This window comes from Lagenorhynchus albirostris, chromosome 6 (assembly GCF_949774975.1).
Source record: "Lagenorhynchus albirostris chromosome 6, mLagAlb1.1, whole genome shotgun sequence".
NCBI classification, from domain to species: Eukaryota; Metazoa; Chordata; class Mammalia; order Artiodactyla; family Delphinidae; genus Lagenorhynchus; species Lagenorhynchus albirostris.
In genome coordinates this window covers 89,712,710-89,784,798 of record NC_083100.1, presented here as the reverse complement: position 1 = coordinate 89,784,798, position 72,089 = coordinate 89,712,710, and the positions used below count along the sequence as shown (strand labels likewise).

Below are 72,089 nucleotides of genomic sequence, written 5' to 3'. Positions count from 1 at the left end.
AAAACAACTAGATCATTACATATACAAATATATAAATGATCTGTGTTCTATTCTTGGAATCCACTTACACAGAGGATAATTACAGAGAAATTAATCTAATTAAAAGGAGTATTTTCTTGAAAAAATAAAGATCGAAGATTGAGATATATCCTCATTATTAAGAGTTGTCTGAACTCATTAACCTCTCCTAATTTCAATCTATTCATGTACAAAATAGTATATTTTTCACTTGTGCTACCTATTCATAAGATTTTAAGATCAATTTAAGTTCGAACAATTAGGAATACCTTTATGAATATGATATTCACTGTTGTTGTTGCTACATAAGTACTCTACCCTTACCGTAGCAAAGATATACACTATATACAAAAAAGTCATCTTTATTAAAATTCAAGTAATAGTTTAGTCTATTTCAAAGATTAAAAAAATACTTCTTCTGACAATTTCATCAAATAATCTAGATGTTTATATTAGCTATGATGATTTCCTCTGCAAATAATAGGACACACAGTTCAAAATGGCTTAAACAATATGAAAAATTCATTATCTCATTTACTGGATGTCTCGAAGTAATGCTGGAGCCTTGCTCCATGACATGTTACTATTGATGGTGTGAAAAACTTAGTGTCAGAGTTTCAGGCAACAATGCTAGGTAGGGCATTGCTAGTAGAAGAACAGACCATTTCATTTGCCAGCAACATTCTCTTCCCATCTTTTGGCCAACATTTTTTCATAATAATTGATGTCAATCCAATTATTGGCAATGGAAATGGGATTGCCATGATTAGTTGTGATAGGTTGTCCAATATGATAGCCAGTGCCTATTTAAATTTAAATTCAAATTAATCAAATTTGAATAAAATATAAAATTTAGTTTTGCTGTCTTACTGGCTGCATTTCAAGTACTCAACAGCCCCATGAGGCTAATGGTTGCTATAGGGACAGTGCAGAAAAGGAATATTCTGTCATCACAGAAATTCCTATTGGAGAGTGCTGGAACCTTAGGAAAATCAGAATTTACCTCTGAACTAGAGCAAGGCTCATCTTCTTTGAAAGCTGGATATCTGAACAAATAGTGTTTCTATACAGCAAGAAATATCTCGATATTGGATTTGCATATACAATATGCTATATATGCTACATCATTTTGGGGGGAGCAAAAATTGATACATCAAGCAAGTTTACTCCCAGCTTTGCATATTCTATATACCTTCCTTCTGCACTACATTTTAGCTGACAAATGGGGAAGCTGTGGGGACATTACACAATAATATCTAGGAATTAGAGTTGGACCTATAAATTGGACATAAGACAACTACTTAAATGTAAAAATAAAATAATGCCTGCAAAGGTAGCAGAGAAAATATATGAATGAATTATACTACTCTCCATAGCAAAATAAATATTGTTCATATTTTAATTTCAGCAACCAAATACACAATTTTGTTTTCATATGGCCAGATAGCAAATGAAAACATATTTTGTGTTTAAAAGGTAGAGCCCATTGTTTAAAACTGATGGTCTACATAATCTATAGGGAGAAATTTATAAGAGTTCAATGGTAAATTGAGTTCCTACATAGTTTACTCACTTGTCTTCAAAGCAAATGAACTATCTAACTGGAAGAAATGTGATTCCCATTGCATTCCAGTTCATAGGTAGCATCTCTAGCTTCCCTTGCTGCTTCCCTACTCCCTCTCCCTTGAAAGGAAGATGCCACCTGGGAATGCTTGAATAGTCCCCAAATTCTATTTATATTGTTCAAATTATGAAGAAGTCCAAGATGAAGAATAACTGCTGATAATTAGTAAGACTTTCTCATATAAATGGAACAACAAATTTTGATTATGTTCAAGTTATGAAAAAATGAGACTCCAGGAGAAAATGTTAGAATGCTTTTTGGTAGCTGAGCTAAAGGATGATCTCTCTTATACAGGAAAGAATAGTAGGGCAAATATACCTCTCAGGTCATGAGGCACTACGGCAATTTACTCCTGTCCATGTTTTTATCAACGGTCCTCCGTTTGTAATCTCTGACTTCTGAGAAATTCTGGGCTTGACACAAAATCTCTTCCCAGCCCGAAGGTCATGCTCTGTTCTGTTTGCTGTGGCTGAAATAGCTGAGTGCTTTCATCCTAAATCCACTCTTTGGTTCCTGGACCATCTAAGCATCTGATTAGCTCCATCTTTCATCTCCCATCTCAGTGGCTTTAGACCTTTGGCCTCAATGTTTCTGATGTTCCCTCCACACTTTGATTGACACAAAACAGCAAATTTGGCTTTAGAGCCCAGAGTGGGACAGGCCTGGCCTCCTTGCACTCCACTTAATACCTTGCCAAAAGAAGTCTGATCTCAGGAGAGCTATCAACCAGTTTTTAAACAGCGAATTTAAGTTTTTCATTTATTGTGTGCCCTTCTTCATTGTTTTATAACTAATTGAAAAAATTTTTAAAGCTGAATAAAAAGGCTTAAGCACATATTAAAGATGACAAGAATGAACTAATTTTTAATACTTTATATATGTTACAACGTAAATTAATCTCCCATTTTTATTTTGTTTTGTCTGTTAGCCATTTTAAACTCTGGATTTAGGCTGTGATCATTAAAATCCATTTATGATTTGCATTTTCTTTGGTAATTGTCTAAATCACAAAATGACAATTAAAATAGATATTTTACATTTGAGGGATCCAGATGTTGTGTTTTACATGTATACTTTTAACTCCTTAAACACTAAATTTCGTTTCTAAGTCAAAATATGTGTTCATAATTGTAAAGTATTTAGACTGCCTCAGGTGGTCATGGTTCTTTCAATATTATGGATTGTGCTTCTAATCCCAGTCAACCATCTTAAAAACCTCTGTTGGTTTTATGATATTGCATACAAAAGGATGTAGCTAGAGACAGCTTTACCATGTAGGGGACAGGACATCTGCATCTGAGTCCCAGGTTCAGTAACAACTCGGTGAGTCTGGTCATATCATGTAACTTCCCATGGTCTCAGTTTCCTCGTTTGCAACATTAGTATGTTCATCAAGACGGTTTCTAATTTACCTTCACGTTCAAAACTTTATGGCTCTACAACAAAAAAACAACCAATCTAACTAAAAATATGAGCAAAGGGCTTGAATAGGTACTTTCCAGAGAAGATATATAGATGGTTAAGAAGCACATGAAAAGATTTTCAACATCCTTCGTCATTAGTGAAATGCAAATCAAAACAGCAATGAGATACCTCTTCACACCTACTAAGATGAACACAATTTTCAAAAAGAGACAGAAAATAGTAAGTGTTGGTGAGAATGTGAAGAAATGGAAACCCTCCTACATTGCTGGTAAGAATGTAAAATGGTGCAGCTTCCATTTGGCAGTTCCGCAATAAGATAAAAACAGAATTATCACATGACACAGAAATTCCACTTCTAAGTGCATATGCAGAAATTGAAAACGGGTACTCAAATAACTGGCACACATATATTCAAGGCAATTCTATTTGCAATAGCCAAAGGTAGAAACAACTCAAATGTCCATCAAAGATGAATGGAAAAAGCAAAATATGTATATCTGTACAATGGAATATTATTATACCATAAAAAGGAATGAAGTACTAAAACTTGCTACAGCCATGATGAACCTCAAAATCATTATGCTAAGTATTAAGAAGCCAGGCACAAAAGACCACATATTGTATGATTCCATTTATATGAAATACCCCATATAGGACAAAACATAAGGACAGAAAGTAAATTAGTAGTTGCCACGGTCTGGAGGAAGGGAGAATGGGGAAAAAATTGCTTAATGGGTGTGGGGCTTTCCTTTGCAGTGATGAAAAAATTCTGGAACTAGATAGTGGTGATAGCTGTACAACATTCTAAATGTACTTCATGCCACTGAATTGCACACTTTAAGATGTTATTTTTATATTATGTATATTTTAATCCAAATTAAACAAGTCATGACTTGATTTATACTAAGTAGCATCCTTCTACTAATGTGGATGGCCTACCATGTGTGGGAAAAGAAATTCCATTCTTATCAGCTATTGGCAGCATCTGAAAAGGTAATTACTGTTTGTATAGTTTTGTGTAAAGAAAGAGCATCTGTCGTCTTAATAAAGAATAAAACTCTGGGGTAATAATTTTCAAAATAGGCATGAGGTGCTGGTCTTCAGCAAATCAAATCTTTCCCATTTAGCTATATGCTGCTTTGTTCTGTCAAACTGTCCCCTCCCTTTTCTTCCTTCTTTTTCTTTCGTAAATATAATTTTTGTTTCTCAGGTATATGCTGGGCTTTCTTATGGTTTAGTACAAATATAATTATCTCTCAGTTATAGTGGATTTTTTTTTCATTTATTTTGTGGTCATTGCTTCTCACATACTACTGTGCATTAGAATAAAAAAACTGAAAAAAAAGAACTTTCAATTACTTCAAGTTAAAATAGTTGGCAGGCAGTGATGCAATAATAGGCTTGGGCTCCCTCACTGCATTCTTATGCTTGTGAAAAATAACACACACACAATGGTGTGCATAATGATGTAAGCAGCTAAACTACAATTTAGGTTTTAGTTCATCTACCTTGATAAGAAATGCAAGTGTATAGATATTTAATAATTACAACTCCGGTGACAAACTTGGGTACTGAAAAAAAAGGGTATTATTCTTTATTTTTCAAACTCTGACTCAGACTTATCTGCTTGCTTATTGTGGTCAATTTAATTTAGTCATTTCTGGGTTTAATTTGTGTACACGCAGTGACTGATTTTTCATTCAAGTCTGTAGTTTAGTCTTATTCTGAGACTAAAGTTCTCTCCCAGGGTTTACATTTCTTCTCTCATTCTCCCGCTTTTCCCTTGTTTCTGAGTTGCTTTATATTTCTGATGGTCTCTGCACCCCTTCTTTAATTCTGGCACCACTGATGTGCTTATTTTGTCTCCTCTGCTCAGCAGAGGTGGTACCTATGAATGGTTTGGGTGAAGTCTCCCTGGGATGTGCTCCACCCTAAGGGAAGCAGCTGTATCTCTCTAAGCCCTACTAGTGATCCTGGGATCCAACCCAGTATATGTATAACTGATTCTCTTTGCTGTACAGCAGAAACTAACAACATTGTAAGTCAACTATACTCCAATGAAAATTAATGAAAAAAAAGAAATATAGATTAATTGCCATAGCAATCTGATTTTTATCACGTTCTGACTCATCTGAGCTAGGGAAGGAAAGAAAAAAAACCACTTCTAATTCAGTAAAATTAGTCTGATTTACATTTAAAGTCTTTTAAGGTAACTGTATAGACACCGTTGGATAAGATTTCAGAATTTTATTCCAGTCTTCTTCTCTCCTAGATGGTATCTGAGTGTATGGAGGCTTGAGCTTTAAAAACAAAGACACATGTCTCCAATCCCCGTAAGTTTCTCTTTACCTTCATCCCCACCCCTCCTTGGGGCCCTCCTCCATCCCTGGATTTCCCCGCAGCATAGCTGACCTGGACTTTCATATGAGGTATCGACTGCTGTTGTGTAAGTGGTCTTCGCCTCCCACCTCAAAGCCACCTGCTGATAACTTCTGCTAAAATCTGTGACGAGGAAACAGTCCTTTCTCAGCTTAGTCAGGGTGCGGGCAGCACTCCTTTAAACCAAGCACATCTTGGCCCTCAATGTTTATGAAGTGAGCCTACTGCGGTAGGAGCGTGAGTCCCATTTAGCCCTAGGACCAGGTACAGTTACAGGAATTTTTTGCCTGTACCTGACTGATGCCCTGCAGTGGTGTGTGAGAACTTCTGGATCCCACCACTGTCCGCAAAAACCGTAAAGCAGCACTGACTGAAAAGAATCCAGACCCTTTCTCTGACTGAGTATATTGTATGACCAAGCTTTTCCTATATGGCTGTCTGTAGGGATGTTAGGGATGTCTACCATGCTGACTCTGCCAGGACACCTGATGAGAAACTGGGCAGAAGCTCCTGAGGTCTCGGCATTCCCTTAAATGAAAATAATTCATCCCCCACTACATATACCTGATTGCCTGCCTCCTCCACGCTGTCCCCTGTCATCTCCTTAATCCACCAGGGCTGTAGGTGGTGGTGGATATTACTCCATTTCTCTGCTTGGGATGTTCCTTAGGTGAAATGCAACAACAGTGTTCTCCAGACCTCTCTTTGCTGTGTTAAATGAATACATAAAGGAATATCTCTCTCGAAACAACCTTGTTTGTTTCTTGCTCAATTCTCAAAAATACAACTTTGGGGGCTTCCCTGCTAGCACAGTGGTTAAGAATCTGCCTGCCAATGCAGGGGACACGGGTTCAAGCCCTGGTCCGGGAAGATCCCACATGCCGTGGAGCAACTAAGCCTGGGCGCCAGAACTACTGAGCCTGTGCTCTAGAGCTGTGAGCCACAATTACTGAGCCCACATGCCACAACTACTGAAGCCCGTGTACCTAGAGCCTGCGCTCCGCAACAAGAGAAGCCGCCGCAGGCTTCCCTGGTGGCGCAGTGGTTGAGAGTCTGCCTGCCGATGCAGGGGACACGGGTTCGTGCCCCGGTCCGGGAGGATCCCACATGCTGCGGAGCGGCTGGGCCCGTGAGCCATGGCCACTGAGCCTGCGCGTCCAGAGCCTGTGCTCCGCAATGGGAGAGGCCACAACAGTGAGAGGCCCGCGTACCGCTTAAAAAAAAAAAAGAAGCCGCCGCAATGAGGAGCCCGTGCGCCACAACAAAGAGCTAGCCCCCTGCTCACTGCAACTAGAGAAAGCCCGCGTGCAGCAACGAAGACCCAACACAGCCAAAAATAAATAAATAAAATAAAATAAATAAATTTATTAAAAAAATACTACTTTGGGTATCAAAACTTGAATATTAATTCTGCCTTTGGGGGTTTAATAATCCTAATACTGTCTTGCCGTCATCTGCCCCAACCTCTATGCCCACACAAACATAAACACTTTTAAAACATAGACTTTTATTCTCTACTTTTGGGATGGGTAAAAAATGTGTTATCTAAGACACTGACATAAGCAAAAGAGATCATTCCCTTCAATGTCATGTTGAGCACTGATTATGGCACCTAACCTGACTGAAGATTATCTAATTGTCTAGGGGTGGTTATCTTTATTAAACTACCTTTTAACTATTGATTAACATACTTTTCAACTCTGTAAGAATAGTGGTTAACTTGCAGAAAACAGGTATCAGTGCAATTGTTTCTTGACTGAGAGCCAAAATGTTACTTCCTTCAGAATATCTATGTGGTATATTTGGGGGGGGGGGGAAGTGTGTTATTCTGAAAATGAAAGGACCTTATCGCCAAATCGTATAAATTTTTCAGAATGGTTCTGACAAAAAAAAAGAATTGATAATTGAACAGTCATATGAGGTAGGTCTGTATAGGGAAACCAAATAAGATTAGCTATAATACAGATGCAGAAATAGATGTAGATATAGTACTGGCATTGTAATAAATACAATTATTAATTAGTTATTTTATTTATTTTACCAAGCAGGATAGATTTTTTTTAAACTTTCAATAATCTATATGGGTTCTTTTTGTCCAATGCAACAAATATTTTTTACCTTCAAGATAATCTGAACTGAGATAAAAATAAGACAGAGAGCCCAGCACTGACTTGTCCAGGATTGTGAAAAATACTCAGCCCTTTCCCTACAATAAAACCCTCCCTAATTCCTTGTTTTAAAACTTACTCAGATACAAGTTTAAAGTCAAAACAACTTAAAGGAGAGGGGGTAACATGAGAGAAGATAAAATGCTTGGGCACGCCACGACTGTAGAGAATGTCTAGGATGTCAAGTTCAACCATAGATAATCAGAGAGCAAGAGGGCCTGTTGGGGTTTACAGTTGACATTATTTATGAAATAATTTATGAGATTATTTTATCTTGAGGTAGTCTGATTTAAATGTTTATCCTTTCGTGTGAGTGAAGCTGTGATTTGGGGTATTACAAGCATGGTAGCCTGCCATACCCATTACATATACATAGACCCAGGTGCTCCACGGCACCACTCTTCCCCTCATTCCTGTGCTCTAAGCCTCTTATCTTGACACATGATTTCTGTTTATTACTACAAGGAATTTCTCTGTATGCTTATTTGCTCTTCAACTTGCTTTTAACATCATTTCCACTTTCACTTTATTTCTACCTATCTGATTACCGTGGTTGCCAAATGATGGATTGAACACATGTTGTAGCCTATCTCCCTTACGTTCCTGGTCTCTCCAAATGTTTCAAAAGAGTGGCAATAAATCCAAAATCACAGCAAAACAAACAAACAGGAAAAAAAAAAAACACAAGAAGGACGCTTATTGGCCCACAGACTGTGAGATTCCTTAGAAGTCCAAAATAGTTGAAGGAGAATTGAGGAAGGAAATGACTACTGAGAATGCCTGAAGGAGATTCTTGCTGCAAAAAGGCAGAATCGTCATCAAGAATGGGCACACATGGAGGTGTTGGTGGTTACCGGGAGCACAGAGGGCTCAAAGGCCAGCAATGGAATACTCAATTGTGTGGACCACTGTAGGAGCAACCATTATCTCTATCCTTGCCCATCCTCTCTCACCTTGTCATGTTCCAGGCAGCAGCTGTGAAGGATCTACAAGCAGAGAGCGCTAGATCTTAATTTAGATACTCAGGGCATGAAACTCACTTTTTTAAAATCAGTCTATCATACACTGTATGTGTAGTCTTTAGGCCTATATGACCTAGTGCGTTCTAATTCCTTAGCTATGGAGTTTGATTCTATTCATCCCTTTTGCTCCTAACATAGAGCAAAGACTGATAAAATATTTTTTTTAAAAAAAGAAAACAAAATATAACCTGGAAGTGCAAAACAGTGGGTAGTGATGAAGTACTCCCTTTTTTCCTGTTCCTGGTCTGAAATCTGGCTGTGGTAGAATAAAGATCTAAAGCTTAATTTTGCCTGTTTTGAAATTTTTGTTTTATTATGTTTACTATTACCATTTATAGTGATATAGAAGGTAGGTATCTCTTTCCATTTAATTGCTGGTTATTACCTTAACATTTTACACCAATGCCACATCATTCTCAATGAGCTAGACCTGAGAGTCAGTAATATTTGGAGTTAATCAAGTCTTCCCTCCTGATCCCCAGCTATCTCTGCTTTAGAAGACAAGCATATTTCTACACTAGTTTATCTTCACTGAGATGGACCTAAAAGCCAGAGTAGCTAATCAGAACAGTTCATTCAGAGTAGCTAATCTGAACAGTTCATTACATCAGCACCTCCCCTTCTCCCAAATAATCTTCATTATTTCAATAAGTTCGTCAATGTGCTTTTGGCAAATGAGGCTTCTTGTTTTTTCCAGAATGTTCTAACCCTCCCTGAATTTCTATGAAATGTTCATTGTAGACGCTTTAAACAGATGTACAGAAGTAACTAGGATAAACCAGCTATGTATGATAAATGACACTTCAGATTTGGCACAAATCACCAACAAATGCATGTTAGAAAACAAAGACTGTTCCCATCTAAGCAGCTCAGATGCTACACAACTTAGAATCATCCATCAGAGAAGATGGAGCCACTATTAGTTTTAAAGATCAGTTAGTCCAATTCTTCAATTAATGAATAAACTGGAATTTAGGATAATTAAGCGATATATGGATTTCCACAGTCACTTAGTGGCAGAATCAAGACTAAAACCAAGATTTCCTCACTTTCAATCCAGTGCTTTCTCACTACATTACTCTAAAGAACAACCAAAAGGTGACTGATGAGCTATGATCATATAATCCAACCTACGTTGGTCTTAAAACACAAATTCAAAATGTTATTGAAGCCAACTAAAACTGAAGGGATCAAATCAAAACTTAAAAATATTGAAGAAATTTAGTATTTAATCTATTATGCAGTTAATAAATATTTCTAGAGAGTATACTATGCATTACTAAGTAATTCATCCTCCCCAAAGACATGAATTCTGCATGTTATATTTTCTGTTTAATAGAACAAATTGTGGCAAGTAGTTATGTATGTTCATATTTTTCTGAAGTATTTATTAAAGTAGTACAGCAACTACCAAGTAAAAATACTGAAAGCAAGGAGTTCTTCTAACTAAAAAGGAAGTTTACTGGCTTCTATTCAGGTTCTTATAGGAAGATCTTGGGGAAGTGTTATCTAAGAATTTGGTGGACGAAGAAAATGGCATAACTGAAAAATTGTGGGAATCTAAGAGGGTGAGGAGAAATAAAATTACAAAGTTACTGAAAAAAGTGGTAGAACTTTGCTTTCTTTACAATTTTGCACAGGGCTGGTCATGTTGATCACAGTTGGCAATTACTTTAGGAGTGTCTGTTGTTCTTACTGGATCATGGGACGCAAACCTTACTCTCTTTAGGAGCCGCTTTTCATGTTACTTTTGTGAGTCTAGTAAGGACAAAGAAGACCTGCAGGCCCAGAGCTTAAAGGACTAAAAGTGGAAGGCTGCCTCCATCTACATGACTTTATTATTTACTCTGGAAAATTTTTTCCTAAGAAGGTAAAGGAGTAAATCAGTAAATCGCTTCATGAATTGTTTCAGGTACTGCCCTCATACCTAATTATCTGAAAAACATAAGCTCAACCAGCCTCTTTCTGGGACAATTGTTTGTTTATGCAGGTAGACAGCTCTCTTCTCAAGACAAGAGGTTACTCAAATGGGCAAAGAGATCATTCAGCTGAAAACCAAAAACTGAGGAACACTTTTCTAAGACCCTCACTTGTCTTTGGTCACAGATCTTAAACCATTATATCAAAAACTGTGCCCAAACCCAATCAGATTCAGGCATTAAACACCTGATTTCAATCACTAACGCCTTAAGCCCTAGAAATACCTCTTGCCCACCTTCCGCCTTTAATAAACTACGTCTCTCTTAGGGTGATGCTCTCCCTTACTGTAATAAGTTATTATAATAAACTGAACTTTCCTCAGTCAACAGTTTACTTTGTTGTTCTGGTTGGGGAGCTGGCAGCTGATGCTACGAATAGCAAAGAAAAGCATCTTTTCAACCATGGGAGTTGCAATTACTGTATTATTCAGGATATAGACACATCCTGAAGTTCCTGATAGGATCTTGATTTGCTTATTTTCCCACGTATCACTTATTTGTAAAATAAGATATTATGTAAAACATTTATTTATATTAGACAAATCATCATAACCAGCATTTTCTGTTCTTTCCTTACTGAAAGATTCAATTCAGCATGTTAAGTATGATTTAGGAAGAACAGCACATCTTTTATAAGAGTTTGAATTTTTGAAAATAAAATATAATTGTCAAGGACCACCTGTGGTTAAAAAGTAAAAGTACCCTAAAGTACTTAACGTAAGTTTTGAAACAGGAGAACTATAAATACTTTATAGAAAATACTTTAATTTTTTGGTTTATTGGAAGAGCTATTCCAGCTGGAGAAAATGTCAATTCTTGGGCTTTCTGGAAAGCATACACAATCTTGACTATTCTAGGAGCAGTTGGACTGTAGGAGAGGAAAAAGTTCTCCTGGACCCTCTTAGGATTCTTGGCTGGATCTGAAAATTAAACTGACAAAGGCAGATTACCAGAAGCACACAGCTTTATTTAACACAAGTTTTATGTGACCCTGGAGCCTTCATAAGGAAATGAAGACCTGAAGAAACAGACCTGAGTATTTTTATGTTAGGTCTGATAAAGAATGGATAATCCTGGAGAAATATGATAAGTCAAAGAGTACGAGGTAAATGTAGTAAATTGGGGGAAACTTAGCAAGGCCTGTTTGCTGGAATTCTTCTTGGTGTCTCTTTTCTTCAGAAATAAGGATGCTCCTTTCCTCTGGGTATAGATGTAACTGAGTAGGACCCTATGGGGTCTTTCCAGGACAGACCCCTCCCCCATATGTTCTGCTTTCATTCCTCTCTAAAGTACCTAGATAATAGTAGCTGATGCACATTTCCTGAGTTGTTTTACAGATGCTAAAACCCCCACTGAATGGAAGAAATTAACTACTTGATGACCATGAGCACATAGCCCCCAGACCTTAAGGATGGATAATGTTAATCCCTGTGCAACCAATCAGAGAATTGTGCATGCATGAGCTGATCACATACCCTGGGATGCCCCTCCCTCACCTTGTCTTTAAAAATGCTTTGCTGAAACCCATTAGGGAATTCATGCTTCCTGAGCACTAGCTGTCCCAGACTCTTTCTATGGCGCCTTACAATAAATGCTGCACTTTCCTTCACCTCAACCAGGTGTCAGTAGATTGGCTTTACTGCATGTGGGCGAGTGGACCCAAGCTTGGTTCAGTAACATAGACAGGGTATAACTCACATGAGGGCTTAATGACCTATTTCAGGGGAGAAGGGCAAGGGGAAGGTCAGAGAGAACTTTCTTCTTTCTGCTTTTTGCTCAAATGCCTTTAGCTTAAAATATTCAATATGCCAAGATAAAATCAATAGAATTAGAAATGAAAAAGGAGAAGTAACAAATGACACTGCAGAAATAAAAAAGATCATGAGAGATTACTACAAGCAACTCTATGCCAATAAAATGGACAATCTGGAAGAAATGGACAAATTCTTAGAAATGCACAACCTGCCAAGACTGAATCAGGAAGAAATAGAAAATACGAACAGACCAATCACAAGCACTGAAATTGAAACTGTGATTAAAAATCTTCCAACAAACAAAAGCCCAGGACCAGATGGCTTCACAGGCGAATTCTATCAAACATTTAGAGAAGAGCTAACACCTGTCCTTCTCAAACTCTTCCAAAATATAGCAGAGGGAGGAACACTCCCAAACTCATTCTACGAGGCCACCATCACCTTGATACCAAAACCAGACAAGGATGTCACAAAGAAAGAAAACTACAGGCCAATATCACTGATGAACATAGATGCAAAAATCCTCAACAAAATCCTAGCAAACAGAATCCAACAGCACATTAAAAAGATCACACACCATGATCAAGTGGGGTTTATTCGAGGAATGCAAGGATTCTTCAATATACACAAATCTATCAATGTGATAAACCATATTAACAAACTGAAGGAGAAAAACCATATGATCATCTCAATAGATGCAGAGAAAGCTTTTGACAAAAGTCAACACCCATTTATGATAAAAACCCTGCAGAAAGTAGGCATAGAGGGAACGTTCCTCAACATAATAAAGGCCATATATGACAAGTCCACAGCCAACATCATCCTCAATGGTGAAAAACTGAAAGCATTTCCACTAAGATCAGGAACAAGACAAGGTGGCCCACTCTCACCACTCTTATTCAACATAGTTTTGGAAGTTTTAGCCACAGCAATCAGAGAAGAAAAGGAAATAAAAGGAATCCAAATCAGAAAAGAAGAAGTAAAGCTGTCACTGTTTGCAGATGACATGATACTATACATAGAGAATCCTAAAGATGCTACCAGAAAACTACTAGAGCTAATCAATGAATTTGGTAAAGTAGCAGGATACAAAATTAATGCACAGAAATCTCTGGCATTCCTATATACTTATGATGAAAAATCTGAAAGTGAAATCAAGAGAACACTCCCATTTACCATTACAACAAAAAGAATAAAATATCTAGGAATAAACCTACCTAAGGAGAAAAAAGACCTGTATGCAGAAAATTATAAGACACTGATGAAAGAAATTAAAGATGATACAAATAGATGGAGACATATACCATGTTCTTGGATTGGAAGAATCAACATTGTGAAAATGACTCTACTACCCAAAGCAATCTATAGATTCAATGCAATCCCTATCAAACTACCACTGGCATTTTTCACAGAACTAGAACAAAAAATTTCACAATTTGTATGGAAACACAAAAGACCCCAAATAGCCAAAGCAATCTTGAGAACAAAAAACGGAGCTGGAGGAATCAGGCTCCCTGACTTCAGACTATACTACAAAGCTACAGTAATCAAGACAGTATGATACTGGCACAAAAACAGAAAGATAGATCAATGGAACAGGATAGAAAGCCCAGAGATAAACCCACGCACATATGGACACCTTATCTTTGATAAAGGTGGCAGGAATGTACAGTGGAGAAAGGACAGCCTCTTCAATAAGTGGTGCTGAGAAAACTGGACAGGTACATGTAAAAGTATGAGATTAGTTCACTCCCTAACACCATACACAAAAATAAGCTCAAAATGGATTAAAGACCTAAATGTAAGGCCAGAAACTATCAAACTCTTAGAGGAAAACATAGGCAGAACACTCTTCAGACATAAATCACAGCAAGGTCCTTTTTGACCCACCTCCTAGAGAAATGGAAATAAAAACAAAAATAAACAAATGGGACCTAATGAAACTTCAAATCTTTTGGGCAGCAAAGGAAACCATAAACAAGACCAAAAGACAACCCTCAGAATGGGAGAAAATATTTGCAAATGAAGCAACTGACAAAGGATTAATCTCCAAAATTTACAAGCAGCTCATGCAGCTCAATAACAAAAAAACAAACAACCCAATCCAAAAATGGACAGAAGACCTAAATAGACATTTCTCCAAAGAAGTTATACAGACTGCCAACAAACACATGAAAGAATGCTCAACATCATTAATCATTAGAGAAATGCAAATCAAAACTACAATGAGATATCATCTCACACCAGTCAGAATGGCCATCATCAAAAAATCTAGAAACAATAAATGCTGGAGAGGGTGTGGAGAAAAGGGAACACTCTTGCACTGCTGGTGGGAATGTGAATTGGTTCAGCCACTATGGAGAACAGTATGGAGGTTCCTTAAAAAACTACAAATAGAACTATCATATGAGCCAGCAACCCCACTACTGGGCATATACCCTGAGAAAACTATAATTCAAAAAGAGTCATGTACCAAAATGTTCATTGCAGCTCTATTTACAATAGCCCGGAGATGGAAACAACCTAAGTGTCCATCATCGGATGAATGGATAAAGAAGATGTGGCACATATATACAATGGAATATTACTCAGCCATAAAAAGAAACGAAATTGAGCTATTTGTAATGAGGTAGATAGACCTAGAGTCTGTCATACAGAGTGAAGTAAGTCAGAAAGAAAAAGACAAATACCATATGCTAACACATATATATGGAATTAAAGAAAAAAAAAAGTCATGAAGAACCTAGAGGTAAGACAGGAATAAAGAAACAGACCTACTGGAGAACGGACTTGAGGATTTGGGGAGGGGGAATGGTGAGCTGTGACAGGGCGAGAGACAGTCATGGACATATACACACTAACAAACGTAAGGTAGATAGCTAGTGGAAAGCAGCCGCATGGCACAGGGATATCGGCTCGGTGCTTTGTGACTGCCTGGAGGGGTGGGATAGGGAGGGTGGGAGGGAGGCAGACGCAAGAGGGAAGAGATATGGGAACATATGTATATGTATAACTGATTCATTTTGTTATAAAGCAGAAACTAACACACCACTGTAAAGCAATTATACCCCAATAAAGATGTTAAAAAATATATATATATGCCAAGATACCATATTTTGGGTAGTGTGTCCTGAACCCCATCAGGACCATCATCCCAGTGATACATGGACCAGGAGGCTTATGATCATGAAGGAGAAAACATTCCTGCAAACTACAGATATTGTTTTACAACTTTCCTTCTTTACCACCTGAGCAGAGGTGCAGATTAGGTTTGTAATGAGGCTGGCATTCCTATGATTCAATCTATTGTGCCAGGGTTGATGCACATTTTCCTCTAGGGTCTGGTACGATAACTTCATACCACTTTGTATTAATAACATGCACTAATAAGTCTTGGATATAGATGAAAAGACAAATAATAAATATGTTGTAAATTACTGGAAGTTTTCCTTGGTTATTTTTTTTTATGTATATTTAAGTATAGTTGATTTACAATGTTGTGTTAGTTTCAAGTGTATCCTTGGTATCTTTATTTCCAGGATATCAACAAAAATGTCAAGCTCTTTTATATTCCCTAAACACTCCCTGTTATAAACAATACTATCCACTTTCTATAAATGTTTATTAGTTCTCCTGATATATTGTGAGCTCCTTAAGGGCAGAGAATTTGTCTGTGATGTTTCATCTTATTATTAGCACCTAAAAGAGAGAGAGACAGACACATAATATGTGCTCAGTAAATACAGATTAAATAAACAAATAAATAAGTAAATACTTGTTGAGCAAATGAGTGGTTAAGCTCCAGGTTGGGAACCTCTGGAAATCTGCTTAAGACAAAACTCTATAGCCTAAGGTCCGCCATGATCCAACTCATGAATTTGCCATAATTAGCCCTGATGTTGTATATACTCTGTTTCAGTCACGCCACACTACCCTTGGTGGTTACATTATTCTCAAAATGGACCATACAGTTGCAGAATTTTCCTTTTACGTACTCCTAGAGCTTAAAAAGAATTTAATAGAAAATAATTGTTTAATACACGTTGAGTTGCATGGAAGTTAGGGATGGAAAAACTTTTCCTCTAACCCTATTAGGTTCTTTGAAGGGGTAAATGAATTACATTGACAAAAGACAGATTAGCAGGAAAAAAAAAAAAACATACAAATTGTATGTAATGTTTAAATTTTTATGTGTACAGGGGATTCACAGAAAAGAAATGAAAAACCCAAAGAAGTGGTTTGACTAGAGGTTTTATATACCATTTTAACAAAGGAATAGAAATTGTGATAAGATGAGTAAATATATGGTAAGATTTTTTTAGTAAGGTTTGTTAAGCAAACTTATCTCAGTGTCATCTGTAGTTTTCTGGGTATGGGAAGGGCAACACCTTTACAAACGGAAATTTATGTCACATTCACAAAGAGAAATGTATGCCCTACTCTTAAGCAGAAAGGGGAAGGCAGAGGGTTCTTACAGTCGGTTATTTCTCAGTTGCCTTCAGCTCAGAATATAAGCATACTTTGGAGTGGTTTATTCGGATCCCCCTCAGAAATTTCTCTTTTTCAAAGTTCTAGCATTTGATCATGTGCTGGTGTTATATTAGCATTAGACTGGTGTGTCAGCCTCACATTCCTCAAAAGAAATTATAATTACAGGGACCCATTATATTTTAAATTCCATAATCTCTCATTTGTCTCTTTAGTACACCTGTTTACTCTTGATTTCATAATCCAAGAGAAAATAATAGATCTTAGCTATTCCTGTTTCAGAAAAGTTCTGTGGATCAATAAAAATGCCTTGTATTGGGGGGAAAAAAAAGATGTACATCATTTTCATGGACATATGAAGTGAGAAACAATTTGAAAAGAAGAAAATAAAATTATACCTCTAAGCTATATTGGTTTATTTTTCTCCAAGCCTTACTATCTCAGTATGCTGCAGTTAATTCTTGAAAATTAAATTTCTTGTAAGTAGTATGTCATTCCAGGCCTTCTTCAGTTCACCTCTGATATTTGCATGTAACTGCCATTCCAGTGAATATGGTTTTTGCTTAGCAATTAATCAGTGTCAGGATGCAGTCCACTGTTGAAAGTAATTCACATGCAGATAGTTTTCTTAACTTTCTTCATTGAATTCCAAAGGAAATGTAAGCAGCATCTGGATTTTTGACATCCCTCTGTCTCAATAGCTGAAGTGATAATGTTGAAGAGATGTAAAACACCTGGGGTGTTAACATTTAATTGAAGCTTGTTATTTTGAAAGAACAGAAATGAATTTGTACTTTGTCATAATCCATTTCCCTGAAGATTCAGTTACTCCACAGAAATCAAAAAATAGGACTGTTACCTCATTTGAATTTTAGCCAAATGATCAGAATGCCAATCATCTAACAAACACTAATGCAACTGTAATGAAAACACTGGGGCGCGTCTGGAGCCTGTGCTCAGCAACGGGAGGGGCCGCAGCAGTGAGAGGCCTGCGTACCGCAAAATAAATACATAAATAAATACCACCTGTGATAAATATATATTTCAAACAAAAATGTATCTTGTGAATATAATTTTTACTTTTACTCTTTTCTGTCTTTAATAACATCCAGCAATACTCAAAGAAAAGTGTGCCCAGGATAACCTTGTCTCATTGAATTTGGTAGCAAGTGAATTGTGTTCTTAAACTTCCTATATACAAACAAAACATATAATAGCAAGGAACACTGCAACTGGCTAAGTGCAGAGAACTTCAGGATGGTAGTCTTGGTAAATCCTACCACTTAGAGTAGGGCCTTTCACATTTTAAATTTAAAACATAATAAATAACTAAAATTGTCAACCTTTTTTTTAATCTTCCTAGATCATGACACTAAATAGGAGCTATGAAATTGGAGGATCTTATACACAAATATTTAAAATCACATGTCCAAGAAAAACAGATTGAATGCCATGAAAGGCTAAAATGATCTGAGTGTTCTGGACAATAAACCATTACTCATTTTTGCTCATTTTCAAAACTTTTACAGTTTTTCTTGACGTATGTCTCTGTGAAATCTTAATTTGAGAGGGAGGATTAATGTATTTCACTGTCATGCAAAAAAATTAATAAAATAAGAACCACAACCTTGAAAAGCAATGAGTTGCTTTTCAAGAATGATTTATCAGGACTTCCCTGGTGGCGCAGTGGTTAAGAATCTGCCTGCCAATGCAGGGGACACAGGTTCAAGCCCTGGTCCGGGAAGATCCCACATGCCGTGGAGCAACTAAGCCTGGGTGCCAGAACTACTGAGCCTGTGCTCTAGAGCTGTGAGCCACAATTACTGAGCCCACATGCCACAACTACTGAAGCCCGTGTACCTAGAGCCTGCGCTCCGCAACAAGAGAAGCCACCGCAATGAGAAGCCCGTGCACCAGAACGAAGAATAGCCCCTGCTCACCTCAACTAGAGAAAGCCTGCACGCAGCAATGAAGACCCAATGTAGGCAAAAATAAATTAATTAATTTTAAAAAAGAATGATTTATCAAATCTGAATTCTTGCTATTTATGCAATAAACTGCAATTAAGCTTTATCAAGAATAACTTTAATCTTATATACCATTTCCCATGACCACTTATACAGATATTAGATATTTTTGTAATTTTTAATATGAGTTGTGTAAATTGATAAATGAAATCTTCTTAATATGAGAAGGCTTGGGACTCTAAATTAGGTTGGACATTTACCGTGTGGTTCATACAAAATTAAGTTTACATGTGAAGTATCATGTTAATGTCCCCCCAAAATTCTATAATGTAGAAGACTTGGTCTATTTGCCTAAACTCGTATTTAGGGGATAACATCTAAAGCTTTCATCTGATTCTTAATGTGATCCACAATTCCTAAGAAGTTAAAACTTCTACTTCAGAACAAAATTATTCTGACCTACTTGTCATCCTAATATTACGTTATTCAATTTTCTGGACTATTTATAGCAGGAAAGACAACTGGACAAGCACAGAACTCAAGTATGCTGGCACAACAGGCAGATTCGTCTGAAAATCACCCTGGGAGCTTACACTGGGTTTCTGGACACTGAGCTATTAGGGAACCCTTATTTCCCCACTCATACCTTATTACATCCAAACTGGGCTCCTCATAATTGAACTTCTCATAGGACTGATGGCTTCTTTTCTGCAGCAGGAAGAGCCATGATGATGCCTTACCAGATAATTCCTGTAGAGCACTGATGTCCTACCCTGGCTGCCTGGCATGTCAGTAAGTAGTCTGATTATTTGCCAATTACTGTACAAGGAGGGAGAGCAATGGCCTGATTAAGTGCTTCTCCTGGAAGGCAGACACACACTACACATCCTGTGAGAGCCCTATGTGATGATATCAAAGATCAGAAGACCCGTGCCTTTGATTCTTGCTGAACTTTAGTTGCCAAGTTCCTCAATAAAGACTGTTCCAATTCCTTAACCCAAGCCATAGATGCTATGGAATTTTGCCCAGCTCTAGGAAAATTGTTATTTTCTCCAACATATGAGAGAATTAAGTGATGATCATAAAGAGATCAGTTGTATACTCCAATCACCATTATACCTATATATATTCTCTGATTTTCATGATATTTATGAGTTTGCTGAGATAAAAACTGTGTGAGAGCTTTGGGGGTCTGGCAATATGTGAGCATGTAAGGTGAATTTGGGGGACAGCAGCAGAAACTAAGTGGTAGGCAGGACACCAGGGCCCATAGGACACGGTCACTATTAGAGAAGGAGACAAATATGGCCATGAGGATTCAGCAACTGGGGTGAATTTAGAGAGGAGGGTATCATGGCATGTCATCTGAATACATCCTTGACTCAGCCAATATTGCAGCATATGCGTACAATAAGCAAGAAAGGATTGCTTATAAAAAAAGTAGTTAAGCCTTGGGACCCTAGTCATTCTGATGTAGCACCCCTATAAAGAGAATGGACCATAAAGTGATAGGAGACATTTCCTTACCCACACTATAAATTAAGCACAGGCTGTCCAGCATTAGAAGGCATTTGTCAAGTGCCTGAGATGAGTGACATTTGTGAGAACAGCAGACTGAGGGAGATCAGTCACAAGCTGCAAAGAAGTACAAGTGAGCTCTGAGCCATCTCCTGGAGCAGCCCACAAGCAGTGGGGAGAACAAGTATTTGGGCCACATTCAACAGCAGAATGTCAGCAGTTCAAGCCAGAGATGTCAGGGATCTCAAGGGCAATAACAATAATTTGACCTGCCTATCCAGAAATCTTTGCATGCATTGACATATAAACATAGGTATAGATTTTTACATGAAAACACTTATTACGATATAAACAACATAATCCATACTGTATACAACTAGCTTATTCACCTCTTGGATGTGTCTTGGATATCTTTCCAAATCAGTGTCTGTGCATCTTCGCACTCTGGACTCACAGAGCTTTAGTTGAAGCCTGGGTTCTCAACATACTGAAAACACCCTCATTTTGGGCTTTGCACTTGTGGTTCCCTTAGCCTGGGAGGCCCCTTCTTCAACTACATAGTCTGCCTCACTTCTCAGTACATATCTCTTCTCAATCACCTCCAAGCCCCTTTATAAATATAGTTCCCTGTTCTCTGTCGACTTTCCCCCATCACACTTTATCCACTGCCCCAATTCATTTTTCTTGATAGCACTTACTACTACTCTCCTTGACATTACATATTTAACTGCTTATTTTTTACCTTTATTTCTAAAATGTGGGCTCCAGGATGATAACGATTTTGCAGGTTTTCTTACGATCCTATTCTCCAAGGCCTAATATAAATTCGATTCTCGATAAATATTATTGAAAAGATGAATGCAACAATTATTTAATTTGCTGACTGTCGAAGGGGTGACTTTCTGGTAACCAACCTTATCCTTCATACATAAAAATGGGGATAATAATGTTACCTATCTCATATGGTAAGGGTAAAGATAAGAATATTATTTTAGTAAATATAATAATAGCTAATACTTATTATGTACTGAACAGACTTCTCATATAATCTTCTCTCCAACCTATAAAATAGAAACTTAGTTAAATTCACTGTGGATGGGTAAACTGAGGCTCACAGAGTTCAGAATTGATAGGAATATGATTTTATCCCAAGCGGTCAGACTCCAGAACACTCTCCTCAAAACTACACTATGCTACTTCCTAAATACACACAGCAACTAAAGATGATTAATGTCATTGGTAACCTTATTATTGTTGCGATTCTCTTGTTCTTCTCATGATCACATAATGCTCCATTATGTGGATATACGGTACTACATTTTATTTAACAGTTTCCCAACTTTTGTATATTTAAGCTACTTCCATTTTTATAAATCATTGTAAGGAATGCCTCAGTGGAATCTTTGTACATCTGTGTGTATCTGAGAAAATATACCTATAGAGGAAAAGTTCAAAAGTGTAATAGGCAGGTGAAGTACTTTACATTTTGATATATTTTACCAATTTACATTTTCAAGAGATTGCACTTTTACCCTTTGAGTCTCACATGTACTTGTTGCTTGCTTTTGCCCTTGTTTCCACCATCTCTATTTCATTTTACATTAGAAATTTAGAAGTTACTATTCAGAAAGTCATAATTTCCTTTGCAAAACCAAAACAAATTTGCCTTCTTGTCTCAAAACCCAGACCATTTTATTTGACTTTGCTGTTTTCTTTAAGAAACTGTTATATCTTGGCTGTTAACTCTTTGCTTTATTGTAAATCCCATTTGATTCCAAAAGGAAGATTTCATATTTCTTATATTTTAATGAAGATGGTGCTAATATCTTGGCCACATGATCTTGAAATTTCTAAGTAATTATAAGAGGTTCCAGTAAAATATAAGCTATTCAGACCAGTAAATTTGGGGGGGGGGGGGCGGGGGGTCTTATCCTAAAGTGTTCTGTGCAAAGGGGCTTCTGGAGTGTTCACTAAACTGTTAGAAATGTGCTCTCTGACTTTACATTATTTCACAAAATATTTAGGCAAAAATAAAAGAAGAAGTTAAAAAATATACAGCACCTTAAAGACCAAAGCTCACTCAAGGAACACACAATTCTTAAAGGCAAGGTGTACAAATCCTGTTTGTGGTCTCTAGCCCATTGAAGGGGGCAGCACAAGTTACTAAAACCCCTTCTTGAAGACATGCTCAATTATGTCATTACAGAGATTACTAAATGCTTGTATGAAAACATCTGAGAAGTAGTTAGAGCTCAAGATTACACTTTACATTTCTGAATGGAATAGAGCACCTATAAGATGCTAACTTGTATAAACAAAATATGAAATGTGGCTACAATAATCTTAATTGCCATCACTTTTCCAGTGAACCTTTTCAAAAGATACTTGAGGAGGTTTGCCAACATAAATCATCCAATTATTTGGAAAGCCTTGCAAAGCCTTGCAAAGTACCACTTGCAATGAGCATGTAAAATAAATGAAATACAGATTCCATATATTTGATCGTTTCTTTAACTTCTGTACAGGCAAGCAAGGAATGTGTGTGTGTGTATGTGTGCGCGCGCGCACGCGTGCATCTGTGTCTGTGTGGGTACATTTCTCTGTGGGGAATTGTTTAAAATTCATAATGGATCCTTATAATACTCCTGCTATTTATTACCAATGGAATCTATTTTAACTGAAATAAGCACTGAAATAATCTATTTAATTGAATATACTTGTTTTTGCTGAAAGTCTTAAAATAATACTTAACAAAATCAAATGCATAGACAGGCTTGTGACAATTGCAGGCAATTTCTCATCTAAATACGTGTGCCTATTTTTTTGTGTGTAGTACGAGCTTAGCTTAACATGGAGCTAAGAACAAGGAAGAAAACAACTCCTGCATTTTCCCTTTCCTTTTCATCCTCACTGCCATCCTCTTAGTTGAAGCCCTGATTATTTGTGCTAAGCCAGTTGTACCGGCCTCCTCTCTCTTCAGAGAACTACAAATGTTTGACAGTAAGTCGGCTTCTCCCCCAGTGAAAGGTAAGCCAGTTCAGTAAGAATTTTATCTGAGCCATAATCTAAAAGGAATAACTACTATACCACTTTTTATGTGCCCACATCATATGTAAAGCATTATCAAGGATGATTTTACGCATTAGTTTCCTGAGAAATTCGTTTGATAAATTTACACCCATTTCATTTTTCTGACATATATTACTTTGATATTTCTGACACATATCACTTTGTTTTTTTTTTTTTTAACTGTGTGGATCTAAGGAACCTAAGGGAATACTTCCTAAAAATGTAGAGATAAATGAATTGAATTTTCATTTTTAAGCCTTCATATTCATCATTATATTCAATTAATTTGCAAACATGTACATAGTAGGAAACATCTACTATGTGAAAGACATTGCTGGACATGTTGGGGGAAATATAAAGCTTTAGAAGTTGTGATCCCTGTCACAGAGAGCTCACAATTTAGTTAAAGGGATACTATAGAGTTACATAAAAATAAAATTTCAGGGTGCATCTAATTTGGCAGGAGGTAATAGATGCAGACAGTGAGTATTATGGAAATTCATAGGATGAAGAGAATACTTAGTACTTTACAGCTGAAAAGCCCTTTGATTTATTCATCTTCAACAGGATCACTCTGCTTTTATCTATTTTATTTGTTTATGCTCCTGGCTAAGATTTCATTAAAAGAGAGGATTCTGTGGCAAGAGTAAGTTTGAAAATCACTGTTCCCATCATCAAGTGAAGCCGTGACAAAGATTTTTAAAACAATATTGGGTAATCTAACTCGTATGCATATGCTTGTTTTTTTTTGTTTGTTTTTTGCGGTACGCGGGCCTCGCACTGCTGTGGCCTCTCCCGCTGTGGAGCACAGGCTCCGGACGCGCAGGCTAAGCGGCCATGGCTCACGGGCCCAGCCGCTCCGTGGCATGTGGGATCCTCCCGGACCGGGGCACAAACCCGTGTCCCCTGCATCGGCAGGCGGACTCTCAACCATTGCGCCACCAGGGAAGCCCCATATGCTTGTTTTTATGATGTATCATGTGGTGCTTTGGGAGCATGCTGATTTACTTTCTAACCTGCCAGCCTGCCACTGCTTTCAAAGTAAGCATAGATGCCAGTGTCTTTCAAATCCTTCAGCCACCTGCTGCTGCCTAAAGAGTAAAACCCAAACTTTCTAGCTAAGCACGTTCCCCACACATCTGGGGAAGCACATCTGGCTCCAGTTTCCCTATCTCTATTCAATTTCTTCAAATTGCACCCTCATACCTGATACCACATAGAATCCTATGAGATGTCTATTTTTAATTTCCATCTTTCAAATGAGAAAACTGAGGGTCAGTATGGTCATTCACCAATAGATAGGAGGCTGCCACATAAACTTAGGTTCATCTGCTTCTAAAGATGTGCTCTTTACGTAATAGGCCATTTCCCATGAGTCATTCACCTCTACCACTTCAATGTTAAATCAATAATCCTGGCTCAATAGATGTTGGTTAAATGAATAACAAGCAGGAATTGGATATAAAAGAGAAATGTAAGATAAAATTCCACCTTCAAGCTTACCTCCTCATGACTGAGAACATGGCATAAAATTGTCAAAGCATTTTCCAGTCGGTCAGTAAATTTCCTTTAGAGAAGGAATACAGTTTTCCAGTCTTTGGTGGTCTCTGAAAACTAATTTTCTATTAATCTCAGAGGCAGACTATTAAAACTGTGAGAGCAACATTTTGAGAGTTTCTGGTACCTCCTTTGAAGAGTGAAATTGCTACAGTGCCCCAGCTTTCTAGAAGGTTCTACGAATGCTGTGAGCAAGTGAGGATGGGAGGAGAAGTAAAGAAAGGGTACATAATGCATGATCTCATCAAAAGGGCCTAGAGTGATTTCTATTCCTTTTGTAGCTAATCAAGTATATTTCCTTATTTCAAAAATAAATTGAGGAAGAGTAAACCCTTCTATTAATTTCTATGCTGCTTATTTTAAACAAAGAGCAACAGATGAAGTGCCAGGTTTACACAGTTCACATATTTGACAATGTTTCCAAAGAGACACATTTTCATCCAGTCAATATTAAAAAAAAATAAAGAAACAAACAAACCTCCTTCAGTTGACTTATTGGATTTTTATATAGTGTTTGACAAGCTCATTTATATCTCCCAACTCCCCAGGTAGGGCTTAAGAAATGACTTTTATTTTGTCTGCCAACTCAGGATAACACAAGCCTTTGTAGAAAGCTTGCTCATGGTCAACAAATTTAGAGAAAATGTATTATATGTACTCTATTAAAAAATATGCAAAGTAGAACTGGAAAGAGTTCTACCTTCTCCACACTTAATAAAATAACAGCAATCTATTTCTACTACCAAGAGAGTTAGATACATGCAAAGCTTTTCTTCTCAAGAACACATATGCGTGTGTGCGTGTGTGTGTGTGTGTGTGTGTGTGTGTGTGTGTGTGCGCACTCATGTATAGTTCCCATGGAATCAGCGGTTTTTGAGGAAGTGAAAGAGAATTTTATTAAACTGTATAATTCAGCAAGGAAAAATGTGATAGGAGATAATCTTTAACGAATTCTCCTATTTATTTGGATTTAGGAAAAAAAAATGACACACACCTTACACATTTTAATTTACCCCCAATTCATAAAACTTTCTCTAATCTTCCCTAGTATCTCCTAGTAAGTACAATATGTCTATGCATTTTTATCTTTAGTAAGCAACTTGGGGAAGAAAAGTTTTTGCTTTGCTGTGAGAGTTAAAAAAGTCACTTCATCCTTGGTGCAAACCTGTGCTTCTGGATGAGGGGCTGTTGCACATTAGTAAAACTGGCAACCCTTCAAAAGGGTTCTGAAATCAACTGTGATATTTGAAGATGAAAAGGATGAACGCATTGCCTGCATTCTGTCCTGTAAACCTTAGGGGTAAATCCTTTGATGTTCAAATGAGAGAACCTTAAATTCCTTTATCTTTCTACTTTTAAAATACTGTCCATGAATTCCTTTTGTAAACACTACATTACATTTTCTATAGTGAAGCACTGTTATTTTGTATGCAGACTCCATGATACGTGTATTCTTTTTGAGTGTCAATGTCTCATTACATTTATTTTTCATATCTCTACTGAGGCAGAGTATTTCATAGTAAGTAGAAATCTTGGGTATTATTAACTATGTTAGGGAATTAAAATAACCTAGAAAATTCAATACCAAAGAAATATTTACTGGCTCATTCATCAGTCCATTATCCATCAGCATTTTGTTGTCATTTGACAAAGAACAAAACTTAAAATTCTAGCTTATTGGTTCTCTATTAAGTATCAGAGGAAAAATATATGAAAGAAATTATAAGGAACCTGAATTGCCCCTACAGCATAAACTTTACTCACAGAGAAGGTCCAGTCTTCTGCAAATCCCCACATGTGCATTACAAATATTTCTTGATTTCCTGGGAGAGTCTCACATGTTCTCCAAAACTTAGCCTGTTCCCCACAGTCACAAGGTTAGGGAACTTGGTGCTACTGTGAGCCATTAATGAGGTGTAGCTCTTCTAGGCCAAAGTGCTTAGCACAAAACATCATTAGGGACTGCTCTGAAGCACCTACTTTGATTGACATTTTGAAAATAGGGGCATATTATTTTAATACAGTCAAATATACAAAAAGGGATAATATCATCTCTGTTACCCTTTCCTGACTACTTGACCAGTAGACTTCAAGTTCCAGAATCAGACACAGAGATAGGCTTCCTAGAGATTGTTTAGACCACACATATCAACCTCAACTGAAGTCATAGTGGCATTATTCTCTGGAAGGTTCCTCAGCTCTGAATAAAATAGACACTGTTGGACCTTGTGCCAACACTTCACCAGACGTGTGTAAACTCATCAGAGTTTTACAACTGCCATGACGGAGATACTCTATACAAATATATTAATACATTGTCTCCTTTCTCCAGGCATGATTTTGATTCTGGGTTAAATTGCAAAGAATTTTTAACAGGTGAATTTTTAATTTATGGTTATGGGTGTCTAAACATTGTTAATTGTACACCCACATTTTCTATGTCTCAAATGCTACCTTAATTTTTTTAAAAAAAATCATTTTCTTTTGGTGACTTTAGAAAAAGAAACATACAAACAAGTGGCAGATTACCTCAAAATTCAAGTTTGTTACTCAGGAAATCAAATCTGCTATCAAAGTGTATCCAGGAAATTCCAGGGTCTAAAGTAACTTTTAACAAGTAGAGAAAATAAGGGCTGTTCCAAGTTAGATCATTATCTCTTTCCATCTGTTGAAGTGTGGACTTCTTAAAATTTGACTTTCAAAGTTTGAAGCTGAAAGGAAGACAGTATGGTTGATCACAGATTCTAATATCCCTTTCAACCCATGCTTTTCAAAGTCTTCCTGTCTGCCTCATATTGTACCCTTTCTACTGTAATGATGCAAATATTGATGCAAGCTAGCATTATGTCTCACCTCTTCTAACTCTGCACTCTATCAAACTTATCAAGTACATCAAATTTATTTTAATTACTGAAATGGGCTCTCCTTTTCTTTCTCACACTCACCCCACCACCTCTGAGGTTTTGTACATGCGTCTTCCTCTGTCAGAGACAATGCCTCTATTCTTCAGGACAGAGATCATGTCCAGCTTCCTTAGCATTGTTACATCCACAGCACCATAACCGCACCGTGTCTGTCTGGCACAGACAATAAGCATGAAATGAAATCCTCACTGATCAATTCCTGATAGGATCTTCATGCTAGTCTGCATTTTCCCTCTAATCAGCCACCTTCTCTTTCGGAGCCCTTCTCCAATCAAACTTCATGAGTGTGTCTCACATCACACACAGCAGAAATTATCTTATGAAATTGTTTCCAGTTTTTCTCCCTTTATCACCTTTATTTAAGAAAGGTAGTATCTCTCTCCTCTCATAATAGTTGTTTGCAAATCATTGCTACTGTAATCAAGAGAAACTATATCAACCAGGCTCTTGGTTATATAAATAGTATCATACAGTACGTGGCCTTTTGTAACTGGCTTCTTTCATTTAGTATAATGTTTTCACGGTGCATGCATATGGTAGCATGTATCGGTACTTCATTACTTTCTATGGGCAAATAATATTCTATTGTATGGATATCCCACATTTTATTTATACATTCATCAGTTGATGGACATTTGGGATGTTTCCACTTTTTGGCTATTATGAATAATACAGCTATGGACATTCATGTACAAGTTTCTGTGCTGACATGATTTTACTGTTTTGGGTATAGACCTAGGAGTGGAATTGCTGGGTCATATGATAATCCTATCTTTAACCTTTTGAGAAACTGCCAGACTGTTTTTCAACATGCCTGCCTAAGTATGCTTAAATAAGTTAACACACTTTTCCTCTACCAATTTCTGTTTTATCTTTGGGTCTCAGCTTGGATGTTGTTGAATCTGAAAGCCTTCCCTGAGTTAGGTTTCCTTCTTTTATGCTCCCATACATCTTATGATTATGTCATAATAGCACATCATGATGTATGCTAATTGAACATTTATATTTCTGACATCTCTTTGAGTGCCTTCTGCACTGCTTAATGCGTAACAGGTGCACAATCAATATTTGTGGACTGAATCAAAGTTTTAGAGTTTATAAGAAATCTTTATGTTTCTCTGAAACTTCCATTTTTTAATAATGAGCATGCATTACTTCTTGAATTACTTTTATGATCAGAAGAAGTTATATAATGTGTAATTATAATAAATTATATAATTTAATTACTTCTACTGAGCATGTTTATGTCATCAGATAAAAATTAACTTATAATAAAATTCTTTAAAATATATTAACTATTTTTTTAACATAGAAAAAAATACCTTAAAATGCTTGTAGTAAACCTTTCAGGAAGTAGTTTTTTCTGAGGTGTATTTTTGTTTATTCTAGTTCTCTACAATAAAAGTAATTTATGTCTTATTTTAAAAGATCCTTATTTTGGAAAGTGGCATTCAATTTCCTTTGCATTGAGTCTATGTTCAACAGGAAACCACATTATCTGGATGTAGTTTCCAAGGAGCACTGAAAACTCCCTAAGCAGAAGACATGAATACTGTAATCTTCACAAAGATAAATATAACCCCTAACATACAGTGGATACATTGTCACTCTGGAGCTTTATTGAACAAATTAGTCTCCAATAGCTTGATAAGCTCTGAGTACACAAACACAATTGAATTTTTAAAAAAATTTTATTGGAGTATAGTTGATTTACAATGTTGTATTACTTTCTGCCATACAGCGAGGTGAATCATTTAGGATCTACTGTATAGCACAGTGACCTCTACACAACTGACTTTTCATATCTGTAAAATTAAGAACAGGAGTATATGTGGTGACAATGTCAAGATATTGCTGTCGCATAGGCCTCAGCCTACAGCTGGTAGTCAGTCTCTTCGTCGAGGAAACATCTATTGTATTATTGTGAACTTCAGTCAAACATACAATGAGATTAAAATATTTGTGGCTCAGATAATTTCAATCTTTTATAGTACATTAGAATGTATTTTAAATGGAGTGAACCTCGGGGGTGTCACTATGTGATTGTTTCTATGCAAAGTGGATTCTTTAACACAAAACAGAAGAGTGATTAAGATGTGGACTTTGCAGCCACACTGCCTGAATGGGAATCCTAGCCTGCATCTTAGCAGCTGTGGGAACTTGAATATATGATTCACCTCTCTGTTCCTCAATTTTCTCATTTGTAAAATGGATACACAAATACCTACCTCACAAGGTTCATACGAGGGTTATATGTATTCATTATATAATGATTATATGTGCAGAGAACATACTTGACATATGTAAATATTAGCTAAAATCACTGTATTTTTTCATTTTGGCTAGTGATGGGATGATTTTGAATGTCTGACTGCATTTCCTTTAAAACAAGCTATAACTTAGACAGTTTACTAACTTAAGCTATGTCATCCTCAAGTAGTTCAAAATTTTGAGACTCCATGTACTTTTCAATGTCTTCTCTACTCACATTTTAAACCAAATAGTCTAATGATGCATATAATATAAATGGAATACACATTGTTTTTTGATCCAATATATTAACTAAATATTCAAACACAGAGAAAAACTTAGCTATAAAACCTTAACCCTATTGAAATTGAAAACTGTTCCATTATTGTGGAAATTAGTGTGCTAGACATATCTTCACATGTTTATTGAAGGGAATATAATTAGAGAAAAAATTTTAAATGTACTTCTTTTTGAATTAAATGTTGAAATCACTGTAACCTCATATTAAATATGAGCAGCCTCTGGTAAAGTAAATGAAAAAGGTGCTTTAAAAATCACCAATGGGGAATTGAAGGAAATAACTTTCAAATTAATAAGTTAAAGCTATTAGTGTAGAGTTTTGTCTATTCTCCCTTGAGCTGTTATTACTTGCCCAGCAAAGGAAACTGTTGTATTAAAAGCCAACTTAGGATTTTTCTTTTCTTTTTTTCTATAAACGCTGTGCATTGATCATTCTTTTAATCATTCTTTTTCAGTTACTACTGCCTTTAAAGAGCAACAGAATGTAGTGCTCTGCAAAAAAGAAATGACAAAATGTAGGGCAACAAAATCAAGGCAAAAAGAGCCTGGGCTGTACCTGAGGATTTATTGGATTGCCTTGATAGGAGAATGTCCTCTTTGGGCTACTTTGTGCATATAAATCTCTGCCTCTACTCCAGTGATTCTCAACCTTGACTGCACATTAGAATCAATTGGGGAACTTAAAAAAATTCCAATTCCCAGGCTGCAGCAGGGACCAATTAAATCAGAATGTCTGGGACTGAGACCCAGGCATCAGTATTTTTTAAACCTCCCCCAGTGATTTCAGTTTGCTGCCAAGGCCAAGATCCACTGCTCTGGAAAATCCCTTCCACCTCCTTGGGGAACTACATTAAGGGCCATTTTCCACAATCAACACTCTGTTCACTGATAATCATGTCATACTGCTCACCCAACAAGTTGGGGCAGTATTGCTGATGACATATTATTCCTCTGTTGTCACCTACAAGCATTCCATCTCACCTGATGATTTAGAGACTGACGAAACTCAACTTATTGGTTCCTACTAGTGTGCCCTCAGATGCTTCAGAAGACTTGGGCAAATGATGACTTTAATTTTTTTTAATTTTTATTTAAAATTTGTTTACATCTTTATTGGAGTATAATTGCTTTACTATGTTGTGTTAGTTTCTACTGCACAGCAAAGTGAATCAGCTATATGTATACACATATCCCCATATCCCCTCCCTCTTGCATCTCCCTCCCACCCTCCCTATCCCACCCCTCTAAGTGGTCACAAAGCACCGAGCTGATCTCCCTGTGCTATATGGCTGCTTCCCACTAGCTATCTATTTTACATTTGGTAGTGTATATATGTCCATGCCTCTCTCTCACTTTGTCCCAGCTTCCTCTTCCCCCGTGTCCTCAAGTCTGTTCTCTACGTCTGCGTCTTTATTCCTGCCCTGCCACTAGGTTCCAAATGATGACTTTAAAAGATAGATATAAAGAAGGAAAGAAACTAACATCTGTACTGTTGGCTATTTTCTTTCAAATATGATTAAAAGGGATTTCTTTTAAGAATAATAAAATGTCAAGTATACCAACTGTTTCATTTTGATTTGTCCCAATTTATCATGTGGTCTGAATAACAGTATCCATCCTCCACAAAATAATAGTAAAAATAGTACATATTTTGCATATGCTTTAAGGTGGTGGAGAGAAACTTTCATATATGTGGTTCTCACAAAGTCTTCACAACTCTGTGAAGTCAGGAGAGCACCTGCTATATTGCTACTCCCAGTTCAGAGAAGAAGAAATTGAGCCTCAAAATATTTCCCAAGCTTATTCGGTTAATAAGTGGACTTAAGCACATAGACTCCAATACCCATCTCATTCTCTATTCAGTAAACTTTGTTTAGATGATTCTATTCAAATGTCTCTTATTGTGATGGCCTGAAGATCAGCATCTTGCCAAACCCATTGGTCAGTTCTCTATGCTCATCTTATTTCTCCTTCCAGCATCAATCATTCAACACACCTGATCATGTTCTTTTTTTTTTTTTTTTTTGACTCTTACGACACCAGATTCTTCTGATTTTCCTCCTATCTCAACAACTACTTCTCAGTCTGCCTGCCTGGCTCTTCCTCCTCTGCCCAACCTCCAGATGATGGAGGTACCCAGGCCTTGGTACCCGACATTCTTTAGTATTCCATCTAAGCTCTCCCGGGATGATTTCACTAGTCAGACGACTGTTAAATACCATCTAAGGGTAACACATCCCACATTTCTATTTCAGGCCCTGAAGCCTCCACTACCTTCATCTATTTACACAACTCTTCCCCTCCTCCTACATGTCTGCTAGGCATTTCAAACTTTACCAATACCTAAATAATCCACTTGATTTTACTCAGATCTGCTAATGCTACTGCCCGAAACATCATTATTCTTGCCTAGATGACAGCAGAAAGCTCTTAACTTCTACTTCTAGCTCTACTCCTATCTCCCTACATATCATTTCCCTTCACAGAAACCGGGGTGACCTTTTAAAACTATGTCTTAGACCACAGCAAAACCTGGCTTAGTACACTCTGATGACGTCCAAATTCCTTACCACGAGCTACATATCCAAAAGTGACTTCTGCCTTTCTCTTTTACCCATTCATTTGCTAAAAAATATTTATTATTCTACCTAGCATATGCCCCTAAGGATCCATAATGTACCTACTCACGTGGAACTGGCATATTGGTTGGAAGAGAAAACTAAAGGGGAAGAGTTGTGTGCCTGTGCATGTGTGTGTGTGTGTAACTGATCTTTTTTAAAGGTAGGATGGTCAAGGAAAACCTCCTGTCTCTGTCTCTGATGGGGTGACACTTAGCAGATACCTAAATGAGATCAGGCTGAGACTGTCTGGAGGAAGATAGTGAGGAGACCCTTTATCACTCATACTTTATCCATGTCCTTTGGATGTAGTAGACCTTTTTCTGTACCTTTAACACTTCACACTTGTTCCTGGCCTGAGGTCTCTGTACCAGTCTCCTTTTGCTTGGGGATCTCTGCCACCAGATGTTTGCATGTCTGGATTCACGTCATCACTTACGTTTCAACCAAGCATCACCTCAAATAGCCTTTCCCTGAACACTCTTAACCACCTCCACATTCCCTGCTCCTTTCACTCTCTAGTCCACTTACTGGTGTCTCATTAGTTACTTTTTAGTTTCATTTATCACAATATGAAATGTTTTGCTTTGGGGCAGGAGCAGAGCAGAAGGGTTATTGTTATTCTTTTCTGTCTAGCTACTTCCGTGGAGGTAGTAACCTTAATCGTTTTATTCATGTCTGTGTATCCAGAGCTTGCAACAGTGACTATAATTCAATAATTTTTTTGAATGAAAGACTGGATTCAAATTCTGATCTTCAAATTCCATGCTTTTCCCACTGTACCAAAGTCAGTTGTTCATTTTTTTTAAAGAAGATGTTGGGGGTAGGAGTTTATTAATATATTTATTTATTTTTGGCTGTGTTGGGACTTTGTTTCTGCGCAAGGGCTTTCTCTAGTTGCGGCAAGCGGGGGCCACTCTTCATCGCGATACGCGGGCCTCTCACTGTCGTGGCCTCTCTTGCTGCAGAGCACAGGCTCCAGACGCGCAGGCTCAGTACTTGTGGCTTACGAGCCCAGTTGCTCCGTGGCATGTGGGATCCTCCCAGACCAGGGCTCAAACCAGTGTCCCCTGCATTAGCAGGCAGATTCTCAACCACTGCGCCACCAGGGAAGCCCTCAGTTGTTTATTATTACAGGCTTTCCAATATCTCATAACCTCTACTTGCTTTAGCTATCTTTACTCTTTTATTTATACCAAATTCTCACCATTAGACTGTATTGGCAACAAAAAATGGGTATAATCCTCAGAAAATATCAATTAAAATGTGCATATTGCCCCCTCCTCTTATTAGCATGAATTAGTTTACCAGATTCCTGAGAACAAACAAATCTTAAGCCCTTGGAAGGTGAGATCTGAGTGGGAAAATTTCATTGTTAAGAGATCTAGGCAACGAGAATAATAAGTCCAGGGAGGTGTACAGGCTCTCAGCAAATACGACTCACCTATCACATGGCCTTAAGGATCCAATAAAGCCTCCATCCCAGCTATAGGTTGTTCACCTAAAGTGATAAGTCAGCTAGGTTAGCTATTAGCCCAGAAAAAATAGGTGATTCCCTTCAGAATAGTGATTCTGTACCCTGTGTCCACAGTAGAATCTCCCAGGGAGATTTTAGAATATACCTATGGCTGCACCTCATCTCCAGCGATTGGGATATACCAAGTTCTGGGTGCAAACCCAGGCATGGCACTTAAAAATTCTCCTCCAATGAATTTAATGTGTAACCAAAACTGAGGAACACTGCTCTAGGAAAAAGCAGAACACCCAAAATGAAGTGAAAAAGTAAGAGAAGTGATAACCTAACTGACCGTTTACACAAAGTATTGCTCTGAAAAGTGCTTTGAGGAATACACAGGACTCTTTTAAAATTACCTTGATAAAATCATAATGGCATATAGAAGGTACGGGTGTATCACAGGAAAGCATATGAGTGTTGCTATCGGGGAAACAGGTTTACGTAGCCTAATAGGATGAGAGAGATTCTCAGCTGCTTCTCTGCAGGAGAGTAATGCTTTTTTCTCCTGATTTCCTCTTCTCATGGCCCTAAGTTATGGCAAAGGAAAACAACAGGAAGCCCTAGAGGAGCCCCTGGAGGAAAATACCACACTTTAGAAGCGCAAGCGGAGTTACAGAATCATTCCTGCAGCTGATTTTTTGCTATGCTTCCAACACTTCTGATCTCAGGCAATAATTATTGAGTACATCAGAAAATATTGTTAAATAACTACAATACAATAAATATAATGTGTTAAGGGTGGATTATTGAATGCAGCACTGACGTAGATGCTTCACATACATTAACACATTTCATCCTCATAAAATCCTTCCAAGTAGGTATTTTTATCACCATTTTTCAAATGAAGAAGTAGACGGAGAAAAATGAGACGATGTATTCAAGATCGCAAAGCTGGTAAGTGCAGGCGTGGGTATCCAAAGTCAAGTTTTTTGGACTACAAATCCATGTCCACTGTACTACTGTGATGGGGTGTCAGGCCAAGTCGGGTGCCAGGGAAGAACACTTACAGAGGGAAAACTGTCACTAACAAAGACCTCAAGTAACGTTTTAAGGAGCAAGAACATGTTACTGAAAGCTACCAGTTCTCTTTTTTCTCTCTTCTCCCCATCTGCTTCCAACTACATTAACAGATTGTCTTAGGATATATCTTTCTTGAGAATTACAACATGAAGATGAACAACCTGCCTTAGAAAAAGAAATACATTTATCTCAAAGCCAAATACTGGGATCATACCAGATGTGGGTCTTGGCATGGGGTTAAGGAATAGAGATGGGTAATGGCATTACAGTTCCTGACTAGAGCCATGGAAGGTGAATTGCCTAGCCGGCAGCATCCTCATCCAAATCGGAATCAAGCCACCACAGAGTGGAACTTTGGCTGGGAAGCCGGGAACTTATCTAGCCAGGCTTTGGGATTTTGTACTCCAGGTTGAGGAAAACTGAAACTGCAGCTGCTGATAATGAGACACTTAAAAATGAAAATGTGAAGATTACATAGAGTTAGGTAACACCTGTCATTCCTATGACTTTCCTGGAGCCACCTGAAGACTAACGCCAATGATTCATTTTACTTTTCTCATAACCCCCAAAGCAAAACCCACCAGTAGCCTGTAAATTATACGAGGGCCTGCAAGAGCCTGTGGCAATGGCTTTGAGAAAATCCGCACACACATATGCCATTCTTCTAACTAGATTTTGTGCTTTTTACGTGTTTAGTCAAGAATGAAAACAATATTATAAATGTTATGCTTTCCAGGCTTGACAGATGCTCATCTTGGGATGTAGTTACATACACAGATAGAAAATGAGCTGTAACAAGCTCTTTGCAGAGGATAAGTGGGTGTTTTTGGAATCCTTGATGAAAACCCACTGTGACATATATATTTTTTTTCCTTGTTACCCAGATTTATTCTATAAAACTTTCCCTCCGCCATTTTTACCATCCAACTGACAATTTTCAGTGTTCCTATGTTATTACTGCTTACTTGGTATAAAGCAGAAATGATGTTTTATGGCAGCTATATGAAGTACCATTGAGAATTAAATTGCTTTCCTTTCTTCCTCATTGTTGTGAATTTGGGGCAGATGAAAGATGGGAGATTGGCAGCCAGGGAGCAGACAGTCCTCTGTTATCTGTGACATGCACACTGATACAGGCAGAGGGAGCTCAAACATCCCTCTTCACAGCCGTATGCCAACTTTCAAATCTTGGAGAAAGAGCTCTGTAGAAGAGAGTGTCATTTATAAAGGATAAGATTTCAAGATAGGCTTTCTTTAAAAAGGGGTGGTGGTGCTGGGATTTACAAAGTAGTTAGAAGGGTAAAAATAAGTTGGAGAAGATTTAGAAAGGTGTCTTTTGGGGTTCCTGCTTAATTCGAGAACAATGTGAGCTACGGTCCCTTTTTTTTTTTTTTTTTCCTTCCTCCTCACCTTCATTTGTGTGTCCGTTTGCCACCCTGGAATTCTCTGGCCATTTTTGCCGTGTCTGAACAGGCTCAGTTCCTGTAACAAACTCTCTTATCAGTCGTAGCCAAGTCCTGAGGCTCCTTATAAAAAAAAAGACGCAGTCTGAAAGCCCACATCGCTGTGGAAGGTCTCCACACGCTGCTGCTTTGCCTTCTCTCTCTGGTTCCAGCCCGCCTGCTCTCGCCTAGGTGAGTTAGCTTCCTCATTGCCTTGCACCTGCTCTCGCCTCACAGCTCAGCTAGATTCCAGCTTCGTTCCTGGACAGACCTTTTAGCAACCTTCTTGCAGCCTGGTAGCCAGCTCCGATACTGAGCCCAGGCTCCAGAGAACCTGGCCCAGGCTCAGGGAGTTCTGACACGACACATCACAGGCAAAATCTGTCATGGGTTTCTTTCCATCTTGCCAGAAGCTTCCTTTTGCCTTTTGTTTCCCATGGATTCCAAAAAGCCTCTAAATTGCCCAGGGCTTCACCATGAGGGAGCTGGCCAAATGCTCGAGTCAAACTTTTGGTCTCATTTTCCCTCACTCATCCCACTGTGCTCCGTGGAGCAGCATTTACCTTCCTTCCTCTGGCGGTGAGTCTGGCCCCGGCAGCTCCACTGAGCTTGCTTTGTTAAGCCTAGGCATGCATAATGCAGTGTTTAATAAACGTTTCTCATTATGATGATGAGTGTGCTAACGGACCCCATGATTATACTTTGTCTAAATTAGATTTTTCATCTCCCAGTGCAAACGCTACTCCTCCTGTGATCCCTATTTTTGTTGATGGCGCTGCCATTTTTTCCAGGCTCCCAGCCCTAAATAGCATGGACTCCTCTTTGATTATTCTCTTGATGCCACAGTAGATCTCTTTGCAAACCCTGTTGATTCAAATCCCCAATTTTCTATGCCCACTACCACAGCCTTTATTCACTTGGAGGGAATATTTGAAAGTCTCTGAATTTGCCCTCCTGCTGGCTGACTCTTTCCCTTCCAATCCATTTGACACCCTATTGCCACATTAAGCTTTCTGAAGTGTTTGAATGACTGTTCTTCACCTGCTTGCTGTGTGATTAGGGGCAAGACATGGAATTCCTTTAAGTTTTAGGTTCTCATCTGTAAAATTATGATAATACCATCTAAAAATAGTGTTATTATTATTACTGAGTGCCGCACTGTCACAGAATAAAGCACAAAGCACTTAACCTGCTCTTACTTTTAAATTTCCACCTATTTAGTCCAACTTATTTCCCAACTGTTCTCCTTCCTTTGCACTTCCGATGCTCTGATGGTTATGAAGATGCTGATGACATTAATATCTAATAATACCTGTGTGCCAGAACTATTCTGATCACTTTTACATGGATTCACTCGTTTAAACCTCGAAGTGTAATGAAGGTACAGTGATAATCCTTTTAGTACAGATGGAAAATTAAAGCCAAAAGAAATTAAAGTAACTTGCCCCAAACCACACATCCAGAAAGTGAAAGAACTAGGATTTGAACCCATGGAATAACACTGGGAGGTTGTGCTCTGAGGCAATGTCCTAAGTGCTTTACAAATGTCAGCTGTCTTTTTTTTTCAACATTACTCTTTCAAAACTTTTGTTTTTTTATTTTGAAACATTTGAAAAAGACAGAAGTGGACAAATATGCATAGTTCACTGAGTCATCACCAAACAACACCCAGGTCAAATACAGAACATTGCCAAACTCCAGTAGCCAATACTTTGCCTTCCCAATACTGGGTCTTCCATCGGCAACCTACTTTCTTGATTTCATGTTTTATGGGAAATACTTCCTAGGTTTTATTCATAATCTTACCAGTTTGACAGGTAGCCTAATCATTTTACAATAGTTTTGGAGATTTTTGAAATCTATATGTATTTCTATATCTATATCTGTATCTATTCAAACACACAGTGTGTATCCTGATATAGCTCTTGCTATATCACACAGCTAATAAGGGAGGAGCTAGGATTTGAAACCAGAGTTTTGACCCACTTATCCACTGTCAAGAATAGCAAGGTAAATATACTTAAGAATTCTTTTATACTGGGATAGACAGATTCCCATCTTCTGTGCTTTAAATATGTTGATGTCTACTTTAAGTTGTGTGAGAGAGCACGCTGACAGAGATATGAGAATTCTTTACAATTTTAGGATACCAACATAATCATCATTCCTGATACACAGCCTAAAAACCAACACACACACACACACACACACACACACACACACACACACACACACACACACACACACACACACACACACACACCCGAATATATTCTTAGCCTGTTGACAATAAAACAAAACTATCATTTTCCACACCAACTGTGTATTTGGTCTTGGCCAGTTTGTTTTGGCGCTTGCTGTGTGCTGAGTATTTTCTTATCAATGGCAATATTTTCTTGAAGTATGTTGACTGTCATAAAATCTGTATCCCAAAATGCAAAAATTGAAAAAATGTCAATTCCCCGACCATAATCCGTATCCAGTGTTTGAGAATTTGAGTACCATGCCATAATTGGTATCAATAAATTAACAGTACATTTTTAAGAAAAAAACCTAATTTTAAAATGAATTACTTCTGATATGGATTGAATGTATACAAAATATTAAAAATTATTAAAGTGGCTTAGACATAAATTTTTTAAAAGCCACATATTTCAAGCCTGCACGCATACACAAATATTCTCACCCCAAGATGTCAGTTCCAAAGATATAGTGACAAACAGAAGAAATAGCATATCACAGCAATCAAGCTCATCACGCCTGGTGTGATACACAGCTATAATTTTCCTGCCTGATTACATTATTTGGGCCTGAATGACGAACAGAGAAAGATGAGACAGGGAATATGAAGCAGTCAAAGCTAGCGACTTTCCTAGCTCTGAAGATACCAACCTTGGCCCAGATGCTGCAGAAGTCATTTTAGGCAGAAAAGGTAGAGCTTATAATTGACTTACGGTCCACTAAGCAAGAAAGGAAAATGGACACGTACCACACTTTATCTGTTTAAATGCTTTTGGCTCTTTTGACATTTGATTTGTATGTATGGACTTGAAAGTTAGGTTGATGTAAAAGTAAAAATTACATACATTTTGCCTTCTCATAAATATTAGATGATTTAAACTATTTGATTCTAAGTGAATGATTTTTTTTTCTTTTAGTTGCTCTTCTTAGCATAATTAAGATAAAGTCATTGTTTAATTTTTTTATATCTGGAGTTTAATTGCATTTTTGACATTAGCTGAGAAATATAATGAAACAAGCAAGAGGAGCATATTCCCTTTAAAAAAAAAATATACAGTTGTCCCTTGAGCAACATGAGTTTGAACTGCAAGCCACCACTTAAACATGGATTTTTTTCAATGATAAATACTACAGGACTCAGATCCACTATTGGCTGAATCTACAGATGTGGAACCATGTACACTGAGGAAGCTTGGCTAGGGAGGGGAGTGCCAACTACAAGTTACACAGGGATTTTCCACTACATGGAGGGCTGTCGCCCCTAACCCCCACCTGTTCTAGGGTCAACTGGGTAGACCACTGTCAGTGATTATTATGCTAAGCACATTATTCTTACAAGTGTGAAGTAGTTGAAAAGATGCTGGTCATTTGTTTCTTCTTGTTGTTTGATGACTCAGCTTATTGGTAGCAATGCCTTCTTCGAAAAATGGGTATTGAATAATCAGTGGTCTATGTTTACTCCCACAATCACTTGACATGAAAACAGTGATACAATGTTGGAGGTAATAATGAAATACATCTTACCAAAATGAAAATAGTACTTAACCCACAGTGAACAAAAATTCATTTGCATCTATCAATGTCAGCAAGTATTTATGAAGTTCTTACTTTGTGCTTAGTACCATGTGAAGAAAAAGGGAAGGTGACCAATACTTTTAGAGAGTGTACCGTTTGTCAATCATTATGCTAGGCGCTTTGCGCACCCCATCACACTGAGTCCTCAGAAAGTTCAAGTACATTGGATATAATTGTATGCATTTTACATAGAACATAACATAAGCAGAGTAAGTTACTTGCCCAAGGTCAAACTGCTAGGAAACTGTGTAGTTAGAATTTGAATCTAGTGCCATGTGGCTCTAGAGTTTATAATATTTTTACCCGCACCAGTTCAGTTTGCTTTCAATTTGGCGGTGAGAAAACTAAACAGGAGTGAAATAATGAATAAAACAGATAAAGCAGGTGTCTGTGAGAGCTAGGAAGCTTGTAGAAGGGATAGATAACCATGGCAAAAGGGAAGAGGACAGATGTATTTCTGTAATAAGTGCCACATTGTGTGTTCTAGGCTAACAATACCTGTGACATCTGATGATAGGGAATGTAAGAATGGAATCATAAAATTTGGTCATTCACAATTGCTGGAGTATGTTTGGTAGATTTTGGTAAAATTTTGGTGACCCCCAATAGTTGAAGGTGGGTGAGGATTACATATTTCCTTTTTTCAACTTTACTACAAGGTAGGAAAGGAAAGAAACAAGTCTCGGAATGAATTCTTTCATACATGTAGGCATTGATCATTAAGCATGTACAAATTTATTCATAAAATTTGTCCTCTCAGCTTGGAGGACTGTCAGCTCTCTCTGCCCTTTCAGGTACTCCACTAACAACTTGCATGAAAATTCACTCAAGGTAACCAAATTTCTATTCTATTTCAGGTGAAAATATACTTCCATAGGTGGGTTGACATGGGACCTGCTCCTATTCTAATTGTAGGGCACTCAAAAGTACAGCTATTGAGTCTGCTATACTTTTATACCCTGTTGATGAAAGGATGGGAATGTCCAACAATATTTCTAGCCAACCCACACACAAAGTCTAATGGAAAGTGATGTCCTGACGTTCACTGTGCTAAAAGGCAACATTTCTGGGTTTGAGCTGGACAAAAGTTGCTTCTACATTTATATACAGATGATCCCTGACTTAAGATGGCTCAACTTACAATTTTTTGACTTTCCAATGGTACAAAAGTGATGCACATTCAGTAGAAACCATACTTTGAATATTGATCTTTTTCCAGGCTAGCAATATGCAGTATGATATTCCCTTGTGATGCTGGGCAGCAGCTCCCAGTCAGTCACATGACTGCGAAGGGAAACACCGATACACGTACAACCAATTCTCTTTTCACTTTCGGCACAGTATTCAATAAATTGCATGAATATTCAACATTTTATTATAAAATAGGCTTTATGCTAAATGATTTTGCCCAACTGTAGGCTAATGTAAGTGTTTTGAGCACATTTAAGTAAGGCTTGGCTAAGCTATATTGTTCGATAGGTTAGGTGTATCAAACGCATATTCTTTTTTAAATAAATTTATTTATCTTATTTATTTATTTTTGGTTGCATTGGGTCTTCGTTGCTGCATGCAGGCTTTCTCTAGATGCGGCCAGTGGGGGCTACTCTTCGTTGCAGTGTTTGGGCTTCTCATTGCAGTGGCTTCTCTTGTTGTGGAGCATGGGCTCTAGGCACACAGGCTTCAGTAGTTGTGGCACGAGGGCTCAGCAGCTGTGGCTCACGGTCTCTAGAGCGCATGCTCAGTAGTTGTGGTGCATGGGCTTAGTTGCTCTGTGGCATGTGGGATCTTCCTGGACCAGGGATCAAACCTGTGTCCCCTGCACTGGCAGGCAGATTCTTAACCACTGCACCACCAGGGAAGTCCCAAACGCATTTTCAACTTAAGATATTTTCAAGTTAATGGTGGGTTTATTGGGAAGTAATCTCATCATAAATCAAGAAAGATCTGTAATTATATGTTTCTAAAGTGGTGTGTATGTATGTTTGTATTTCAAACAATGCCTCAATTGAAGGAAAGGAAAATTACAGAAAAATATAAAAATTTGTCACGCAAGCTTGATAATAAACTTGAGTCTTGACCAGAATCTAGAATTCTGAGAAAAATTTGTCCAGACTACAATGAGAAAGGAGGAGATTCTATAAGAGAACTGACATGCTTGAAAACCTGGAGGTAAGACAAGCTTTGTGTGTTTAGTGGCTGGGATACTAAAGAAGACATCGTTGTTTTTATAGTCTCTGAACTTGCTTTTCAACTTTGGCTTATGTGCCTATGACATCTTTGGAGGGATAGTGGCAGCGGGAAATAAAGTTGTATGTTATATAGGGAAGGCCCATTTGAAGGGGAGGAAGATAATCCCAAGAGTACCTTTAAATTTATAAATAACTTTCTCCCAGCCATGGTTTTTTAGCAAAGGAAAGGACTGCCTCAGGAGTCTGTTAGAACTCTCAAGCTCATGTGGTTTAGCCTGGTCTTTCCAGGATTCAGGAATATGGACTATGTTACCTTTGGACTAAGGTTCCTCTCAGCCTCTGTGATTGTGTAAATGAGGAAGACTTTGAAAAACAAAACAAAACTTTGTAATCTTTTTCAGTGATTTCTTAGTAATACATTTCTTAGGACCTACACCCTAAGGCCACTTTCTAGAAGATACCACTTTATAGCAAGTTTCCTTTGATAATTCTTTCTCCTTAATGATCTTTTTTGTTGTTTGTTGTTATTACTTTAAAAAGGGTTGATGCTCCAGGGCAAGTCATGGAGAAATTGAGCTCCATCTGTCTTTTCTTTTGAGTGGTAGTTGCTTCTGATTGATGTTTTTGATTATAGTACTACAGGCTCAGCAGTTAGAATTATTTCAGGCATGGATTTTAAAAACAGATAATGCATCTAATAACTACACACGCTCCTCTCCTTTAAAAATGAAATAAACTGTTTAAATAGACAACAACATATATATGATTTAAATTTTTAAACCATGCTTAAAATATAAAAGGCACTAGCTAAAGCAAGCAAGTGTTAGAAGAAATAAAACAGCTATCTACTCTTTCATCACCTTAAACTTTTTACCACCTTTTTTCTCCAAACATTAACCTATTATCTTTTTCTCACTTATGAAATGTCTCTGGCTTTGTTTACAACTTGTGACTGACAAGACTGTTTCAACTTATATTCAGCTACAATACTACAGTTGTTAAGTTCATCATTAATACTGTTCTGCTACTCAGGCTGAAGCAGGAAATTCTTTCAATAATCTTTTATTTTATTCTCAAATTAATTGTCCCCTTAGCCATCAACTTTCAAAAATCAGTTTTAGCTCTTTATGTACTTTTCCCAATTTGAAAGACTCCCAGCTGCCTTTGATAAGGTTTATGTGTAATATTTCCACATAAGAAGGATGAATAAGTAAATAAAATAATAAATGAAAAAAGGTTGCCACTTATTAAATGCCTATAAACAACAGTAACTTAACTGTAAATTGTATATATTATGTCATTTACCTTTATAAAAACTGAAATAGATATTTCTATTTTATTAATGAGATTATGGAAACCTAGAGAAGTTAATCAAGCTTTATAATATCACATGGCTGAGTAGCAAAACTGGAATTTGAACACAAACATAATACATACCCTTTTCCCCTATGTTATCTGTCTCTAATTATAAAATTTCTTTCATTGATTAAATTATCTTTTTCAAGAGTCTAGAGACCCTATTCATTTGGCATAATTACAGATAATCTAGCTAACATCCTAATAATAAAGATGGGTGGACAAATTGTCTTTCTCTAATGAAGTCACTATTACTATAAAGTCTTTAAATTTAAAATATATTTAGTTCAACTGACATGAAAGATTTGATATGTCTTATAACTCTGGAATGATATTCATATGAATATCATGGCTTTTTATAACTTGTAAACAGCTACCCATAAAATTTCCATTGTTTTAGAAGAATTCAGAATTTTGTTGCCTTTTTATTGAACATCAAAACTGATACTTTCAATCTTAAGGTTTAAGATATTAGAAATTCCAGGAATGCAGCACCACCCTTACCTTTATTATCGCTGTTGCTGTTGTTACTAAATTTCAAAATTGAAATATTTCAACATAAAAAGCTAGGAATAAGTATAATTGATACTCAAAGGCCCCATAGCATGCACTTGTCACACACATACACATATATGTAGTACTTTGACATGTTTACTTGAAACCCTTTAGGAGAAATAAATAAATGGTTTAAAAGAGTTGAAACTTCCTAACTTTTCCCCTGCCCTCTGCTCCTGTCCATGAATACCATCATTCTGAAGTTCCTAGCCTTTATTCCCATGCAATTTCATTTATGCATAAATGATATATAGAATTATTTTGTGATTCTGAAATGTATTTGTATTATACTGTATACCTCATCATATAACAACCCTCTCCCTTTTTTGGTCAATGTTATTTGATTTTTGATTTAGATATATTGATTTATCCATGTCCATACATATTTTATTTTTATTTTCTCTTTTTAACCCCTCCAATCTATAAATATACCTCAAATTATGTATCCATTCTCCTGTGATGTAGGTTGTTTTGTACCCTCTCCCACTTCTTTTTTGGCTATTAAATATAAAGCTTAAGTAAACTTTCTTGTATATTTCTCCTTAATTTCCTAGTAATAATTTATCTAGGATAGATACATAAAGAGGAAGTACTGCAATATAGAGGATACGACCCTTTAACTCTACTAGATACTGAAAAAGTGTTTTCTGAAAGGTAATTTTACCAATTTACACTCCCTTGTGTAGTGTATGAGTTGCCAACTGCTTTACAACTTCATAACCATTTGGTGTTTTGTGCTTAGAATGCTGTCAAGCTGAATGGTGGCAAATTCTATCTCATTTTGGTTTAAAATTGCATTTTTCTGATTGCTAATGAGATTGAACGTCTTTTCATATGATTATTGACCATTTGAAATTTCTCTTCTGAGAAATGCCTATTAGTATTATTTACTCATATTTCTTTTCTTTTTTTCTCTCTCTTGTTTATATTGATTTCTAGGCTGAAGACTAGTATTTCATCAGATATGTATGTTGCACAAATAGAACTTTACCAAATCTCCAGCTTGCTTCTGAAGTTTCCCCCTCTTCCAAAAAAATTGTATTTAGGCATATTTATCAATCATTTTGTTTATGGTTTGGCCTTTTTTGCATCTTGTTTAAGTATGTGAAATGAGATATGAATCCAATCTTTTCCATGTGGAAATTCAATTTTACAAGAACCATTTGTTGAATGGTTCACACTTTATCTACTGATTTGCTGTGCTAACTCTGTCTTATACCAAGTTTCCACAAATAAAAAGGTCAGTTTCAGACTCTGAAACTATGTATTTATTTCTTTGCCAATACCATGCCTTATATTGATTGTGTGCCCTGCAATTTTACTGTATTCATTTATTATTTCGAATAGTTTTTTGGTGGAGTCTTTAGGTTTTTCTATATACAAAATCATGTCAAATGTAAATAGTGACAGTTTTACTTCTTTTCCAATTTGGATGAACTTTATTTCTTTTTCTTGCCTAATTGCTCTGGCTAGGACTTCCAATATTATGTTGAGAAAGAATGGTGAGAGTGGGCATCCTTGCTTTATCTCTCTGTGCTGGATTCTGGATAATCTACTCAAATTTATCTTTAGCTTTTCCATTTATTTCTTCTACTGTGTTTATTATACTGTTTCATTCTCTATTGAATTTCTAAATAATATTTTGTTAATTTTTAGTTTCTCAAGAGAGATTTATTTTTTCAGTTGAGAGTCAGGACAAGAGAGTCAAGCTTCCTTTGACACAAGTGGTTTTCTTGTATGGATATAGAGATTTGTTTTTATTTTTAGACCACTTTTACTCTGAGGATGTGGTCTTTTGCTAGGACCAATGTTTTAAGCAGGAGTCCTGCTTCCTGGCTTTTCTAAACCAAAACCCTCATTGCCTGTCACTTGGTGACCATTAAACCCCAATTCATATATATTTTTTCCCAATTAAAAAATCCTTACTGCCACTTCATTAAAGTCCCAGTACCATTTCACACTTATCATTCTGTTTTTGACTCCTTCAGGTGTGCATTTAAAAGAAATCTGCTTATATTTTATGCTTCATTTCTGGCTAACGTGGTGAGTAGGATTTACATTTGATCTAGTCTGCATATTGTCATTCAAGACAGGGAGAAGGAAGCGAAAAGAATCGGTATTTATTGAAATTGCTTTGTTCATTGCATTTTACTGGAGCTTTCACATATATCACTTCTCTTAATTATTATAAGGAAAAGGAAGATGGAAAATACTATTAATAATAAGACGAAATCTGTATTTTTAGAGAGATTATTCTAGAGGCTATCTGAAGAACAATTTTGGGACTCCCTCAATGCTCTTCAATGCTTAATTTCTCTAATGTGGGAGGAAGATTAAAAATGTTTGTTTTATTATAATTCATAGCAATATGGTAAAGTAATCTGTGTGCCCCGGAAGGCTGTGAAAATTGAACAACTCTTATTAAACTGAAAGGTTGTTATTAAATGACACAGTGAAGTTTGATATGTTAGATTCATCTTCTACATTTCAGAGGTTATATTGTCTAAGTAGGGAGAGAAAAGTAATGATGAGTGAGCCTCACTTATAAGGCAGCCTGAAATCCCAAGTCCCTGATGACTTTTCCTAGAGCAAAACTGTCCTGAATCATACACAATTTGAACTCATGTAGGTAATTATTATGTCACTGTAAAATATATTTTATTTCCACTATATACCTACAATTTTAATACCTTGAGGAGCAAAAATATCAGCTGACATCTCATTCAGCAATTCCTCTCTCTACTTTGATTTGTGACCACTGTGTGTGTTTCCTGCTGATCAACTCTTCTGTTCTTTGACCTTGTTTAGATCATCTCTCTTTTGGCCAACTTTTATGGAAGGTCTTTATTGAGTCTTTTCACCCTAACCTCCTAATATTTGCCAACCTTTAACCTGGTGAGCTCAGTACAGGTCCAGCATCTTCAGAAGCCACTTGATACGGGCACATTTTTCTACCACAGCCTCTGAACTTTTAAGTGAGGGCAGGACCTCTTTCCTCACATGTGTTGCTGCATGTGTTATCTTGAAAATCTGAAGTGTGCAGCTGTTAGCTCAAGAACAACCCAGGGGAAAGGTCATTTCCTCCTAAACTTCTAAAGAAATGTCTTTATGCTCAGTGCAGGCAGAAGGAAGGGGGAGATAAAGGCACTATAATAAACTGACCCCCTAAATCCAAATCTTTCAAGTCTGAAAAACCTTTTATACTTTCTCCTTAAGGAAGCGAATAGCTGCAGGAAGGACATACTATCAAAGTATGCCGTGGTTTTCCTTAGCAGAATAAATGTGCATCTACTTTAAAATAGGATCACTAAAAGACTTGCAACTTTAGGAAAGAAAGAGACCTGAAATCAAATTTTTCATCTTTTTAAAAATCTCTCACAATTTTTCTTCCTTGTACTTCAGAAAGGGAACGATTAAAAGCCCAAACAAAAAATAAAAAATACATCAAAACAGTGACATTTTCAGTTTCCTCCGGCAAGTCAGTATGTACCTGGGATGTCTAATGACTATGTACAAACAATATTTTCTGTGTACGAATCATCTTTCTTTGAGGCCATTCTCTAACACTTTACACTCAAAGAATCCTATTAAATCCAGAACAAGCTCCATTACCACTGAGGATGAATTGCACTAAAATGTTTTCAAGGCATTTAAGTTACAAAGACCAAGACCATACTTTTGGTTTGCGATATGACAATGAGTATGTTCCAATCCTTTCTCTTGATATATCTTCTCATGCAAAAGAAGACACATAGCACTCTTTAATTGGTTAGAAATCTTATTACTTACAGACTATAACAGACTATATACATGTCATGTAAGGATTAGGGTCAGGGAAATAAAGAATAGAGATGATTAGTTGTCAAACTCTCAGGGAAAAGAATCAAACTAGTTGTTCATAGTTATCAACTACTAAATTTCCTGTTGGGAGAACCAAGAGATTCCACAGGGCTATACCATCTATTCAGTTTCTTGTCTAGTTGGGCAGACAAACGATGAGAAAACTAGTGTGAGGTGTTATTGACTAATCTAAGAGGAAACCACAAAGAAGGCGGCACCATTTTCTATGGGCTTCAAGGAAGTCTTAATAAAACTTGGACTGAACCTTTAAACACGGGCTGTAGTTAAACTGCTGAAGGGGAAAGGGGTGGTCGGGTTTGTGTGCATGTAGGAGAGTGAGGAGGTAAGCAGAGATAAAGCCTCAGTCAAGACCCAGTTTGTTGTAAGCCTGGTGAGTAGAACATTCCCGTATGTCTCTCAGAACACCTTAGTGAAGAAACCTTTATAGAGGCTTCCCCGATTCCACATGCAGAATTCATCACTTCCCTATTGTTCCATTTCAAGTCCTTACAATGAGGTTTAATATAAGTAATTATTTTAAGCAAGCAAGTACACTGTTTTTTTCAAAGAGGTCTCCCTATGCCATCTCAACTTGATAGTAGTTCCATAAGGCCAGGTACCATACTTTAAATCCCAGGTATTTCACATAATGCCTGGAACAAATTCGGTGCTAATTGGCTATTTGTTAAAGGGAGGGAGGAAAAGGAGAGGAGGAGAGAGAAGAAAGAGAAAGGGAAAGGGAAAGAATGTTTACTGAGTACTAGACAATCACTACTATAGGGAAAATGCTTGGTAGGTTTTTTTTGTGGCTGTAAAAGAAAATATTTTCCACTGAACAAAATAGTTTTGGACAAATAGCCTTCTCCTAAACTAAACAAAACTCAGTCAAATGGGAACATGATTGGTTCAGATGAGCAAACTTCTGGGTGATTATTTCTTTTTCCATTTTCAGCTAGATTATTTTGGCATCAGAGGCACATGGCCCTTGTTACACTGTCTCCTTGAAAGCAGCTACCACACCTATCATGTTTATTGTGTGTCTCTTTTGATTAGTATTGTCTTGGCTCATGTTTGTACTCAATAAATAACTGTTAATGTTGTAAAAACTTACAAAGTTCTTAAAAATTTCATGATATTTTTGTGCAGAGGGCATTTGCAAAACAGATTATAATAACCCAAACTATGACATGTAATTGCCATTATTAGACATTTAACTAGGTATTCAAATAGTAGTTGCATTGAAAGGCTCATATTTTCTAATCAACCCACCTTAAAACTAATGGTGTAAATCAGTGAATTGCAGCAATTTTCTAATGGCTCAGAAAAAATAAATTTAGTAAGTATACTATAAGTATTACTGAATAATTTGTCACTCACCTATAACTCATAGAGTACTGAATGTTGTGTTAATTAAAATTAACATATATTTTTATCAGCCCATATGCTTAACAAGTGCATGATACCTGACAGGCTACAAAATGAGTAGGGACTGAGAGACAGTACATACCACATCACTGACAAGGTGGTGTTCCCCTGTTTTCTTTTTATTAACAACCCAACTCCGTTAAAGACTGCTCTTAGGACTTGCTTGCTTTATGCCAAATAATGCCTGCTCCAATAAAGACAATTCAAAAGCCCTGGAGAAAAGAAAAAATGCCTGCCTTACGACAGACTCTGATAGGCTCTCTCAATTCTTACTTAAAAATCAAGGTAGCGGGTAGATTTTGAAGAACAAAAGTGTCAAACTGAACACTGTCTTTTTGCAGTAAAAGGGAAAGGTCACCAGGAAAGAATGCTTAAATTAAAATTGAAATCTAGGGCTTAAGGATCTAAATGTGGCTCTAACCTTTCACAAAATAAGCACAGCACTGTAAGATGAGGTGTTCTTTTATAACCCCCTCTTTCATCATCACCTCTTCAGGGAGAATGCCATATACGATATATAGATATTAATTAACTCTTCTCTTTGGCTTAGGTTGGAAGAGCTATATGAAAATGACCAATATGAGAAGAAAGTCCTTAAATAACATCTTGATTTATAACATGAAGGTACTTTACTGGGTGAGGTTATCTATAATCAAAAGTTCAGTAACATTAGCAAAGGTTGTTTATGGAGCCCCAGAAAGACTGAAGACCAGCTTTTGCCTCTTGCCGGTGACCTGTATTCTTTTGTTGAAGTCAATCTGGTCATATCAGTCAATCTTATCTCCCTGAGTCTTTTCTTACTTTTTTTTTTTAATAATCTTTATTGGAGTATAATTGCTTTACAATACTGTGTTAGCCTCTGTTGTACACCAAAGTGAATCAGCCATATGCATACATACGTCTGCATATGCCCTCCCTCTTGAGCCTCCCTCTCACTCTCCCTATCACACCATTCCTCGAGGTCATTGCAAAGCACCAAGCTGATCTCCCTGTGCTATGCTGCTGCTTCCCACAGGCTAACTAGTTTACATTCGAAAGTGTATATATGTCGATGCTAGATGCTACTCTCACTTCGCCCCAGCTTCCCACCCCGTGTACTCAAGACCATTCTCTATGTATACATCTTTATTCCTGCCCTGCAACTAGGTTCATCAGTACCATTTTTTTTTTTAGATTCCATATATATGCGTTAGCATACGGTATTTATAAGTTCTTTCTGACTTAGTTCATTCCGTATGACAGACTCTAAGTCCAACCACCTCACTATAAATAACTCAATTTCATTTCCTTTTATGTCTGAGTAATATTCCATTGTATATATGTGCCACATCTTCTTTATCCATTCATCTGTCAGTGGACGCTTAGGTTGCTTCCATGTCCTGGCTATTGTAAATAGTGCTGCAATGAACATTGTGGTACATGTCTCTTTTTGAATTATGGTTTTCTCAGGGTATTATATGCCTAGTAGTGGGATTGCTGGGTCATAAGATTAGTTCTATTTTTAGTTTTTTAAGGAACCTCCATACTGTTGTCCACAGTGGTTGTATCAATTTACATTACCACCAACAGTTTAGGAGGGTTCCGTTTTCACCTCTTCCTTTCCAGCATTTATTGTTTCTAGATTTTTTGATAATGGCCATTCCGACTGGCATGAGGTGATACCTCACTGTAGTTTTGATTTGAATTTCTCTAATAATTAGTGGTGTTGAGCCTCTTTTCATGTGCCTCTTGCCCATCTATATGTCTTCCTTGGTGAAATGTCTATTTAGGTCTTCCACACATTTTTTTAATTGGATTGTTTGTTTTTTTTTATATTGAGCTCCATGAGCTGTTTGTATATTTTGGAGATTAATCCTTTGTTGTTCCATCTGCAAATATTTTCTCCCATTCTGAGGGCTGTCTTTTTGTTTTGTTTATGGTTTCCTTTGCTGTGCAAAAGCTTTTAAATTTACTTAAGTCCCATTTGTTTATTTTTGTTTTTATTTCCATTACTCTAGGAGGTGGGTAAAAAAAGATCTTGCTGTGGTTTATGTCTAAGAGTGTTTTTCCTATGTTTTCCTCTAAGAGTTTTTTAGTGTCTGGTCTTACATTTAGGTCTTTAATCCATTTGGAGTTTATTTTTGTGTACCATTCTTTTACATGTAGCTGTCCAGTTTTCCCAGCACCACTTACTGAAGAGGCCATCTTTTCTCCATTGTATGTTCTTGCCTCCTTTGTCATAAATTAGGTGACCATATGTGCATGGGTTTATCTCTGGGTATTCTATCCTGTACCATTGATCTGTATTTCTGTTTTTGTGCCAGTACCATACTGTCTTGATTATAGTAGCTTGGTGGTATAGTTTGAAGTTGGGGAGCCTGATTCCTCCACTCCGTTTTTCTTTCTCAAGACTGCTTTGGCTATTCCGGGTCTTTTGTGTTTCCATCTGAATTGCAAAATTTTTTGTTCTAATTCTGTGAAGAATGCCATTGGTAGTTTGGTAAGGATTGCATTGAATCTGTAGATTGCTTTGGGTTGTATAGTCATTTTCACAACACTGATTCTTCCAATCCAAAAACATGGTATATTTCTACATCTGTTTATGTCATCTTTGATTTCTTTCATCAGTGTTTTATAGTTTTCTGAGTATAAGTCTGTTGCCTCCTTAGGCAGGTTTATTCCTAGGTATTTTATTCTTTTTGTTGCAATGGTAAATGGGATTGTTTCCTTAATTTCTCTTTCTGAATTTTGTTGTTGGTATATAGGAATGCCAGAGATTTCTGTGCATTAATTTTGTAACCTACTACTTTACCAAATTAACTGATCAGTTCTAGTAGTTTTCTGGTGGCATCTTTAGGATTTGCTATGTATAGTAACATGTCATCTGCAAACAATGACAGTTTTACTTCTTTTCCAATTTGTATTCCTTTTCTTCTCTGACTGCCATGGCTAGGACTTCCAAAACTATGGTAAACAAGAGTGGCGAGATTGGATATCCTTGTCTTGTTCCTGATCTTAGTGGAAATGATTTCAGTTTTTCACCATTGAGAATGATGCTTGCTGTGGGTTTGTCATATAAGGCCTTTAGTATGTTGAGGTAGGTTCCCTCTATGCCCACTTTCTGGAGAGTTTTTATCATAAATGGGTGTTGAATTTTGTCAAAAGCTTTTTCTGCTTCTATTGAGATGATCATATGTTTTTATTCCTTAATTTGTTAATGTGATGTATCACAATAACTGATTTGCATATACAGAAGAATCCTTGCATTCCTGGGATAAATCCCACTTGATCATGGTGTATGATCCTTTTAATGTCTTGTTGAATTCTGTTTGCTAGCATTTTGTTCAGGATTTATGCATCTATGTTCATTAGTGATATTGGTCTATAATTTTTTGTGTGTGTGTGATATCTTTTTCTCACTTTGGCATCAGGGTGATGGTGGCTTCATAGAATGAATTTGGGAGTGTTCCTCCCTCTGCAATTCTCTGGAAAAGTTTGAGAAGGACTGGTATTAGCTCTTCTCTAAATGTTTGATAGAATTCACCTGTGAAGCCATCTGGTCCTGGACTTTTGTTTGTTGGAAGATTTTTAATTACTGTTTCAATTTCATTACTTGTGATAGGTCTGTTTATATCTTCTAATTCTTCCTGGTTCAGTCTTGGAAAATTTGTACCTTTCCAAGAGTTTGTTTATTTCTTTGTGGTTGTCCATTTTATTGGCATATAGTTGTCTGTAGCAGTCTCATAATCTTTTGTATTTCTGCAGTGTCAGTTGTGATTTCTCCTTTTTCATTTCTAATTTTATTGATTTGCATCCTGTCCCTTTTTTTCTTGATGAGTCTGACTAAGGGCTTATCAATTTTGTTTATCTTCTCAAAGAACCAGCTTTTAGTTTTATTGATCTTTGCTATCATTTCCTTAATTTCTATTTCATTTATTTCTGCTCTGATCTTTATGATTTCTTTCCTTCTATTGATTTTGGGTTTTCCTTGTTCTTCTTTCTCTAATTGTTTTAAGTGCAGGGTTTGATTATTTGTTTATTTTTCTTGTTTCTTGAGGTGAGATTGAATTGCTATAAATTTCCCTCTTAGAACTGCTTTTTCTGCATCCCATAGGTTTTGGGTCATCGTGTTTTCGTTGTCACTGTTTTCTATGTATTTTTTTTTATTTCTTCTTTGATTTCTTCAGTGATCTCTTGGTTATTTAGTAGCGCACTGTTTAGCCTCCATGTATCTGTGTGTTTTACAGTTTTTTTCCTGTAACTGATTTCCAGTCTCATAGCGTTGAGGTCAGAAAAGATGCCTGATATGATTTCAATTTTCTTAAATCTTCCGAGGCTTGATTTGTGACCCAAAATGTGATCTATTCTGGAGAATAGTCCATGTGCACTTGAGAAGAAAGTGTATTCTGCCACTTTGGGGAGGAATGTTCTGTAAATATCAATTAAATCTATCTGGTCTATTGTGTCATTTAAAGCTTGTTTCCTTATTTATTTTCTGTTTGGATGATCTGTCCATTGGTGTAAGTGGAGTGTTAAAGTCCCCTACTATTATTTTGTTACTGTCAACTTCTCCTTTCATGGTTGTTAGCATTTTCCTTATGTATTGAGGTGCTCCTACGTTGGGTGCATAAACATTTATAATTGTTATATATTCTTCTTGGATTCATACTTTGATCATTATGTAGTGTCCCTCCTTATCTCTTGTAAGAGTCTTTATTTTAAAGTCTATTTTATCTGATATGAGTATTGCTACTCCAGCTTTCTTTTGATTTCCATTTGCATGTAATATCTTTTTCTATCCCTTCACTTTCAGTGTGTATGTGTCCCTAGGTCTGAAGTGGGTCTCTTGTAGACAGCATATATATGGCTCTTCTTTTTGTATCCATTCAGCCAATCTGTGTCTTTTGGTTGGGGCATTTAATCCATTTACATGCAAGGTGATTATTGATATGTATGTTCCTATTACATTTTCTTAATTGATTTGGGTTTCTTTTTGTGGGTCTTTTTCTTCACTTGTGTTTCCTGCCTAGAGAAGTTCCTTTAGCATTTGTTGTAAAGCTGGTTTGGTGGTGCTGAATTCTATTAGCTTTTGCTTGTCTGAAAAGCTTTTGATTTCTCTGTTGAATCTGAATGAGATACGTGCTGGGTAGAGTAATCTTGGTTGTAGGTTTTTCTCTTTCATCACTTTAAGTATATCCTGCCACTCCCCTCTGGCCTGCAGAGTTTCTGCTGAAAAATCAGCTGATAACTTTATGGGGATTCCTTTGTGTATTACTTTTTGCTTTTCCCTTGCTGCTTTTAATATATATTTTTTAAACTTAATATTTGTTAGTTTGATTAATAATTGTCTTGGTGTGTTTTTCCTAGGGTTTATCCTGTATGGGACTCTGTGCTTCCTGGAATTGGGTGACTATTTACTTTCCCATGTTAGGGAACTTTTCAACTATACTCGCTTCAAATATTTCCTCAGACGCTTTCTTTTTCTCTTCTTCTGGGACCCCTATAGTTCAAATGTTGGTGTGTCTAGTATTGTCCCAGAGGTCTCTGAGATTGTCTTCAATTTTTTTCATTCTTTTTTCTTTATTCTGCTCCTCAGCAGTTATTTCCACCATTCTGTCTTCCAGCTCACTTATTCGTTCTTCTGCCTCAGTTATTCTGTTATTGATTCCTGCTAGTGTATTTTTCATTTCAGTTATTGTGTTGTTCACATCTGTTTGTTTGTTCTTTAGTTCTTCTAGATCTTTGTTAAACATTTCTTGTATTTTCTGAATCCACGCTGCTATTCTATTTCCGAGATTCTGGATCATCTTTGCTCTTATTACTCTGAATTCTTTTTCAGGTAGATTGCCTATTTCGTCTGCATTTATTTGGTCTTGTAGGTTTTTACCTTGCTCTTTCATCTGTGACATATTTTTTTGCTGTCTCTTTTTTTTTTGTAAGTGGGATTGTATTCCTGTCTTACTGGTTGTTTGGCCTGAGGCTACCAACACTGGAGTTTGTAGGCTGTTGGGTAAGCTGGGTCTTAGTGCTGAGATGAGGACCTCTGTGAGACCTCACTCTGATGAATATTCTCTGGGTCTAAGGTTCTCTGTTAGTCCAGTGGTTTGGACTTGGAGCTCCCACTGCAGGAGCTTCAGCCCAACCCCTGGCTCATGAACCAAGTTCCCACAAGCCGTGTAGGGTGGCAAAAAAAAAAAAGAGAGAGAGAATAGTTACAAAATAAAAAATAAAATTAGACTAGGAAACTAAGATATGTTAGAATATAAAAGTAAAAATATAGATGAATCAACAACCGGAAGGTACAACAGTACCACAATAGTAAAAAAGAGGAGGAGGGAAAAGAAAAAAAAAAAGGAAAAAAAACAAGGAGACAAGTCCTTGGCTGTGGAGGGCAGGGCCTAAGCAAGGGCGTGGCTTGGGCAGTGGGCGGGGCCTATGTTCAGGACCCACAGGGCTGGAAAAAGCCCTGGGGGCTGTGGGGCTTGGGCTTAACGTAACAGAAGGGGCCCAGGCATGCCTCCCACCCCTGGTCTCAGAGGGCGGGGGACCTCACCCAGGAGCCCAGCAGGCTTCCTGGGCTCTAGTGGGCAGGGCAAACACCCTCCTCTTCTCTCCTGCTCCTCTGGTCCTGGAGGGCCCCTCCCACCTGCCTCTCCTGTTTTCCCCTCAGCCTCCTTCTTATGACCCCAAGACCAATGCGTCCGGGGGGAGTGGAGACCTTGGCGGGCAGGGGACCGGCCTGGGAGCTCAGCAGGCTCCCTGGGCCTGAGCAAATGCCCTCTGCTTCTCTCCCACTCCTCCCAAAGGGCCCCTCCTGCCTGCCTCTCCTGATCTCCCCGGCCTCAGGGGTACTGATCCTGTCTGGCCTCCACTTCTCCTCCCCCCTCTGTCCCCCCACATCCTACCAGTTCATTTGGGGGTTCCTCCCATCTCCTTGGGCATCAGGATCCCCCACCAGCAGCTGGCAGGCGCCCTCGTTGTGGGGAGACGCTAACTCTGTGTCTTCCCACACTGCCATCTTGACACCACCCCTTGCTTGTTTTTATCTCTGAGCAAAATTATTTTTAGAAATCTGATCATGTATATATTGAACTTCATTCTTGTCCTTAAGCTGCCATACTTTCTTTATTCAATTTTGTTTGATTTTGTGTTTATTCATCTTTGTATTGTGAGTATAAAATCAAGGCTCAAGTTGCAACTTTCCTCTCTTGCATCATATATGAGGACTGGGCAATGCATATCTCCCTAGGTGAATTTTGAGGTCTTAATATTCAAGTTGGGTAGGGTCTCCACTGTAACAAACCATCACTAAATTCCTGCCCCATATTTATACAAATAAGTCCACTTATCACTTTGTCATAATTTTCAGCTTGATCTCAGTAAGTTTCACTTATGCAATTTCCTTAAACAATTTATCTTCACAACTTTATATTAACTTGATAGTAGGTTATATCTTGGATATGTTATAGTTAGAAATGCTTCAAGCAGAATGTAAACACCACCACCAACATTAATATAATTTGAAGCAGTGGAAATTCTGAGGGAAGAATGCATGTCTACTAGACAGAACCATATTTACTCATTATATATTTTATTGCTTGTTGGTTATAAACTGCAACGTCGTAAAACTTGTAATTTTAAATAAATTTGACAAAGATATTTAGCACACACCATGCACTGGGCTCACTAATAAGTGCTGAGGACTGAGATCCCAGAGACCATAAGACATGGAAACTGCTCTCCAGGAAGTAAGGGGACCCTGGAGAGAAAAAGGCATGACTACACAACTCTAAAACAGTGAGGTTGCAATAAAATCACAAATACAACACTTCAAGAGTTTAGAAAATGGAACACTACTTACAGCTTTTATGCTATGGGGGAGAGAGGAGGAGATAATGAGAAAACTTTATTTTTCATTTACTCTAATATGAAGATGTGATGAAAATTATTGCTTCTTTCCATGAAAAAAAATGCATGTATCCAAATACAGAAAATAATTTTATGAACAGTGGCATGCTATTTGGAAACCAGTTGCATGTCATAAGGGACCCAAATTTTAAAAAAATAAAAAAAACTTGACATATTCACCAGTGATTTATTAAATATTTATGCCATACCAGGCCCTAAGTTAGGTCAAGCAAGTACTAATACCAGGGCAGATACACAGAAAGTGGAATTAGATTTTATTTTCAGAGGAAGGAGTTGAAACAAATCTGTATATATTTAATGTCAAAGTAGGTTAAGTACAAGAATTTTCTAGTTGAATTATTAGCCATCCATAATTCAAAACAATTCAGGGATTGTTAATTCCCTATATACAATATAACCCATGACCTTCTGTCATAAATGCTCCATTGGACTCATAGAACCTTGAGCAATGGCCAGCACAAGCTCTGGTACATAGAAGGTACTCAGTAATTACTTTATGAGTGATTAAAATCTTTTTTAAAATATTCATTAAAAATAATTGATAATTTTATTTTTAAAAAAGTTCAATAAACTGTTTGATAAGTTTAGCCTGATAGAGACTCATCCACCATAAGAGTAGTGTGCTGGAACTAGCTTTTACTGGCTCACAAGGGCTAATTGTTCACACTTTCAGGAATTTTTTGAGCAAGTCTTTGACATGATGGTAGCTTGAAATCAGCCATGATGGGAGTATTATACTACAGAAATCAGCAAATGTTATAAATGTCAAACATTTATCAGCAAACTTCTGATAGTGTATCTTCAGCATTGTGTGTGTCTTACCTGTTCCCCGTATTCTTACATCTAGATCTTTCATCTAAACCCAGGCCCCTGGGAAAATTTTTTTCCTGGTCAAGGATTATTTAAGAAGCCATTATTCATAATTCAGATTTTGAAATAGCAAGTCAATTTTTCTCTATGTTCTTTCTTGAATTTTATATTTTGATTCTGAGATGTATAAAGCTCCATCTTGTTCCTAGGACTGCTAATCCCTATAAGACTGTGGTTTGCCTTGTTCTTGCTTACCCTTCAGGTGATCTAGAAGTTTGACCCCAAAATTTAGCTCTGTGACAAATCCCATTTGTTAGGATCTCTGCATCATCTATTGTTTCATTCTTAGCCAGCCTTCTGGGATAACAATCTGTCACTCATTCTTGATCTCCCTGACACCACCCTTCCTTTGCCTCGCCTATTCTTACCAAGGGTTAACCAGAAGATGCTGCCATGGTCTGTTTTATTGCACTTCTGTTGTATCTCTGTGGTTCCCCCATCCTGCCTCTGCCACCCCCATAGACACACTAACACATCCCATTGACCTCACTCACTGCCAGAAAAGCTTGTGTGTAGCCAAATCCAGAATTAAATACTTCGATTTGTTGGACCTGTTCTGACATGGTATTAATGGTGACATGACCAATTTGGTCATATCAGAGTCATTAATTCATATAGATCATGCGTGATTAATCGACAAGATGGCAGCCATATGGAAATAGCTACTGGGCACTCTGCCACATGCAGATATTATCTGATTTTATCTGTATCAAATGTTCAAGCAGCAAGCATTTTATCTGAGAAGAAATGTTAAAAGGTACTCCCTTGTTCGATACATTTCAAATCTCATTCTTTACAGAGCTACTAAATATTGTGCAAAGAATTATCTGACTAATTGTATAAAGATTTGACAACTATTCATACAAGAGAACAATAAATTATCCTTAACAGCAAAGAAATCGCATTAGCTAGAGCACTTGAAACTCTCTGTTTATCGATAATAGACACTAATCTAAAAAGCAGTAATCTCTCCACTTACTTTCATTTTGATATACATTTGTTTGATCAAGAGAAGTAGTGTTTCATCAAGCATGATAATTCTCCACTAGTTCTGCCAGCTACAGAGTAAAGCTACAGCCATAAAATATTTTGCCTTTCAAATAGAAACATGCCAAGCCAAAAAATAAAAACTGTTTTCCCCCCAAATAATTTGTATGTGTATAGGTATACTACATAATTACTCAAAAATCTAGTTGTTTGTGCCAATTTATGTTAGGGAGATACCTCTCAAAGTTTATCCTTGAAAAGCCTTCATACAAAATGTGCTTGTTGTAGCACAGCTTTTTAGACATACTGCAATAATTACAAGTTCAATGCATGCCTCTCTAAACATATCAGTTTAGCTGTGAAGTGATATATGAGGGACATGAACAAACACATATTGAACACTTCTATATGTCAGGTACTGTGCCTGTTCCTTGTAATATAATGGGTCTCGAGTCTAAGGCTGAGGTTAATACTGTTCCGCTTATTGTTTTCCCAAATTTCTTACATTTGTATTTTTTAATACATCCAACTATAACAGCAATTTTGTAAGTTTTACATGACTGATATTGATTCTCATTTTAGAGCTACCAAAAATACAATAGAGAAAGAAATGACTTGTGTATCACCCAGTCCATTCTGGGCAGACAAAGGGCTACCAGATTCTCTGAGTCACAGTCCCTGCATTATATTTTCACATAGAGAAAACCTTTTCATTATAATATTCATTCATACATATTTATAAGTTCTATTTTATATTGAGAATTTAATTAGAAGATGCAAATAAAGGGACTTAGATACAGCTTCTTTCTTCAAGGAGCACATAGTCTGCAGAAGATGAAAACGACACTTGAAATGTACTAAATTGGGATATGGGTGTCCGGGATGGTTTCCAGGAGGAGTGATATCAGTCTAAACATCTGTGTGGGAAATTGTTACTAGTCAAATTAAGTGAGAGAAGTAGAGGAAATTGGGGACAGTAAGGATGCACACTTAAGGGTACACTTAAATGCCTAGAGATGAAGAGAGACCAACACATTTGGAGAACCACAGAGCTGGACCACAGAGCTTGTAAAAAGGTAAGTAGAGGCCATAAAGGGTATGGATTAGTTTTACTTTGTTGTGAGAACAATGAACGCCATGAATTCAGTACAAGTGATGAGACAACTAGTTGTTGGTTTAAATGTGAAAACTCTGATAGATGCCAATAATTTTCTCAAAAATGCCTGTGCTTCACCATCAGTATCCTACTGTTAAAAGATATTTCCCTAAGCAAAATGTGGTCATATTATGAGAGGCTCCAACTATGACCTCCGTTTATAACTTGTATTTTATTTGATTTGTAGAAAGGATTTGAAACAACAAATTACTTATGTAACCTATCCCAACAACTGATCATTCTAGTCTACAATTTGGAAATAATTGTTTATTCAAGTGAATCACTTACTTTTCAACTTAATTTAATGCACTGGTTTGCATTTATAGTTTTGACCACTACAGCCATGATTTAAATTTTAAGAAAAAACTAAAATATTGATGATCCTTGAGGAGATGATATTTTAGCAAAGCTAGATCACATGTTTATAACACATAAGTAAAAAACAAACAAAACAAAACAAAACAAAACACCAGACTGTGGACACAAACTGTGGGCAGAGGAGAAGAAATAACCACTGATAATTGTCTAAGCTGGGTGATGAGTTCTGGAGCATTCATTATACAATTCCCTCTAATTTGTATGTCTGATGATAAAAAATTAAATAAAATTAATTATTTCTTTAGCACTGGCTTCTTCAAGAGTGTCAGCAAAAGAATGAATTCTGAGCTAGCTGGGGAAAAGTCTTACCTCTTTGAAAGATTAAGAGGTCTTCTGACCCTGCATTTATAATTAAGAGCCTAGCTTGTATGTCAATTTTCCCAAGCCAATACATAACATTAATTTGATCTCAAAAAATATTCCAACAAGAATTTTTTCCTGGAGGTAGAAAATTAGATTCTAAAGTTAATACAAAAAAATAAATATCCAAGAAGATATAGGAAACTCCGAAAAATGAGAGAAATGGGGAAAGGCAACTAATACCAAATATTAAAACAGATTATAGAACATGTATAATTTAACAAGTTGGTACTGGGACACTAATAGATAGATCAATAAAAGATTCTAAAGAACAGCAATTAGCTTGATTTCTTTAAAATGTCAATGTCATGAATGAGAAAACATAAACAAAGAAACAGTTAGTGGTACTGTTCTACATACAGCTTCTTACTTCAAGGAGCTTAAACAGACATGAAAACCAAACACAATATGTGATCTCTGATTGGACTCTAAATTTTTATAAAAGGGCATTTTGGGGGTAATTGGGTAAATTTGAATATGGACTGAACAATATTCTGATGTAACTATTAAATACCTTGGATGTTACAAGGATATCATGGTTACAGAAGGAATGCTCTTGGTCTGAGAAGACAAGGTTGAATTATGCAGGGATGAAATTTCACTATTCTGCCACTTAAAAAGTCTAAAATGTGGGGTCCTGTTGCCTAAAGAACTCCGGGGTTTGCGGAAGCCCAGTGATCCTGGCTGCCTAAACTTAATGAGACTTGGTGCTCGCAGATTCAGGGACTCGGAAGTTCATTACCAATCACCGGGTCTCTCATTTCTGCATAGACACTTAAGCTTCTGAGAAAGCAACAAAGCGGTCAGATGAAAAACCAACGGGTCTTGTAAGTAAAATTTCACCTTGATAACAGTAAGAAATGTTTGTCTGCTAATGGGAAAGCAAGGTAGACCACCAGCTCTAAGCCTATTTGGGCTCTGTGTGCATATGCCCCTCTTCCATGAGATCCTGGAACCAGATAGCTCCTGCCTGACAAAATCTGTGGAGGAGAATGGATCTGGCCCAGAGGTGAGAAGAATCATATACTTTCCTCTCTCAAGGACTGTCTGAAGGGTCTGGACCCTGATGACATAAAGTTGTAAATAAAAGACAGACCTACTGATATATTATGGATGCCCCGATGCCACATCTGTTTATGTATTTTATCTGTTCAGAATTTATCCAAAGAATACTAATGCTGAGAGGTATGGAAGCAAAAGCTGACAGTTTTCTCTGCTTTGAATATTACTATGCACTTGAGATGATGCACAGTGAGGAAAAAGCATTTTATACTTGAATATAAATGAAAAATAACAGGGTCATTTTCTTGAGTTCTGTTTTGCAAATGAAATCTTGAGCATCTACTTTAACCTGAACTTCTTAGCAAAGACAATTTTGTCCCTGATTTTTGCTATGGTGATGTCTAAAGATATGATATGATCTTTCAGAATATGATAATCATGTGAGGTTATTCCACTATGGACATGATAATGTACACTTGGTAACCTTGCAAATTTTGTGTTTTTGCTTTTAAATGCTAGCTGGCTTCTTTATTTGGCAAGCCAGTCTTTGTAATATCTGACTCTCTTGCATTTTTGCAAGTAAACTTTTCCTTCCCTTTTATAATGATTTTGTCTCTGAATTTCCCTTTGACTGAGGTAGAACTGCATATCCCCAAGGCAGGTCACATTCTAAATTCCAACGAAGTTGGTGTTAGCAATGCATTTAAGGCAGCAGCAGTCACCACGCTAACTCAGACAAGGGGAGAGTGTTCACGACAGACAGGCAAAGCTAGGAAAGCGCCAGACCAAAAGGAACTCAGACAGACCATCAGCGGTAATAGCAGGAAATCTTCAATAGTTCTGTGCCGATAATGATGGGCAGCAGAGGTGGTAGGAATTGTGGTAGCTGAATTCCAGAGGGCTCCAAAGCCAGTTTAATCAACTGATTGTAACAGCATTAGAAGGTACCTTAATTGTTTACAGGACACAAAGACCAGGCACAATGAAAATTGATGTCTTAGGGGGCAGGGCAGCAGAGGGAAGAGAAAAGTCTCTGTTAAAGAAGATGCAAGTTGTTGGCAGCAGGGCCACAGAGGTAATACCTGCTCCCTATGTTAATTCTTAGCTTTAACAGTCCATAAATATTAGTTAAAACATAGTAAGGCAAATGCATATGAGTGTGCATGTGCATGTAATATCCTTCAGAAGAGCCCACAGCCATAGTGTTCAGTGGGGAATGAATTGGTTATTTGCCTTATCATGGGACTGGGTCTGCCTAGAGAAAGAGGTACCTTTTTCTAGTTTCACAAAGGTGTCATTTGGGTTAAACGTGACTTTGCAAAAGAGTGTCTTAAGAGCCAAACTAAACAAGATGCAGTTAAGATCAGAACAGACATAGATGTAGAAACAGTCAGTATAAGTTTGCCACTGGGGCTAGGAGGACTATGTCAAGATAGGCTTCCCCGGAGGGCAACTTGTATATTTGTACAGCACCTGCGTTCAGAAGGGCCCTGCATTTGGCTTAATGCTGGGCTGCCACCATCTTGAACTTCTTAATAATCTTATCTTTGATCTTGTGCTTTGTAAATGAAGCATGGCAATGGAGCATGCACACAGGCAAAGGTGTTATATGCAATATGCATGTTTTTACTCCATTTGCATATAGAGGACATGCTGCCATGTGAGCACAGAATTCCAGATACACAGATACACAGTGCTTCATTGTCCAGCAAGGCTCAAGAGTACAAATAACTCTATGCTGAGTAAGCAGAGGCACTGACCATCTCTAGAGGCCAAACATGACATTTGAATCAGATCTTGCTTCAAATACAGAAAGAAGACATCAGTGTTCTAAGTACCACCAATGACGAAGGCATCTTATTGTATCCTTTTTTTTTTTAACATCTTTATTGGGGTATAATTGCTTTACAATGGTGTGTTAGTTTCTGCTGTATAACAAAGTGAATCAGCTATACATATACATATATCCCCATATCTCCTCCCTCTTGCGTCTCCCTCCCACCCTCCCTACCCCACCCCTCTAGGTGGTCACAAAGCACCGAGCTGATCTCCCTGTGCTATGCAGCTGCTTCCCACTAGCTATCTATTTTACATTTGGTAGTGTATATATGTCCATGCCATTTATACTCATATTACTTGCCTATGTTAGCCAACCACTTTTGCTGAAAAAGATGACACAGAAGGAAAGGAAAAAGATAGGGCAACCCACAGTTCCTTTTCTTTTCAGTTTTTCCTTACTCTTCAGGAAGCAGAAGATAAAGAATGTTAGTAGAATATGCATATAGCAAGAAGTAAAATAAAAGACCGTTAGGTTAGTTTTGTATAGAATTCCCACTGTTTTTGATGAGAATGAAGTACATATGTATATGTGAGCTAAGAAACATGAATTGTCTAATTTTGACACTTCCATTTATGAGATAAACACATATTTGCATTTAAAACTGTCATTGCACAATATGAAGAACAATAAAATTCAGGCTAATAATTTAAATTTTTAGTGTTTCTTTAATTAGAACAAAAGTAAATGGCAAATAAAAAGCATCTTGATATATTGATAGACAGGAGAGGAAAGAGAAAACTTTACTATTAGTATTTATGTTTCAGTATCTTTAGTGGCACTTTTTCTCCCCTGCTTTTTGAATGTGGAATTCCACATTTTCCTTTTGCCCTGGCCCTACATAATGCAATGAGGAAATTAGAGTAGAGATTTCCACACTTTGAGGACAGTGGATCTGCCCCAGAGATGAGAACTGTAAACTTTCCTCCAGAGAGCTGAGAATTCAGAGGATTTTGGAAAGAGGTACATATACCCAGGAGTGACATAATAGTGACCTTGCTTGCAGAATGTAGAAAAAACAAAAATAAACAAATAAAAATTAATCCTTTAAAATATAAAACATAATTGTGCAGGGGAAAAACATATATGAACTTTAGAATTAAGCATTCCTGTCCAAAAACAAACATCGAGACCAAGCAAAACTCAGAAAAACAAAGCAGCAGCAATGACCAAAAAAAAATTAGAAAACTAATGAGAAACTAACTTGGGCCCAATATTATAAACAAATCATTACTAAAATTTTGCATATAAAGTACAGTTAAAACTACTCTTAATCATAAGTAATGTGTTCATGAAAAAATATATAAATAATTTGGACCCGTGAGAATACAACTTTTAATGATCTCTAGAAGCAGATTTGCTATTTTCTCATTTTTTTAATTAAGAGTTACATAACTATAGATTAATGAAAATTTACTATAATCAGTGACCTTAAATAAGTGGAAAGGGTGAACCAGCTCAGCAGCAAATTACATAAAATGAGCTACAGCCAACCATGACTAACGTCACAGCCATAGGGATGCATGGGTGGAAATATCTAGCTTGTAAACAGAACTTTCCCTCGCCAATAGACTTAGAGAAGCTGTGAGGGAAATCAAACAAATTCAGACTATTGCTGGGGGGAAATAAAGAGTTGCCAACATTTTCATGAAAGAGTACCATACATTGCAAGTGCTGAGGCTTGGCAATGAGTGTATTGCCCTTGTCTTGTGGGTTGGCCAAAGATTCCTTAAAATCAGGGTGGTAATATTTTATAGGGCTTGGAGTCAGAGAGGCTCTGATTTAAATACCAGTTCTGCCACTTATCAGCTATGTGAGTTATAGCAATTTAACCTCTACAGGCCTTGGTTTCTATATCTATAATGTGGGGGTAAAGAGTACTTATCTTTCAGGGTGGATATGAACTTTAAATGAGTTAATAGGTATGAAGGACTCAGTCCAATGGCTAACAAAGAGTAGGTAATTATTATTATATGTTGAATATCGATTGACTAATACTCAATTATTATTCATACTCACATTATTATTATATTTCCATACTCAATAAATTGTTGCTATTATTGTTACAAGATTAATGTATAGCTAAACAGCATTATAGGATGTAACCCATGTAGATATTAGTTACAAATTTGGAAAATTATCTCCTGCCACATAGTTACGGGCACTGAGATTACACATTTAAAATCTTTTTCTTTGTTCCAGGAAAATGATCCAGAGGACAGCATGTTGTGTGAATCAGGTTAATGTCAGAGCACTTTTCACCAAGACAAGCTGCTGAGAGATGACCCCTTAAAATATATGTCGAAAGAAGAGCAAGCTTTGACTGATGGAAAGGGAAAATAATGAAGAAAAGAGAGAGATTTAATCCACAGAGAGTTCAATCCCCAAAGAAGGCACAGTGCACCCCATGGAAACTGTGGGTCGTTTGAGGGACCTGGGAGCCTTTAACAAGATTGTGGTGATGGAGGGGTGGAAAATGTACAAATTTAGAAAGTAGAAGGGACAAACAACAGAGTTCTTTTGAAGACACCTTTGTTTATTTTAGTCTGATGTAGAATGCACTTGAGAATATGAATGAAATTTGGCAGAGTATAGTTACATTAGAAGAGTGAGGAGCTCTATTTTTATCAAAATGGAAGTCAAATTTAACCTTTTATTTCTTTCTTTTTTTTTTTTTTTTCTTGCGGTACGCGGGACTCTCACTGCTGTGGCCTCTCCTGTTGCGGAGCCCAGGCTCCGGATGTGCAGGCTCAGTGGCCATGGCTCACGGGCCTAGCTGCTCCGCGGCATGTGGGATCTTCCCGGACCGGGGCACGAACCTGTGTCCCCTGCACCGTCAGGCGGACTCTCAACCACTGCGCCACCAGGGAAGCCCTCAAATTTAACCTTTGATGAGGTTAAATTCCCTTCCTTCCTTCCTTTCATCCGTATTTTCCTCCATCCTAGTATCAAACATCTAACAGACAGCAATCATTGTACTAAATAATGGGCATAAGTAAAAACGATCAGTCCCAACACTGTAGGAGCTCATAGCATGAAAGAGAGTATCAAAGATATAAACAAGTGAACTCCATAGATAAATAGCATAAAGTGGATACACAAAGGACCACTGACTCTCAAAGTTGTTGAGATGGTCAAGAAAGGCTTTGGAAGAAATGATGTTCAGCTTGAACATACAAGCTGAGTTTTAAATTGTCACATGAGCAAGGCAATGATTGGTATTTTAAGTAGGGAAAATACCATAAGAAAATTAATTGGTAGGTGTCATAGCATGACACATGTGGGAAATACCTATGTATAACATGGCTGAATTTTGGTAGGAAGGGGATTAGCTAGAAGGATGCTAAAATCAATTGTGTTTTCATCATGGAGGGCTTCATTTGCCAGGCTAATGTGTTTACAGAAAGAAAAGAATTAATATCAATGATAAAATTTTCAGGAATGTTGGCATCTTTCAATGGCATCATTGAAATGTTGACTGGAACATTCCTGAATTCCTGAATTTTCAGGAATGTTGGCATCATCTGACTACTACTCCTGCCCTAAGTTTTAATGGACAGACATTTAAGTCGTAAGGGAAAGTTGCTTCTGCAACTATTCTCATAGCCTTCTAAATACAGTTACTTCTAGGGCAGGTGTATGATGACTTGTGATGTTACAGGGGGTAGAAGTGGCTATTGTAATTATGGATTAGACTCCATTAACATGGATGATAAAGGCAATAAAATTTTCAAAGGTTCTATCAGTATTTTTCTGTGGCTCAGGACATAGACATGAAGAGTTGTAGGCTACTTTCACAGAAACTAAAGTTGTTGCTTAGGAAGATGACCTCCAAATTTTATTGAGTTTCTGTCCCGTAGACCTATATAGCAACTTATTTTGTCTAATTAAGAGATATATTTTATATTTAATTCATTCAGACTAACTTAAAAGGATATCATATTGCCGCAAAGAAGATTCTCTAGTAATATTATACAAATATTTCTATGGCTGTTTATATACGGGATAACAATATTTGCTAAAATATTGTCTTGGCCATTGTAATAAAGAAGTTGACCGTTTCTGATGTTTCACCATTGACATCTTTTAGATCCCCATCACTCTTCCCTGCCTGCTCTGTATCTGGGCAAACTGGATAAAAAGGTCAACAAAGACCCTTTGTCTCTTCACGCCAAAGGAACTTTGAGTAGTGCAGCCTCTAGCCCACATGGGCTCCACTCCCTAACAACAATGAAACCACAAGCTACCTTCCACACTTTAAACCCTACCCTTGGCCCTTGGCTTGACTGCTCATTAGACTTCTGTTTGAGCCCCTACCCTCCTGAGAAGCCCCAGCTTACTGTGACTACAGACAATCCCTGACTTATGATTTTTCTACTTTATGATGGTGCCAAAGCAATAGGAATTCAGTAGAACCATACTTTGAATTTTGATCTTTTCCCAGACTAGTGATGCGCTCTACGATACTCTCATGATACTGGGCAGCAGCAGCAGCGAGCTGCAGCTCCCAGTCAGCCATGCTGTCACAAGGGTAAATAACCGATACACTTACAACCATCTGTACCCATACAATCATTCTGCTTTTCACTTTCAGAAGAGTATTCAATAAATTATTTGAAGTATTCAATACATGATTATAAAACAGTCTTTGTGTTAGGTGATTTTGCCCAACTGTAGGCTTATGGAAGTCTTCTGAGCACATTTAAGATACACTAGGCTAAACTATGATGTTTGGTAGGTTAGGTGTATTAAATACATTTTGACTTACAATTTTCAACTTAAGACGGATCTGTACTAAATTCATGTTATTCATATTCATTGTTGAGTGCATTATGTCATCTGTTTGGACACCCAAATAAACTCCTGGGTAGGCAATCACGCTTACCTTTGGACAGACTGATCAAAACAACCATGCTCTTCAATTACTTTTTAGTGGTTCTCAACATTTTTTCTAACCAAGTACACACAAAGGATCTGACACTTCCATTAATAATCATAGCTCACAATAACAGGATTCCCAGAGTAGGGAGAATAAAGGGAGTTCTTAATGCGAAGAGCCAGTATGAATTGCTGGCCTTCTAGATGATTCTGTCATGCCTTTGAAGAATTCACCATGAATTCCTACAGAAGAATGGTTAGTGGTATAAGAAATTATCATGGTTTTTTTCTAAAAGAAAATAAAAGAAAAGCTAAAAATGTTTTGCATATGTTTTAAAGTACTCAGCTTTATCTATCTCCTGTGTAGGAAAAAACCCAGCTCTTTCTTACTACCTCTGTCTTCCCTGTAAGTCTCCTATACTACTTACATAAAACACTTTGCTTCTAGTCATCTAGTATGTGGAGACTTTTCCCCACACCAAGCAATTCTCCATGACACCAACTGGGTGTCCTACAATTTAATTCAATTGTGACATCCAGAGAGAGTGTCTGACACCACAGGTTAAGGGCTCAGTCCCAAGAGACTGCCCACCCTCACTTCAGACGCCCATTGCAAGCAGTAGGTGTTCAGGTTACCCACAACTTCTGTCTGCCTGGCTAGGAATTGGAGGTTCCCGTGACCTCCTCCTCCTTGGATTTGATTATTTGCTAGAGAGCGGCTCACAGGACTCAGAGAAACACTTACATTAACTGGTTTATTAAAGGATATGATAAAGGATACAGGTGAACAGTCAGATGAAGATATATATATATGGTGAGGTCTAGGAGGGTCCTGAGCCCAGAAGCTTCCGCCCAGTGGAGTTGGTTGTGAGTTGGAGGAAATCACCCTCCTGGTGTGATGTGCTGACCAATCTGGAAGCTCCTTGAACCCCATACTATTCGGATTTTATGGAGGCTTCCCCACATAGGTATGATCAATTATTAATTTCTTTTCCAGCCCCTCTCCTCTCCCTGAAGAACTGGGGTAGGGGAGACTGAAAATCCCAAGCTTCTAATCATGGCTTGGTCTTTTTGGTGACCAGCCCCCATCCAGAAGCCATCCAGGAGCCCACCCAGAGGGGCCTCTTTATAACAAAAGATGCTACTAGTGCTCTTATCACTTAGCATTTTACAAGGGTTTTAGAAGCCCTGTGTCAGGGATGGGGTCAAAGACAGATATTAGAATAAGAATGTTCCTAGTGTTCTTATCACTTAGAAATTTACAAGGATTTTAGGAGCTCTGTGTTGGGAACTGGGGACGAAGACCAATATATATATATTGGGTACTTCTTACTATTTTACAGTGTATTATAATCTAATTTTTTTAAAAAGTAACCCTACATAAGCAAAAATGAGACTAAATATATACAGTGATTACTTGTGTCTTGTTGAAATTACAGCCAATTTTTAATGTGAATTTTTCAGATATTCTGTATCACGTTATTTTTAAAGATTAAGTTTTACTGAGATATAATTCACATACCATAAAATTCTCCCATTTAAAACTGTATAACTCAATGTTTTTTTAGTATATTTATAGTGTTGTGCAACCATCACCTCAGTCAATTTTAGAATATGTTTGCCTTTCCTCCTCCTCACAAAAGGAACTCTGTCCCGTAAGAAGTCAATTCTCATTATTTCCCTACCTCTGCCCCAGCCCTAAGTAGCCACAAATTTGCACTCTGTCTCCACAAGTTTGCCCCAAATCTGGACATTTCAAATATAACAGGTGAATTTTGTGTCTAGCTTCTTTCACTTAGCAGAATGTCTTCAAGGTTCATCCATGTTGGATCATTAATCAGCACTCCATCCTTTTTATTAGTGAATATTATTCCATTGTATGGATATATTACATCTTGCTTTTCCATGTATCAGTTGATAGACGTAAGTTGTTCCCAATTTTTGGCTATTATTAATAATGCTGCTATGAACATTATTGTACAAGTTTTTGTGTGGACCCATATCTTCATTTTTGGGGGGTAGATACTTGGGAGTGGAATCAAAACTGGAGCCTTCATACACTGCTGATGGGAATTTAAAATGGTACAGCCACTTTGGAAAAGAGTTTGGCAGTTCCTCAGAAAGTTGATAAAATATTGTCACTAAATAATATTATTAATAAAATATTATTACATTATATAATATTATTTAAATAACAAATATCATTTTAAATGATATAAAAATGAAATATCCATGTATGCAAAGCTAGATCAAGAAAATTTATATTTTTAAATCTGTCCATCTGTTCAACCTTTATCTATCTATCTATCTATCTGGAGGTTATGCTCTTATATTGTTTACTTTTTTCCTCCAAATTCTATCCTTAGATGGAGTTAGAGCAAAAAAACCTTATATGAGGTTATATTTACTTGGATTCATGCAAAACTGTCTCTTATAAGTGGCCTTTTAATGTGTTATCCTTAGCTTTTATAAAAGAATCCCAGTAATCTATCAC

General features: G+C 37.2%; 1 long non-coding RNA gene across 1 annotated transcript; it reads left to right on the top strand.

Moving 5' to 3' along the window:
* The first annotated feature begins 19,551 nt into the window (after positions 1-19,551).
* On the top strand, positions 19,552-45,976 carry LOC132521853 (uncharacterized). The gene is made up of 3 exons (XR_009540977.1): positions 19,552-19,612; positions 45,509-45,608; positions 45,894-45,976. It is a non-coding gene; the product is annotated as an uncharacterized LOC132521853 (long non-coding RNA).
* The last annotated feature ends 26,113 nt before the right edge of the window (positions 45,977-72,089 follow it).